The sequence below is a fragment of the Miscanthus floridulus genome, chromosome 8, assembly GCF_019320115.1.
Source record: "Miscanthus floridulus cultivar M001 chromosome 8, ASM1932011v1, whole genome shotgun sequence".
Taxonomy (NCBI): domain Eukaryota; kingdom Viridiplantae; phylum Streptophyta; class Magnoliopsida; order Poales; family Poaceae; genus Miscanthus; species Miscanthus floridulus.
The window spans coordinates 224,646,141-224,711,779 of record NC_089587.1 but is presented as its reverse complement, the minus strand read 5'-3'; the positions used below and the strand labels follow the sequence as shown (position 1 = coordinate 224,711,779).

At 45.4% G+C, this 65,639-nt stretch overlaps 2 protein-coding genes and 2 pseudogenes across 2 annotated transcripts; all 4 read right to left on the bottom strand.

Moving 5' to 3' along the window:
- Positions 1 to 9,327: 9,327 nt before the first annotated feature.
- Positions 9,328 to 11,013, bottom strand: LOC136478328 (F-box protein PP2-B11-like). The gene is made up of 3 exons (XM_066476734.1): positions 10,550 to 11,013; positions 10,352 to 10,470; positions 9,328 to 9,941 (listed from the first exon to the last, which is right to left on the bottom strand). Exons 1-3 carry the CDS (start codon positions 10,841 to 10,843, stop codon positions 9,497 to 9,499), a joined length of 858 nt encoding a protein of 285 aa, XP_066332831.1. The 5' UTR covers positions 10,844 to 11,013; the 3' UTR covers positions 9,328 to 9,496.
- Positions 11,014 to 14,722: 3,709 nt separating this feature from the next.
- Positions 14,723 to 16,995, bottom strand: LOC136470720 (putative F-box protein PP2-B12). Its single transcript, XM_066468466.1, has 3 exons — positions 16,705 to 16,995; positions 16,470 to 16,612; positions 14,723 to 15,188 (listed from the first exon to the last, which is right to left on the bottom strand). Exons 1-3 carry the CDS (start codon positions 16,993 to 16,995, stop codon positions 14,723 to 14,725), a joined length of 900 nt encoding a protein of 299 aa, XP_066324563.1.
- An 18,963-nt stretch (positions 16,996 to 35,958) lies between these two features.
- LOC136475169 (F-box protein PP2-B10-like) lies at positions 35,959 to 39,310 on the bottom strand (annotated as a pseudogene).
- Positions 39,311 to 54,406: 15,096 nt separating this feature from the next.
- Positions 54,407 to 57,124, bottom strand: LOC136475168 (F-box protein PP2-B11-like; annotated as a pseudogene).
- Positions 57,125 to 65,639: the final 8,515 nt, after the last annotated feature.

Here is a 65,639-nt window from a genome sequence, read left to right as displayed (position 1 = left end):
TCAAACCGACCCCTACCAAGCCCAACAGGGCTCAGAAGCTCAAGACACCCAAAACGCCTCGACTACGCCTAGGTCCACGACTCCGACTCGCCTGATCCCACGGCACGCCCGTCACCTGGATCCGTGACTCTAACTCGCTCGATCCCATGGCACGCCAAACACCTGGATCCACGAGTCCATCTCGCTCAATCCCTTAACACGCAATACGCTAGATCTGCAACTCCGACACACCTAATCCCTAGATCCACGAGCTCCATCTCGCCCGATCCCAAAAAAACCACCTCGGCTACGCAGACACCTTAGTTGACGACTCTGTCTCAACTAAAAATACACACACGACCGCTAATAAAACCGCCTAGGTGATTCTACCCAAATCGCTCGGGGGCTCAGGGGCTACACCCATGGGTGCGCTCGTGCGCACCCACTGACGAAACAAAACTTCCCCCACTAGCAACACGAAAACCCCCCAGACGATTATGGTCGAATCACCTGAGGGCTCGGGGGCTACACCCGCGGGTGCGTTTGTGCACACCCGTCATCAAGACAAAAATCCCCCAGATGATTCTATCTGAATCACCCGGGGGCTCAGGGGCTCCTGTCAGGTTCATAAATTTGGGGTCCCTCATGGACCGGCTTCCCAACAAAGGCTCGGCCTAGTAGACAACATTGTGATCAACACGCAACTCATGGCTAGCCCAAAACACCTAAAAAGGATAGGCCAGAAGGATAATCCAATCTCCGACCAAAAGGCCTGACCGAGGATGAACGACGTCCGCTTCTGACTCTGGCCCGCCTCTCCGATCGGAAGGCCTCAAGAAGGAACAACACTCGCTTTCGACTCTAGCCCACCTCTCCGACTGGAGGGCCTGGCCAAACATCACTTCTGACTCCGACCCGCATCTCTGACTAGGGATGCGGCAAACCCCTACTCACTGCTCTTCTCCAACTGGCGCGATCAGGGCCGACTAGGACCAACCGACCGGTGATGCCTGCTCGGTAACGACCAGGAAACAGACAAAGAAAGTAAGGTATGGCACTCAAGTCAACTGCAATACCAAGGACCATACCCTGTACACCTGTGGGACAGTATCCTGTGGCCTCCCTGGCATGACAGAACCCAAGCAGTGTTGTAGACGCCGACATTTTCTCCTATAGTGTTGTGGGCGCCATCAACTCCCATACTAGACAAATACGGTAAGGCTCCCCCACATGCCTCTGAGGCATCGACAGTGTTGTGGGTGCTGGTATTTACCGTACCAGGCGAACATGGTAAAACCCCTTGCTTGCCTCTAGGTATCAACAGTATGGCAGGCACCGATGTCTGCCATACCTGAAGAAGATGACGCAACCTCCCACGTGCATCTGACACTAAACAGTATTGTGGACACCTATCATCATCTTGTACCCGTCGGCATGGGCATCAAGACTTAGCAGCATACATACCCTCTCCCTCTCACTTGTAAGGCCATCCCCTTCATCTATAAAAGGGGATGCGCTCTCTTCCAATAGATAGATGGATCAGTTTACTAGTACACAACAACAGAACCACCAGGTTCAAACCACAAGCACACGCTCGAACACTAAGCACGTAGCGAGGCTCTTATCACTCTTGGCCCTTCAGACCAGGGTCTGACCAGACCTCTTGTACCCCCTATCTTTTTCCTCCTCGTTTATAACCCCACTGCAAACTTCGAGCACCTGGACTTAGGAATAAAGTCACCAACTGACTCAAACTGGACGTAGGGCATGTTGTCTGAACCAGTATAAACCCTATGTCATTGAGTGCTAGGCCACATCTAATCACAACGTATAGCTAAACTACAAATATTTACGTGTTGGTCTCTTTCTGCACCGACAAAATGTAATCGTGTTTTCCCCTCTTCTGATTCTTGCTCCGAATCTCAGGACAAGATTCTTTTTAAGGGGAATTGGTTGTAACACCTTGAGTGTTATGAGCTCGCTAAGCACTGAGGTTATGGCCTGAGAGATAGATCTATAAATATAGTGAGTTAGTTACTTAAATGTGCCAACAAAAATGTTAACAAGAAAATAAGAAATGTAGTTTTAATTGTTGGCACGAAAAGCAATTTCTGTAAACAAAAATAACATATAACTTGTAATTGGTACTTAGATAAAATTTGAAGTACAAGTTTAGTTGATGTTGTTCCATGGTATTTTGATAGCTCAAAAATTAAAATTGAAATTAAAATTAGCCCATTTCGTTGAATCGGCAAAAATTTGAAGTTGTATTGAAAGTACACTTTTTGGCAATTTATAAAATGAAAAATAGTTAAATAATGCCCTGCTGTTTAGGTTCTATTGTTTGGTATAAAGTGTGTGCTATGTCGTGAAATGGTTGCTGGTGAAGTTTGATAAAGTTTTGACTGTTTAAAAATTCAACCTAAGTGCTTAGGAACATTAGTTCTAACTAAAACATTGAATTCTTTTAAGTATTAAACGATAGTAGACAAATTTCCAACAAAAATGGTTAAGCGCTACATCTATGTTTTCGCACGATCGGTTGTAGTTAGGTGTATACTAGGATGTGGTACAGGTCATGGTTACGTTAGAGTTACGATGCTCATGCAAAAACTGACCGAACTTTGCTAGAATGCGTTGAGGACATGTCGTTGGCACTTTGTTCGTGAACCAACACCTATAGCGAGCGATCTCAGCCGCTCATCTCAACTACCTCGTCCCGCTCGCGCTCTCCCTCGACTGCTCTGCTTGGTGCCACTACCGCACTGGACGAGCGCAGTAGGCGCTGTGTGCGCATGCTCCCTCATGTCCTTGCTTGGGAATACATTAAAGGAAGATGTCGAGCTGCTTGCTCTCCCTCCCTCCCTGCTTGGTATGCCATGACCCACCTCATCTTCCTCTCCTCCTAATGTGCGCTCGCCTATGCTTCTGTCGCTGGGGGCTGCAGTCCGTAGCATCGCTGCCATGTCGACCGCGCCGACGTCACTGTGCCACGCCTCCTGCCCTCCCGTCGCTGGTTCCCCCCACCCTCGCGAGTGTGCGTGAGCCCGCACGGCCCTACGCAAGACCTATGGCTCCACAGCGTTGCCCCTCCCAACCGCTCCTCCACGTGTAGCATCGGCGCCCCCTCCTCTTCCTCCCCGCGTCGCGTGCCATCGCACTATAGGCTGTCGTGCCCCCGCCGGGCTGCCGAGGATGGATGGGCACATCGCCTGGCTACCGGCTAGCCTGCAGCTGCGCGCCATGCGACCACTGCTAACCATGCCACCTCCCCCACCATCGTCCGTGCCATCCCATCTTCGCGGCCGCGTCCCTCAGCGCTGCCCCTCTCGAGCGCCTTTCCTACCGCCGCTTGGCCTGCCCTGCTGGAGTCATGGCCACGGCTTCTTCTCATCGTCGTGCGCATGGTCGGCCCGCTTGGCCTACCCTGCTAGAGTCATGGCCACTCGTTTCGCTCGAGCCCCAAAGCGCCCCCACTGTTGAATGCGCCATGGCTGCCCAGCTACGACGAGCAGCGTCAGGCCGTTCCGTAGCTGCGCGCTACCGCTGCGCGCGTGGCGGGTGCTCCATCGGCCATGCCCGGCCGAACTGTTGCCGCCCATGCGTGCGGCTAGAGGCGCCGTTGCCCCCATGCGCCGCCCGCTGTCTCCGCCGCCGGTGTGCCGCCCCTTCGGCCGGCGCATTGCCTCTGCTGTGCTGCTCTGTTTCAAGGTAGAAGAGGGACTCAAGCGCAAATAGAACTCTTTACCGTGTTCACTTTGTAAAAATGCTAGACTCATAAATTTAGAAGTAAGGGCTTAGTTAATTCAGGGAAAGCTTAGGGGCCTTTATGCAAGTTGGCCAGCATGCTTGGATTCGTCTGCGTGGGCCGACCGCTTTCGGCTTGCTGGGCCGCTGCCTGCGTGCCTGGGCCGCCCGCGCCCGTTACCACGCGCCCTGCTGGGCCGACCTGTCGTCGCCACGCTTGGGCCGCTCATGCCCCCGCGTGCACCCCGCCCCGCCTAGGCTGCCTTACCCGCTGGACCAGGCCGAGCTGGGGCGCTTCGGGCCCAATGATCCTTTTTCTTTTTTGGTGTTTTGTTAATTTTAGTAATCGGCTGAATGCTTGGAAATTCATAGTAAATAGTAGAAAATCATGAAAAGGAAAATTAATATGTTTTGGTATCCTTGTTACTAGCTCTATTGAGTAGACATATAATATCATATGCATTAGAGTAAAGTTTTTGGTTGTTTGTGCAATCTAGCCTTTATGTGTACTTAATAAAGCATGTTCTATTAGTCCAAGTGTAGTGATTTTTTAATGATAGACTAGTGTTGATATGTTTGTGCTATGGTAAAAGTTCTAGGTGTAGTGGATGCTTAATTACCGAGTTATTGATTTATTTCATAATATGCTTGTTTAGTTGTTTTTAAATTACTAAAAGAAGATAAAATAGAAAATGTGACTCCGCTATGAAATTTTACTATTGATGTGTTCTCTTATCCCATAATAGGGCTCTAGTGTTTAATAAAACGTTGTTGTATAGTTTTCATGATGCCATATACGTTATTGATTTTAATTTCACGTGCATGCGATTAAGCTTTTATATATACTAGATGTTTAGAATAATGTTAATAACTGCTTTATATGCTACTTGCTTACATGTTACCCGAGTGATGTTGCCTTACTTTGTTAGTAAGTAGAAGTGTGCTTGGCATGTTATGGTAGCTCTCGGTTGTATGTATAAATGCAAAGTGGTGATTTTAATAACTTGTGGTGGTCTGATAATAGTTAAGTCACAAGAAAGTCGTTTGGGAGAAGTTGAGGGTTGAATCTAGAACGTTTAATACCCTAGTTTAACCGCGGTGACATGTTGCTTGTCCTTGCGTGCTTGTAGGTATCTTGTGTATGCTTGTTTGACTTAAGCATGCATTGCATTTATGCATATCATTTAGGAACGATGATGGATTGTGGAATCAACTGGAGTAGCTGAAAAGATGGTGCCAGGAATCATGTCACGAAGATGGAATGCTAACTTTTTGTTATATGTTATCCAGGCAAGCCCCGGTGCATAACCCTTACTATTCTGCACTTTATATTATGTTTATGCATTAAGTTTTAAGTAGTTGAATGAAACCCACTTGCATATATATATATATATATATATATATATATATATATATATATATATATATATATATATATATATATATATATATATATATATATATATATATATATATATATCCTATGAGTCTTACTAGTATGACAGGATCGTGTAGATTGCTATGCTATAGGGCTCCGGTAGAAGTCGAGTGATTGCCTGTCACTCGTGAGAGATAGGAAATATATTATTGTTGTTACTATATTATTATCACTTGGAATGTATATGAATGATAATTGGAGACCGGGCGGAATGGTATTTGGATCTGGACATGGTTTGGCATTCAAGCGAGGCTCGGATTGCATTTGTTCCGCCTGTGTTGATTAAGGACCGGCCATTGCATTGGGTTCTAGGCAAGTCACAGACTTATTATTCCTAACACATACTTGTGTATGGGCGCAGGGAAGACTTGTTGCTCTCTTGTCGTGGTTCCGGCTCTTTCTAGACCGACTGATTGGAGGCGGGGATGGTGGAGGCCTAAGCACCGCACTGAGTCCGGGACTCAGGAGCGAGGGCTTGGAGTCCAAGTTTGGACGGGGACCTAGACCCTATGACAGGAGAGTGGTGGGTTGGTCCTGCTTGTGCCTAGGATATAAGCAGGGCATGTGTTTCGGGGTACCCAGCTGGGCACATTGATTCACGAATCATCGAACGATCCGGTACGGCTTGTCTACAGTCTAGCACTATAGTAAGAACTGGAAGATGAAAGATGGTAAAATGAATCTGATTGCTTACCACCTGCTTGAAAGTAGCACAGGTGCTTACATAGAATGGTTCGTTAATGAACTAATATTGATTGCTAATAAAATTGAATATAAGGACGCACGCTTAGTAATGCTTCCTGCAGATACAATAAACCCACAAGCCAGATAGCCATGCATACCCTTGGAGCCTTTTCTTTTCTCCTATCGGATGAGTCTTGCTGAGTACAATTGAGTACTCAGGGTTTTATTTTCCCTGTTGTAGGTGACAGGCGGATGCTTGAGCTGACCCTTGTGTGTGGATTCCTCCTGGTGGGCTCAGAGGGGATTCCTTTACACTACGATCATAGTTTTTATTTATAACTCTCACTAAATATTTTTATAAATAGAAGTTTTTAATCTGTTGTCATTGTTTATATATCAATGCTTTATCATGTCATAAATAGATATTTATTTCCGCTGTGATCACATGTTTATATTCCGCTGTTAAATTAAATTGTTCATAACTCTGATAACATGATCATATTCCACTATTATAAACAATAAGTATTATACTTAATGATGCATGAAAAGTGATGTAAGAAATGACTAAAATGTTGTAAGCTTTATTCTCTCATTTGTGATCCTAATGGAAAAATGTGGATTTTTTTGTTCTCCCTTGGGGTGTGCTCGACGGAACTGCGTAATTTAGTGTTCTCCCTTGAGTACTTAGTGTCTAATGGAAGACAAGTACTTCTAGGAGGCATTAGATTAGGCGGTTCTGCCATAATGCAGGAGCCACAGGCCTATCGAGTCGGCTGCTCGACGATCCAGAGGTGCTCCTTGTTAGTGCCGAGGAGCCACCGACGTTCGTAGTGGCTGAACACGATGCCAATTGGCGATGGGCGATGTTGAAAGAGATGAAGGCCATCGAGGACAATGGCACATGGGAGCTGGTAGATCCACCGGTGGGTTGCAGGCCGATCGGCTTGAAGTGGGTCTACAGGGTGAAGTGGGACAAACGCGACGCCACTATCAAGTACAAGGCTTGGCTCGTTGCCCGCGGCTTTATGCAGCGTGAGAGCATCGACTTCGAGGTAGTCTTTGCTCTGATGGCGCGAATGGAGTCCGTTCGCTTGCTGTTGGCCATGGCAGCAGCGAAGGATTGGTGCGTCCACCACCTCGACATCAAGTCTGCGTTCCTCAATGGCAAGCTCACGGAGATGGTCTTCGTCAAGCAAGCTCCGGGCTTCGCCATCAATGGCGCTCAGCACATGGTGCTCAAGCTATGCAAGGTGCTCTACGGGCTACGACAGGCCCCTCGGGCGTGGAACGCCAAGCTCGACGCCACCTTGGGCGAGCTTGGGTTCACGCACTGCGCTATAGAGTACGCGCTCTACACGCAGCGATGGAAGAAGGAGGAGCTCGTCATCGGTGTGTACGTGGATGACTTAATCATCACCGGAGCACGAGCAGAGGACATTGACGGTTTCAAGCGTGAGATGGCGGCTTGTTTCAAGATGAGCGATCTCGGCGCGCTCTCCTACTACCTCAGCATCGAGGTGAGGCATGGGAAGCAGAGCATCTCCCTAGGTCAGCACGCCTATGCGGAGAAACTGCTGGAGCGCCGTGGCATGGCAGACTACAAGCCGAGCGCGACTCTGATGGAGGAGCGGCTGAAGCTGAGCAAGCACAACACTGCTGCGAAGGTGGACGCGACGCGCTACCGGAGTATCGTCGGCGGGCTACGCTACCTCACTCATACCCGACCAGACATTGCGTTCGCGGTTGGGTACGTCAGCCGTTTCATGGAGGACCCGCGTGAAGATCACTGGTCGGCAGTGAAAAGGTTGCTACGCTACGTCAAGGGGACACTCAATCAAGCGATCATCTTTCCCAAGAGTGGCGGCAAGGGAGGGTTACGGCTCATGGTGTTTAGTGAGGCACCCCCAAGGCAAAGGAAGGTGAGCCAGAGCTCACTGTTTTTAGCAATGCGGACATGGCGGGCGACATTGATGGACGACGAAGCAACTCCGGCATGCTCGTCTTCTTTGGAGCGGCCCCCATTGCTTGGCAGTCGTTGAAGCAAAAAGATTGTGGCGCTGTGGACGTGTGAGGCGGAGTACATCGCAGCGGCCACGGCGGCGTGCCAGGCTGTCTGGCTATGCTGGCTACTGGGCGAGCTGACTGGCAAAGAAGCTCACCCGCCAGCTCTGATGGTGGACAACTAGGCTACCATCGCCCTCGTCAAGAACCCTGTCCTCCACGACCGGAGCAAGCACATTGACATCAAGTTCCACTTCCTCTGGAACTGCATCGATGGATGGCAGATTGTCATCGAGTTTGTCAAGACCGGCAGACAGCTCGCTGACATCCTCACCAAGTCATTCGGACGCCTACGGTTCATGGAGCTGAGGAAGATAATTGGCATGGATGAGGTCAAGGCATCGGGCTAGCAGCAGGATTAGGGGAAGAATTGTTAGACATAATCTGTTGCTCCCCATTTCTCCTTGGTTGGAGACTAGTCGGCTCGGCCGACCACTCCCTGTTGGGAGTTGGGGACTGATCGGGTCTGCCGACCAGTTCCTATAGCTGTAGTAGGATTGAAATAGGCCACCTCTAGTACATTAGTTGGTAGCTATTACATCAGCTATGTCTTGGTAGTGGGCCGAGGTAAGCTTTGTACCTTAGGAGTAGGTAGTTGGTGTACCCTGTACTTTAGGAATAGGTAGTTGGTGTACTAGTTGGCCAACAACTATGTACCTAGTAGAGGTACAACTAGAGTTGTATATATTTCATCCAAAGGGCAATGGAATACTCAGTTCAGTTGCCACAAACCAAAGGGCAGGGCTTCAGACAACGTTGGTGCTTATGCTAAGTGTGTGTATGCGTTGTTCTCAATCTCTTCTTCTACTTCTAGCCATAGTAAGTAAGTATATATTCTGATAAGCTAGTTGCTTACCCGTGTAGGGCAGCTAGGGATCAACAGGGTCTAGCCTCAATCATAGTTATTAGGACCGAGACCGCTCATCAAACCGGCGGCAGTCTTTTTTTAATGGTTTACCGCATGTTCAGCTGGGGCTGGCTGGGCTGGCGAGCCCCTCACACGGACACTGTTCACATGAACAGTGTTCTCCAGCCAACACAGTATTTTATCTCACACAAACCAGCCAGCAGTATTCTTCACGAGCCAGCCAACCGAACATACTGTTACTCGTTCGGCCATTAGAAACCGGTTGAACGCTGGTTCAATAGTTGTTTTTTAAAGTTATATATAAGAGAGGTTGAGGGTGTGTCAAAAGGCCGTTTGCCCACTTCTGGCCCCTCACTGAGTCACTGATCCACTACAACCAGGAGCGGCGCCTGTAACCAGATGCTAGTTACTGTGCTGCAGACTCATGGTTGCTAACAAGTTACTGTAACGGTACCAAATTGTTCAAAGAAAATGTGTAAAAACACCACTGACAGACTGCTAATTACTGTGAATATCTCGAAGACCATGACCCATACATATTTGTTTGGCGGCGAGAGAAAGCGTAGACGAACATAATAGCAATAGCAACACCTCCAGTTCCGCTGCAGTTCTTTAACCTAGGCGATCTGTGATCGGCTAGCTCCACACTGCTGTGAATAATAAATACTTACAATGTTGATTTCTCAATCCATTATTTACTCGCACAATCAAGGTTCTCATCAAACCACTTGCTCCTTGGGTCTAATCTCAATGCCCAGGACAACAAGGCCCCTCTTCGCGACCGATGTCTCCATAAGGCTTATGGAAACCTCACCATCGTCGCCTTCACCGTTGCGGAACTCACCTACCTCCACCTCCATCCAACCATCACCTCTCTCTCGAGGAAAGAGTGCGTCTTGTTGAGGAATGTCGCCACGCATCGACGGCCAAGTATCCACGCGATCGTGGCCATCGTTGAGACAAACGCGGCGCGTCGATCTGCTGCTGTTTCCTTCGAGGCTGACAGACGTCTCCAGGCATGGGGAATGAAGCCCGCGGCGCTCTTCAGTTACTCTGAACACGATGTAAGCACTATATGTTGTGTGTTGGGAGAGCATCTTGCTGTGGATGTTGCCACGTATTTCCAGCCACCAGACATACAGGAGTTCAGCAGCTTCCGAGAACCTGTCACAAATTAGCAACAACATCATTGTTGGCTAAAGCAATGGATGCAAACAAGTGATTCCATGGCATGGCATGGCATTAGCCGAGCTTCTTCAACTATTTAAATTTGTATCAATCAATGCAATTATCCCCAAAAAATTTGGCTAGAACAAAAGCATGGACAGTGCAATTCAGTAACACAACTTTAACTGCCCTATATTGTGACTTGTTAGTGAATAGAAGTATTTGCTTTTGTAGCGCAAAGAAAAGCATACCTAGTTCATTCATCAATGCCATAGCATTCATCAACATAATACTCCGTAGAAGAAGCACTAGCGAACTAAACGCCTACTGACAGTGCGTTTCAGAATTTCAGAAATATGGAAAGCGACATACATGTGATTTGTGAGAGAGATATATAGCATGCAAACCTGTAGAGGTTGATGGGGATCCAGCGCCAGTACTGCGGCGTATCGCCCCAAGCAATGCCCAGCTTCCTGGCGGACAGCATGTAGCACCTGGCGCCGGTCGCCCTGTCCAGCCACATGCTCTGCAACGCACCACAATAACCGATCAAACAAGTCCATCGATCGAGCACAGTTAAGACGTAGTAGAGGAGTTGCAGTTACCATGAGGCCGTCGGCGAGGAGGACGGGGCTGCCGGGGTCCGAGAGTCGCATGAAGAGCTGCTTCTTGGTGGGCAGCGGATCGGCGGGTAGCTCCAGCTCCCCGTCGGCGACCGGGGGCAGGTCCCGCGGCAGGAAGCTGGACCAGACGACGTCGGCGTCGGCCGCGGCGCGGAAGGCCGGCGATACCGCGGCGGCGCGGCAGGCTTCCCGCGGCCCGGTCCGGGCGAGCGTCGCCGACAGGAGGTCATCCGGCAGGCGCGCGATCTCGCAGTAGGCGGGCGCCGTCGACTCCATTGGTTTCGGTTCCCCCGACGCGATGTGGGGAACTGGGGATCAACACAGGACAGGGCTACAGCTACAGCTAATGGAATGGAAGAATATAGTTGGGCCGGCCGGACGCAGACAAACGCTAGCTTCGGGCATGGCGAAGGAATTCGATTATAGTACAATACAGCAGCAGCCAAATTCGAATCGGAGGGGAAATATGTTCATGCAGGGCGTGAGGCGATGACATGCGGGGTCCCGAGCGGAGGTCGTTGAAGGATGGAAACGGGCGACTAGAGGGGGTGAATGGTCGCGGAAGCCAAAAATTTATAACCCTTCCCCTAAACACAAAACCTGACTAAATCATGTTTTTTTTAAAATCTGGACAGAATCCTATGTACCTAGTAAACCTGATGTGGACGAAAATCCGTAACTCCGATCGACCTAAAAATTTGTCAGATTAAACTAGATGAAATTACAAAACTAACCTAACTGGAATCACGTCAATCTGACTTACGGATCTTGAGATAAAAATAAAACAAGCAGACTATGTCAGATGCTAACGAGAATTATAAAAAACAAATCGAGATGCACAAGATCAATCATTATAGATGAAAGATTAAATTGAGTAATTGAACTTACAAAAGTGCATCTAGCCTCCGCCCGAACATCCTCCCTCTCTTAATCGGAGAGATCAACAAAAACCTCTCACTAGAATTCAAACCCTAGGCCAGACCGGAGAGAGGAAAACTGAACAGTGGAACCCCGGGGTACGAGTACTGTTCACGGGTACTGTTTGCGTGTGAATGGTAACCCATCGGGAGTCCAAAACGTCCCCCTTCTCAACCCTAGGTGCCACATATTTATATCTCCAAAGGGTGGCACAACCTATTTTCACATAACCCCTACGCTAAATAAATCCAACGTAGGGGCGTAAATTTCAATTACGTCCTCCATGGCAAATTCCGCGATGTCCGCGATCCCTCCATCTCCGCGATGTGATCCTCGTGATGTCGCCGCACGACCATCCGAAATCGTATCGCGATCGCCAGAATTTCCATCTTCGGCCAACGCACGCCGCACGAGCGTCCCGGTACGATGCATGGCTTTGTGGCTCAACCAGCGAACCCCGGATTTTGTGGCGTAATCTGGAAACCTCCTTCTACATCCTCCCACCGTGTAGCCAGGTACAGTAGACGTACACCACACGATCGCCTGTCCCTCGAACGCAAGCCTCGATCCGCCCTTCTCCGCCCCCACGGTTCTTCGGCACGGCATCCTATCCTCGTTCTTCACTCGTCGCCGCATGTACCTTGTCTCCACCTATCACCTATAACCACAACCTGCCGAGAGATACGTCACACGCACACCATGTTGTTAATCGCTCATCACCAAGGTGCTAGCACACCGGCATCTCAGTCGTCTTGCCCGTCGCCGTCAGGCGTGTTCGCCGATTCGTCGATCGCCCGAGCAGATTTCCGCTGCAAGAAGCGTCGTCTCGTCCATCACGCCGAAGCAGAGCTACGCGCCTACGCCCCCCATGTTGTGGGCCGTTCAATTTTTGCCATTTCTGATACGAGCGAGTTTCGGCCCACACCGCCGTTTGCCGATCAAATCCCCGTCCATCTACCACATCGTAAAATGGGAGGCCTTAGCTGCCCCAAAAGACTTTGGTGGGTTAGGTTTTGTGGATACCAGAGACATGAACACTGTTGCTGGCTAAATGGATCTTCAAACTGGACAAAGGTGGAAACAATATGGCTCTAGAGGCGAAGAAAGTATCTTGAGGACAAGAGTTTCTGTCAAAGTAAACAAAGAGGAAGTTCTCAATTTTGCCAAGGTTTGGAAAAAGCTAGAGAGTGGTATGAGAAAGGAACTAGATGGAAGGTGGGTAATGGAAAGAAGGTTAGATTCTGGCATGACATTTGGCTAGGCAACTGTCCTCTCAAAATTGAATTTCCAAGACTACAGAATCAACAGACAACAAGATTTTTCTGTTTCAGACCTGAGAGAGGTGGACTGGAATCTTGATCTAAGAAGAAGATTAGATAATGAAGAAGTGGTTGAGTGGAATGATCTTCAGGAGGCTCTGGAGTTAGCTTTTTTTCCAGGACGGGAAGATGAGGTGATATGGGCTGGGCCTTGGAGGTTTCCGGAGAATTCACAACTAAATCTTTGTACAGGCTCATGAAGAACAATGGTGAAATTGATCTAAGAATGATAGAGTTGTGGAAAACTAAACTTCCCCTAAAAATCAGGATTTCTTATGCATGCTTTGGCAAAATAGAGTACAAACTGGTGATCAACTCAAAATCAGGAAGGGCAACGGTTCTGAGAGGTGTAAGTATTGTGGGATTGGAAACAAGAAATCACTTGTTTTTCAACTGCCATATTGCCCAAGTTATCTGGGTCGGGGTTAGGATTAGCATAAGGTGGCCTGAGAGACCAACTTTGATTCAACACTTTGAAGATATGATGGGGATTGGTTTAGGCCCTATTAGAGATAATTCTATTTTCTTTATCTTAGCTAGTGTGGTTTGGAGTTTGTGGAAAACAAGGAATGACTGGGTTTTTAACAACCAACTAATAAAATCTCCTAAAGTCATTGCCCTCAAGATAATGGGTTTCATGTCACAGTGGAAGAAGCTTCTGAAGCTAGAGGAGATGCTGAAGATGGAGGATACTTTCAAGAAGCTCCAAAGAAGGCCTGCAGGCGTGGTGAACCTGATTGTCTGAGTGAACGCAAGATAGCCATGTGGAATGTGGAGGTGTTTCTTATCTAGAGGTGCTCTAAGTCTGTGAGGTTGTTAGTCTTTTGGTCTGGACGCTGTGAAGTTTCAAGTTACTTTGCCTTCTCGTCCAGTTATCTGTTTAGAGTGCCTTTTTTCTTTAGTTCCTTACTACTGCTTTTGCTTATCTTTCGTTGTTTCTTATGGTTGTGTAAGTGCTAAACTTTGTAAGATGGCAATCTCAGCAAAACGTTATGCTTTCAATATAAGCAGGGCCAAGGCCTTTGGTGTAAAAAAATCCCCGTCCATCAGTCCGATTAATTTTAGAAAACCAGATTAAACCAAAAAAGCAGCCACACCAAAATGGTGGGATCGTGGCAAATTCATGAGAAAGAGAGATGGCGACAACAACAACAACAGACACCCTATCACAAGGGCGAGAGGTGGCACAACCACTAATTACAATGAAAAGTGAAAAGACCAAACACTAAGGCACGAGAGCTTCTTCGACGATGCCTCCAAGAAGATGAATGACACCAGAACGTAACCATCGTCAGCCAAGCAAGGGCCATCTGTAGCCGCTCACTGAGTCACCTGGTCCATTGCCACCAGGAGCAACGCCTGTAAGCAGATGCTAACTAGTAACTAGTACTACTACTGTGTTGCAGACGCATGCTAACAAGTTTCTGCAACGGTACAAGATTGTTGAAAGAAAATGCAACTGATGTGCACTCTTGACGAGTGCAAGCAACACTGGGAATCGTTGGGGCACAATACCACTACTCCTGGTCGCTCACTCGTGGCAGCAAGAGCCGCACCCCTTCTCATTCTCATCATCTTTTTGTTTAAAAAAGAAAGAAAGCAGAAGCGCCACCAGTTAACAATGGTAAGCAATATGAAAGCATACAAGATTGTTGAAAGAGTATAAAAAAACATCCACTGAAAAGGCTAATTGTTAAATGAATATCTTCCAAATAACCATATGTTTGTTTCTGCAGCGAGAGAAAACGGGTTCCGCTAATGCCATTATTCTTAACCTCCGCAATTATGTGATCAGCTCCAACACCCTGCTGTGAATAAGGATTATTAAGAATTACAAAGTCTGACTCCTCTCTACTACCGATTATTTGCTTGCATAAAGTTCTCAAGCCTCTTCCCCTTAGCAGTGATCTCAATTCCCTCAAGCCTCTTGCCCCTTAGCAATGATCTCAATGCCCAGGACAATGAGACCACTTCTCCTGAATGATGTGTCCACAAGGCTGATGGATACCTCGCCGTCGTCACCTTCACCATTGTGGAAGTCACCCAACTCCAGCTCCATCCACCCATCAGCCCTTTGGCTAGAGAACCTTGGATAACCAAGGAGTGCACCACACGCTCTGGAAATACCACCACGCCTCATCTGCCATGAATGCAGATGCTCGAGGTCGTGGCTATCCAGGAGAACGTCGCGCGTCGACATGCGTCCTCCGAGGCTGATAGTGACAGGCGTCTTCTGGCATGAACCAAAACAGCAGCACCCGTCATCTACCCCCAGCACAATGTAAGCAGTATATGTTGTGTGCTTGGACAGCATGCTACTGTTGATCTTGCCATGTATTTCCAACCGACGGCCACTCCAGCACTTGGCGGCATCCGAGAATATCCTGTTCACAAATCAACAGAGGTTAAAATTCTCTGTCACAAAATATAAACCATGCACGTATTTGAATATTTAAACTTTGTTATCTTTGACGAACAATTAATCTAATAATATGGAAGTTTATACTACAGAAATGGTTACATTGATTTATATTGATAAATACTTTCTAATGTTCAAACCATTGTTGCCATAAATTATATATTATAATAGAAATTAGCAATCAAAGTATAAAGTATGATTTTGAAGACTGCGCCAAGTTAAATCGTGACTTATATTTTAGGACTAAGGGAGTAATCGAGAACTAGAGCAATATTAGGATTTAAGGCATAAAAGGCATAAAGAGTAAAGAAGTTAAAACATAAGTTGATGTGGTGTGATTGGATCCCTCAATCGATTGTGGCCCTTTATATTTATAGGGTGGGTGGTCTTATCCAGTGGGGAGTCAAAATTCCTATAAAATCCATGCAAAATACAATTCAAACTTAGAGCATCTCCGAGAGTACCCAAAATAGTCTCCCAATTCAGGAATTTTGGCAAGATTGAAACAAACTCATCTCCAACAACTCCCAAAGCCACCTCCAATCTCTTGGCACTTGGAAAAAAACCACCCCCACATGCGGATATGTACACGCGTGTATCATCATGCCAATCTGAAGGTGGAAGGACGTGAGGAAGAAAAATAAGTAGGACAGGGTTCCTAATGCAAATTAATGTACAATAGAGAAATAAAGTATAAAAGTGGTTGGTGTGATTTAGAAAATAGTTTAGGATTACTGATGTAAAAATACTTTCTATTTTTTAGGAGCGATATTTTGGAAACTGTTGGAGGAAGCTCTTAGGACATGTTTGGAACTGCTCACTCCCAACTTTACTAGTCAAACAAGGACAACTCCACAAACTCTTCTCCAGAAAAAAGGTGAAGTTGAGGGCCAACTCCAGGTGTTTTGCGCGACACCTAAAGGGGTACTCCGGAAACTCCAGATTTTTATGGAGCTGCTTCATGTTGGAGTTCGTGGAGTGGAGCATCCTAAATCTGGACTCCAAAAACTTTCTATATATGGATTTTGATTGTCTTGGCAAGATGAATGCAATAGTGAAGTCCAAATTGCAATTTGAGACACTCCAAAACCCCATAAGCCAATTTTCCCAGAATTAGCCTTAGTTAGCCAATTTTGAGTGCGAACAAGTACTAAATAATAACTAAATTACCCACTCACAATTCGCATCAAAACTTCAGAAATGGCAAGCAACCTGTGAGAGAGAGAGAGAGAGAGAGAGAGCAAACCTAGAGCCAGTGATAGGGATCCAGCGATAGTTGATAGGGATCCAGCCATAGCCAGCGATAGGGACCTCGCTCCAATCAATGTTTAGCTTCCTTGCAGACAGCATGTAGCACATGGCGCCGGTTTCCTTGTCTAGCCAGATGCTCTGAACACACACCACACCAAAGATTAGTCAGTCATCCCAGAATCGCATACTGCATAAAACTTAGACGTGAACAAAAGTGGTTCTTGTAGTACTGTGAGGCCATCGGCAAGGAGGACTGGGCCATCGAAGAGCTGCATGAACAATGCCTTCTTGGATGGTGCCAGTGGAGAGAGTTCCCCAAGGGCCGACAGTGGGAGGTTGGACGGTAGGAAGGAGTTCCAGACAATGTCAGAGTCCGCTGCAGTGTGGAAGGTCGGTGAGACAACTGCAGCACGGCAGGCGTCCCGTGGCCCAGTACGGGCAATCAACGCCAAGATGAGGTCCACTGGTAGGCGCGCAATCTCACAAACAATGGTAGTGGCGGTGGTGACTGATTCTGTCATCGTGTCCATCGATTCCTCTACTTACCTGCTTTGTTTCCGCGTTCGATAAATTCGATTTGGGGGAATGGGCCGCATAGGGATTAAAAACACAAAAGTAAAAAGTGAGTTGAAAATCATAGAGCGAATTTTATAGATGGAGGAGGCAGTGATTTAGATGACATTTTAGGAAACCATAAACAAGAATGAATGAACGCCAGTTCAATCCATGCGCACAATAACAAACCAAATCAATTTTGCATCCAATACATCAACGCCATACCATTTGTAGTACTGCAAAACAAAAACCACCATAGCATCAATAGTACTGCAAACAAGTCTACCAAACAAGAACCAAAAGAGATATGAGGAAGGGGAAGAGTGCTCCACCAACCCTTGGTTACTCTACCTGCAACGGAGGCGGCGCCTTGACAGCCGACTCGTTCTAGGTTGCGGCGAGGTGACAAAACCTAGAGTGGCGGCGGCAATGGGTAAAGTGAGCGAGAGGAGACAAGACGGCGCAGTGAGGAGAAGAATATGGTAACCCTAGCACCAAACCTCGGTTTTGTTCACGACACTGTGCATATGGGCCCACTCAATTTGCGTTCAAGTGGGCTGCCCTTGCGGTGCTCTTTGGAAACAAACCCAATAGGTAAGGCTTCAGGCCTCCACTAGGTAACTAAACAAGCCCACGCTACATCAGGGAAGCCTGTCTAGGCCCTTAGCAGAGGTCAACCAAACATGCACTTAGAACTCCAATGGGGTCACTACTCCATTTTAGGTATGGCCCCTACTTTTCCAAGCCCATACTCTCATGGGCACTTTTCTTTCTGTTAGGAAGGTTTTTTCTTGAGTAAATTCCACTGTGGGTCCTTAAACTTTTGGTGGATTCCCATCTAGATCCTCAAACTAAAAAATTTACCATCTAGGTCCTAAATCTACCTGTCCCGTGCACCATTGGTCCAAAACATGCCATGTGTGTGTGCCAGGAACCGACATGGCCATGCCACCAAGGTCGTCATGAGGTCCGAGCACCATTTGTGTCCCACCTCTGCCAGCGGCCATGCATGCATCGATGCCACTCCATAGCTCGTCTTCTGGCCTGGATCACCAAAAGTGGTCTGGCGCCTGTAACCAGACCACCCCTGACGCCGGCTCCATAGTCAGCTCTGATGTTCTCTACCTCTTGGAGCACCAAATCGTTTGAAGAGCGGCATACCTAGTGCCCAGACGTCCGACCCCCTGGCGGCATCCAGACGTAGGTCCTAGATAGTGCCCCTGCCCCTGTGGTAGAACCGCCTAATCTAATGCCCTCCCAAGAGTACTTGTCTTTCATTAGACACTAAGTACCCAAGAGAGTGCACTAAACCGTGCTGTTCCATCGAGCACACCCCAAGGGAGAACTCAAAAATTAACATTTTTCTATCAGGATCATAAATAAGAGAATAAAGCTTACAAGATTCTTAACCATTTCTTACATCACTTTATTACAACGTTAGAGTACTTAAACAAGTTGAATGCAATAGCGGAATTAAGATAGTTTTACATGTAAAAGAGTTTATACATTTTAGGTTTATATTTTTATCTTGTAGCGGAGAACAACAAATGATCAGAATTACAACGGAAATAAACATTAATGGTGAATCATAAAACTTTTCTTTTAAAACTTTTAGTGAGGGTTATAAGTAAACACTACGGTCGTAGCATGAAAGGAATCCTCTCTAAACCCACCAGGAGGTTTCCATACACAAAAGTCATCTACCATCCATCGGTCACCTGCAACAGGGGAAATAAAACCCTGAGTACTCGATTGTACTCAACAAGACTTACCCGACAGGAGGAAAATAAAAGACTCCAAGGATATGCAAGGCTTATTTGGCTTGTGGGTTATTGCATCTGCAGAAACATTACTAAATGTGCGTCCTTATATTAAATTTTATTAGCAGTCATTATTAGTCCATTAACTATCCATTCTATGTAAGTACCTATGCTACTTTCAAGTAGGTGGTGAGCAATCAGAACCATTTTACCATCTTTCATATTCTAGTTCTTACTACAGTGCTAGACCATAGTTAAGTCGGTACCGTCTCATAGAAACAACGATTCATGAATCAATGTATCACAGCTGGGTACCCCGAAACACACGTCTCGCTTGTACCCCAAGCACAAACAAGACCAACCCGTTCCACTCCTGTCATGGGGTCCAGGTCCCCGTCCAAACTTGGACTCCAAGCCCCCACACTTGAGACCTGGTCTCAGTATGGTGCTTAGACCTCGACCTTTCCCCGCCTCCAATCAGTCGGTCCAGAAAGAGCCAGAACCCACGACAAGAGCATAACGAGCCTTCCCGCTCCCATAAGCAAGTATGTGCTCAGGATAATAAGTCTGTGACCTGACTATCATCCACAACAACGGACGGTCCTCAATCGGCACAGGCGGGACAAATGCAACCGGAGCCTCGCTCGGTTGCCTAACCAAGTCGAAATCCAAATCCAAAGCATAGCTCCGCTCGGTCTCCAATTATCATCCATATATAATCCATGTGATAGTTATATGATAATAAGAACAATAATGTCTTTTCTATCTCTCGCGAGTGACAGGTAATCACTCGACTTCTACTGGAATCTTTTAGCATAGCAATCTACGTGATCCTGACATACTAGTAAGACCCATAGGATAAGGATATATATATATATATATATATATATATATATATATATATATATATATATATATATATATATATATATATATATGCAAGTGGATTTCATTCAATTCCTTAAAACTTAATGCACAAGCATAAATTAAAGTGCAGAATAATAGGGGTTATGCACAGGGGCTTGCTTGGGCAAGATATAACCAAGGATTTGCATTTCACCCTGGAGACACGATCACCAAGGCACCATCCTCCTGCTACTCCGATCGACTCCAGATCCATCATTTTCCTATTATGATATTCGTAGATGTAGCGCAGAAAACGTAATTAACCAATGGCAACCGCACTCTAAAAACACTATTACGCTTCATAAGCTAACGGGCTAGCTCTAATGACTAATGCACTAGGCTACGTATCCGCGTTGTCAAGTAAGGCTTTGTCTCCGGAAAAATGTTTTAGTTCTAAAATCCCAAGGTGTTTTGGCATTTTATTGATTAAATATATATTCAAACTAGGACTCATTAGCTATCTTAGCACACTAACTATTCTGGAGCTACAAAAATTACAGTGGGCACCTAATAATATTAAAAATTTACTGTGAATTTTTTAGAGTCAGCACTATCACCAATTTATCACAAAAAATTCCTACAAGTTTCTATCTTAATAATATTAAGCATCTTAATTTAATTAAAGAACTCCTAAAAATATTATAAAACTATGTAAACAAGATATACTAGCAGATAGATCATGATTTTAGGAACCCCAACAAAATTAGTTTAACAATTTTTGGCCAACTACACAAATTTATATTGTATTTACAAGTTTACCTTAGAAACTAATTAGAAAATGCTTTAGAAAAAGAAAAGGGCCGGCAGCAACCCATTCTGGCCCAGCGCGGGTCATGGCCGCGTGTGCGTCGCGATGGCCCAGCACGACCCAAGGTCGGGACGCCCATGTGCGTTTTGCAAAAGAGGGCTCTGGTTTTTGGATAATCACACAGAGCAATGGAGTACTATTACTACAGACCCACGCTTTGCATTAAAGACCCTGGAATGTGTTGCCTTTGCAATGGGGCAGTCCTCAGTGTACCCGCGCGCGGCGGTGCGGTACATTGGCGGCAACGGCGGTTACACCGGGAAACTAGGCTCACTACGACGGAAGTAAGGGGCCGACCACCATCTATAGCTAAACGCGCAAGAATGGGTGGCGGTTAGGGACTCAGAGGCGCACTGGTGCAAACTGCAGCAGCGAGCGGCTATCCATAGTGGCGGCGTGACTATTCCAACGAGCTAGAGCAGCAAGATGACTAACGAGTGAGCGGGTGAGCATAAGGAGTTTACAGTGAGCTCGTCCAAGGTGATGGTCCAGTCAGTGGCGGCCCAAGCAGAGCTGGCCACATGCGACCGAGCGGGGCAGCGGCGCTTCATGATGGACATCGACGTGTCACCCCATCGTCGACGAGCACCCTAGCCAAAATAGCACGAGCACCAGATGGAGGGAGTCAATGCGAGTTCAGGGTTACGAGCAATTGAACTGCTATTAACCCGATGAGCCTTACCCCTAAACCTCTCGGCACGGCGGCATTTTGATCGGCAACGAGCGAAACGCTAAATTGGCGGTCGATAGCGCTTGGCCGGTCATGGGGAAGATGGGGCACCTAGTTGACCTCTTATGCCACTTATTGGCGTGAGGAATCAAACTGTGAAGCCCTGAGCTAGGCGAATTGGAGGGCGAAAAAGGTGAAGCTCTAGCCGTGGTCATGCCGTAGAGAGGGCACCTGAGCGAGGGCGAGCGGATTAAGATGGGGCGGCTCCATTCGATTGTGGTAGCATGAACACGTGCACGTAGGTGGCAGTTCATGGGGCTTGGCGCGACGCGCTTGAATGAAGCGGCAAAACCCAAGCGGGTCTCACCGGCGTCGGCAGCGGGGCATCCCATCGCCACTGTGACTGGGGCCAACGACCAGACATGGCGGCAGTGGCATACGCCAAGGGCACGACGCGATAGGTGAATAGAAGGGTGGGGCGGATGCCTCGTCGACCGAGCAACGGTGGTCGCAGCCTCGGCTCGACCCTGCATGCGGCACAGCGACCAGCCACACGAGCGTGGCGCGCACGCAGTAGCAGGAGCTAGGCCACAGCTAGCCGGGGCCGACCAACGCCATGCCAAGGGCGCTGCGCGGCACCGACCGACATGCGAGCTGGCCAGCGGCAGCCACTCGGCCACGGCTTGAGCCCGGCACCAGTAGCGCGCGCGCGTGGTGAGCGCAGACTCAGGCTGCACAAGTGTAACTAGTGACATGCATGAGTTTTAAAGCACAGCAAAGGTTGCCGCTTACCTCGACTGAGGTTCAACCCATCCACTAATCCTAAAGACAACACTATCAGTTATCTAGCGAAGCAATCGTTATGACCATAGAGCAACCATAGAGCGAGATAAAAGGATGCCAACATGGGCTCGTTCCTAGAGTACCGGTTCACGAACAAAGCGCCAACAACGTGGTTTACAGCGCGTTCTGACGATGTTGGGACAATTTTTAAGTAGACAACGCGACACCCAACACATCTACAACCTACACCATGCTCACGTGCTCACTTAAAAGCAACCAACAATGCAAGAATATGAAGCTAGTGTTTAAACATTTTTGTTAGAAATTAAATGTCAAGATAGCGTTGTCTTACTACTTTTCCTATACTTAGAAAAGTTAAGGTTCAGTTCGAACTAACAGCCATTAGCACTTTTGTTACAATTTTTAAAAGGCATAAAGCCTACTAACTCCAACCCACAAGTATTTCATGCAATGGTCCATACTTCATACTAACCCATAGGAACAAAATATTTAAGCATTAATTAATTATTTTGCCCACAATAAATTGCCAAAAATAGTACTTTAGACGTAAGTTCAAGTGTTTGCCGTTCTAACGAAAAGAGCTTATCTTAACTTCAAATTTGATTTTTGAGCTCCCAAGAGTACTAGTTAACAATATTTATTTTGATTTTTCTCAACCACAAAAGTGAGTCACATAGAATTTGTTTATCATTTCATGTAAGTTTTAAACTCTTAAACCCAACGAACTTGTTTTGCTAATCTCTTTTAGGTCTTAATCTTGGTGCTAAACAAGCTCGTAACACCAGGGGTGTTACACCCCCCACCGCTCCCCTGTCTCCGTTCCCCACCGCCCCCCTGTTCTCGTTCCCCACTTCGTCCCTGTCCCCGTTCCCCCAACGCGCCCCGTTCCCCACCGCGCCCCTATCCCAAAGAGCATGAAACACTTCAAGTGCAACATCGCAAACATATGAAAAAACTATGTTGTGCAACATTGGAATATAAATACTGCAACATCGCAAAATTAAGGAGTGCAACATCGGAAAACATGTACTGCAACATCAAAAAATATGTACTGCAACATCGAAAATTATGTACCGTAACATCTCAAACAATAGTAATGCAACATCGCAAAAGCAATCATAAAACATGGAAATGGAAACATTCGAAAATCAACTACAGCAACAACCCAAAAATCCCATTGCAACATTCGAAAATCATCTGTTGCAACAACATAAAAATCCCATTGCAACACGGAGAAACAACAAGGACGTATAAACAGCAAGGGGGTGGGTTCGAGGTGCAGGCTGCTCCAGCCCTGGCCCATCACCTTTGAGCTCGCTGGAGGGAGGAGGGAATAGGACCCCCAGAGCTCGCCGGAACCCTAGCCACCACCGTGTTACTCAGATCCAAAGGAGGAGGAGGAGGGCTCATATCTAGAGGAGGAACTACCTACCTCGTCGGAGCCACCGCCACCGCCGTCGTCGTCCTCATCTCCGATGGGGGAGCGAGAGCCGGGTCGCTGGGGTGCGCGGGGTCGCAATGGAGGTCACGGAGGGGGAGGAAGGGAGGGAGGGAGCATGGGCGGGCAATGAGTTGTTGGGAGAGCGTTGTGGGCGTGTGTGGTGTGCGATGTCCGGATACGAGTGTATTATCGATTGAAGAGGGTTGGTGCCAGCAAAGAGGCAACGACACCTGTGTTTCCAAATCGACCAAGCCACTAGAAATCTTGCGTAATGCATAACGGGTTTACAATTTTCCATGTAGAGAGAAATACACACCATTTATAGTATGCCAGTGACAGCGCCAGGTTATTACCAGCCTTTAACTTCGGCATTTTGTGATGCAAGGCTTCTCCTGTTTGGCCTCAGTGTGTCGACCATGCATGGGCATCGGGGAACTCGAAGCCTGTAGGCTGTAGGTTCCATAGGCTGGCCAAGGGAGGAGGCCGGAGGGCTCTAGTAGGCAATCTGCCACGATGCTACTCTCCCTAGGATTTCGATGATAAGAGCATATATGTGTTTCATTCTCGTTTTCCCACAAACTCTGAAACACTTGCTTGATGAAACAAACGGTCTCATGCACCTTGATGAAAAAACGGCCTCAGCTCCGGCAAATATCACTATCACGGTACCACCACAAGCTCTGAGATGTATTGCAATATGCACACATGTTTCAGTTTTCTTTCTTTCTAACCGGTAGCAGCAAACATGATGCAACACAGCAACAGCAGCCACAACCACAAAGTAGGAAATGCAATGGCATGCTCAGTCGCTGATACACGTCACTTATCTTTTTTTTACAGCTCTAAATTTGAGTTATCTATGTGTCGTAAAAAACAAGGAAGAGCTACGATCTTTGCAATGAGATAGGGGCAACAAACAGATCAAAGATCAAGCTAGTAACTGTGCCACAGTATTGAATCCTTAAACAGCATAAATATGTTTATGGTTAGATGATACGATCAGTACCATCTGGCCATATGGTGAATACTGAGTACTGATTACATGCTTTCTTCTGTCAATCTATTTATTCCCACAGGATGGCTCTTACATGACTACAAACCCTTAGCCTAGTTTCTTGGGTCTAATCTCAATGCCTTGCACAATAAGACCTCTCTTTGAAGTACCTGATGTCTGCAGTGTGGATGACGTAGGTTCACCAGCTGAGGGCTTAGATGCCCTCTATCGATGAGCAGGAGGTGGCACCGGGTAGCGTCGGCCCGCTGTATGCCTAGACGTGGGAGACGACCTTCCTAAAACCCTCCAGCGCATAATTTACTGGTTCTATGATTTGTTTCTCACGGGTGGTGATGCCAGGTGCGTCTCCTCTTATTTATAGACGCGTTGTGGACAAGGGGGCCGAACCCTAGAGATGTAAGGGTTGCCGCCACTTACGGTAGATCTAATTAGTTGCATGTCCTTAATTAATCTCATGATTAGCCGAGATCATGTTCCAACACAGTAGAACCAACTCTAGCTAGGATGCACCAATCACTACTGGATTCAGGTTCTTTGCCGAGTGCCTGAGGCACTCGGCAAAGGCTATATTGCACTCGGCAAAGCCTTTGCCGAGTGCGGCACTCGGCAAAGCACACACGGCAAAAAATTGATCGGCAAAGCACTCTTTGCCGAGTGTATTTTATCGGGCACTCGGCAAAGGCTTTGCCGAGTGCCCCGGGGGCACTCGGCAAAGAAAAGCGACCGTCACGGCGCCGGTCCCGTTGACGGTCACTTTGCCGAGTGTCAACCCTGCAGGCACTCGGCAAAGATTTTTTTAATTTTTTTTTTAAAAATTTCTTTGCCGAGTGCCAAACCGTGAGGCACTCGGCAAAGAGCTTTTATTTTTTTTTAAAATTTTCTTTGCCGAGTGCCAACCCTCCATGCACTCGGCAAAGATTTTTTATTTTTTTTAAAAAATTCTTTGCCGAGCGCCAACCCGGAAGGCACTCGGCAAAGAGCTTTTATTTATTTTTTTTTGAAATTTTTCTTTGCCGAGTGCCAACCCTACCGGCACTCGGCAAAGATTTTTTATTTTTTTAAAAAAAATTCTTTGCCGAGCGCCAACCCAGAAGGCACTCGGCAAAGAGCTTTTATTTTTTTTTTGAAAATTTTTTTTGCCGAGTGCCACCACTCTAGGCACTCGGCAAAGATTTTTTATTTTTTTTTTAAAAACTCTTTGCCGAGTGCCAACACGGCAGGCACTCGGCAAAGTTTAAATTTTTTTTTTAAATTTCTTTGCCGAGTGTTATAGTCACAGCACTCGGCAAAGCTGGAAAATCTGTTTTCTGGTCGCCCATTTTGCCAGCTTTGCCGAGTGTTGTGACCATTGCGCTCGGCAAAGGGGTCCTTTGCCGAGTGCAACACTCGGCAAAGTGACCCAAAACGGTAATTTTTTTTTTTGCATTCCATCATGACAAATACATTCATACAAACATATATCACATATATATCTCATCCATCACATATATATCTCATCCATCGCATATATATCTCATCCATCACATATATATATCTCATCCATCCACACATCCATCCGCCCATATCACATCCATCACAATATATAATAATAAGTGCTCAAGTCCATCCAAATAAGTTTACAAGTCCATCAAAGTCCACAAGTGCATCACAAGTATATCACAAGTCCATCATCAAGTGAACAACAAATGTAAAAAATACAACATGCACTCATCTCGACCACTGCGACTGTGGTGAAGGCCCAGATGCATCATTCGTAGGTGCATGAGGTGGATTATTCGAACCACCGTCAGATGGAGACTGCACAAAGGAGAAAAGATTGCATGTGAGACAAGATTATTTTGATAGCTAATCTAGGACGATAGAGGCCATACAAGCAAAGCACAAGTGAAAGTAAAAAACTTTGATACTCACAGGAGTAGCTGTAGCTGCAGGACGCGGAGGCGGAGGTGGAACCAACAGCCCAGGTGGCAGAGACAAGCCCATACGTTGCCCAAGCCCTTGTAGGAAATCCGTAATGTCCATCAACCTCTGCGCCTGGGCCTGCCGCTTGGCCCGCTCGGCCTCCAACTGGGCCCCCAGCTCCTGACGTTCCTTCATTTCTTGTTCCAGCCGGGCCTGCAATATTTCACTCCAATGTTTCAGTAATGCAAAGCTAATTAAGATGTGTAAAGGTCAATGTATGACGAGTAAAACAGGAATAACCTCGAGTGCGTCGACCCGGTGCTGTGCAGCGGTCGGCCGTGTGCGAATGGCCGGGCTCTCGCTCGTGCTCCGTGCTCGGATCTAGGAGAGAGAGGGAGTAGAGGCCGTGTCGATGACGCCGTCGCCAAGCCAGAACCGCCCATGCTTCTTGCCTTGCCCCGCCCTCATGACGGCCTCTCCATCGAAGTCCTGGGTGCTCGAATCGTGGTCTGCCCCATGGAGCAACCTCGCCACCTCAGTGTACTCACTGATGCGGGAGTGGACGCTCGGGTTCGTGTATGCCTCGGGCGGGTCCTCCAGGTTGAAGGAGACGTCAGACGTTGCCTTACCCTTGTGGGCCATACACCATGCCTGGAAGTCCGAGCAAGCCTGGCCACTATGTGACGCCGACTGCGAGAAAGACAGCACGATAATTAGAAATCAGACAGAACTGAGCGTGACAATAGATAAATCAATTCGCGTACCCATGCTTGTTTGTATCCGGCGAGGTTGCGGCTGCCTTGATGGTGTGCTGGACCTTGCATCAGTAAACGACGGTCCTGGGCATCCCTGTGCATCTTGAGGTACTCCTCCGTGAACCACCTGTCCACCATCATCGCCCAGCACTCGGGATACGCTTGGCACCACCAGGGAATCACCTACACGTCATCAAGTATTGGACATATAAGAAGATCAAATTAAACCAACTTAATCTCAAATCGAATCAATATTGATGTTCTTCATTTATCTCAATGTACCGCTCCCGGGTCAGCTGCATCTCTCTTGCGTCTTTCTTGGTTTTCGTCTCTCCAAGCTTCGACCCGTAGTAGGTTACGATGGCCTGGATGCGCGCCTCGTGATGCATGTCGGTGACGAGTTTTTTACAGGCTTTGGTAGTCACCTGCTCCGCCCTGGCCTCAAATCCCTCCTCGCATCTGTAATAAGTCTGCATACAAAAGCGATGTATCGATTCATTATTTTAAGAAAAGTCCAATGAATGCGACGTATTGAGCAATGTTGTGCAAGGGAGACTTACCCAAAACTCTGCCTTCATCCGCGCCGCCTTGTTGGGGTACTCCGCATCGGAGGCGACGATGTAGTGGTCAAACGAGTAGGCCGGCTCCGTCTTCGATGCGTACGTGACAATGCCGGGGAAGTGCTGCCTGCACAGAAGACCTAGGATGCCATTGACTAGTCGTGCGCTACCACCCGACACAACCACCCAGTTCCTGCACAAGTAATTAAGAAAAATTATTAGTTTTTTTCATCATATCATATGAAGTAGTGGTGATAACATATACAGTTACTTACTTTTGTCCTTCGGGGCGAATCACTGGGTGTTGGTGAGGAAGCGGAACCTGTGGGAGGCTCGCGGGACCTCGCAAGTAGACACTCGAAGAGGAGTTGGAGGAAGCGGAACCCGTGCCTGCCGCCTCCCCCCCCCCCTCCTCCTCCTCCTCCACCTCCTCCTCCTCCTCCTCCTCCTCCTCTTCCTCCTCCGTCTACCGAACCAACTCCTCGTCTGACTCGTCCACGGGCGCCACCTCCTCCTGCGGCTGGCGGTCCTCCTCACATGGCGTGGGAGGAGACGGCCCCCTCATGTGGCTAGCGGTCCTCCTCCTCCTGTTCGATCCCTCTGCCACCCCCAAACGTGCATTTTGAAGGTTGTCTTTGTAGCTCGATCGTATGTCCATACCCCTTCATCCCAAGCACGGACCAATTCATCAAACACGGGCTCCATGAACACACCTATATTACTCCCTGGGTGTCTAGGAATTATCAACGACAAGAATACGTTATGTCATTGAAAGGAGACACCGGGGGGGAGATTAAGGGGGATAACAAAGACGGACCAACATGTGTATGGGGCAGCCATCATTCCATAAGGATTGAACACATCTGTTGCCAACGCGACACATACATTACGAGCCTCATCTGCTTTGTCACGATGTTTGTCATTAAAGCGGATCCAAGCTTCACCATCGGATGGATGTACCATCTTATCAGGATTGTACCGTTTGCCATTTTTGTGCCATGTCATCTGTTTCACGGATTCCTCGGTCATGTATAGCCGTTGGATCCTCGGTAGGAACGGAAGGTACCGTAGGATTTTCATAGGGATTGTAAGTTGCCTCTTCTGGCCATCATCAGAGTCTACCTCCAGGTACCTGGAGGATTTACACTTTGGACAGAACTTTGCATGCTCGTGTTCTTTCCTAAATGGGAGGCACCCTTTCGGACAAGCATGTATCTGCTCATACGGTATCTTAAGTGCTTGAAGGAGTTTCTATGACTCGTACATGCTCTTCGGCAGAATGTGGCCCTCCGGAAGCAAGGTGCCAATCACGGCCAACATCTTATCGAAGCCAGGTCGACTTAAGTTTAACTCGGACTTCAACCCCATTAAGCGTCCAATGGCATCCAGTTGAGACACCGTTGACCGATCGTGAAGGGGTTTCTGTGCCGAGTCCATCATATCGTAGAACGCCTGCGCGGCTGCTTCCATCTCCTCCTTCTCACGTCCCTCATCGAACTATCCTTGGTGAAAGTCATCTAACATGTGGAGATGTCCTGGTTTGTAAGCATCGTACGTGACAACGTGCACGAAATCTTCTGAAATTTTTATCATAGCCTCCACATATGATATCACGACATCTCAACAAGTTTCATGATTTTCGGACTTCGTTTGCTTTTTATAGAATTTATAAACACTTCACACGCAATTTCGCGGACATGTTTCGTGAACAAGATGTCCGAAATTTCGGGTCCGTTCCTGGATACGGCCTCTCACAACACTCACTAACATGACTATCAATTTTCGAATCATTAAACTCCATTATTCGTACCACGTGCAGTTCAAATTTCTAATTTTCGGAAAAATTCAAGTAAACGAAATAAAGTAACTAAATATAACAAAAAGCCACAAAAAATCCCCAAATTGTAACTAGGAGTTCCTGGTGCTTTAAAAAGGCTGCACAAAAAAATTGGAGGCCAAAAACAAAAAAACAAAAAAACTTTGCCGAGTGCCGGGGCATGGCACTCGGCAAAGGGTGTCTTTACCGAGTGCCAGCCATCAGGCACTCGGCAAAGAATGTTTTAAATTTTTTTAAAAAAAATTCCTCTTTGCCGAGTGCATCCACAGGAGCACTTGACAAAGAAATAATAAAAAAAATTAAATCTTTGCCGAGTGCCGTCCAGGGGGCACTCGGCAAAGTATTTTAAAAATAAAAATTTTTTCTTTGCCGAGCGCCAGATCTGAGACGCTCGGCAAAGAATTTAAAAAAAAAAATTAAATCTTTGCCGAGTGCCAGATCTGGGGCACTCGGCAAAGAAATTAAAAACAAAAAAAAAACAAATCTTTGCCGAGTGCCTAACCGCAGGCGCTCGGCAAAGAAGGTCGTGACAGGACGCCGTTTCACGGTCAGCCTATGCCGAGTGTAGAGATTTTGCCAACAGTCTGGCACTCGGTAAAGAAGTCCTTTGCCGAGTGCCCGTGTTTGCCGAGTTGCCGGCACTCGGCAAAGAAATCTTTGCTAAGTGTAATTCTTTGCCGAGTGCCCGATTTTTAACACTCGGTAAAGAATTTTGCACTCGACAAAGTCTCTATTTCCAATAGTGAATACATAAGTTCTGTAAATGAAAAGAGACACATTGCCAATATATGCAAGTACACAACGAAAATAGAGTCAACAGGCTACCCTCGTCATATGTACTACTCGTAAAACTCTTCTCCTTATCATGGACAGATTAGCCAATTAGACCCCGAGGCACGGAAACATTCGGCGTATGCTACAGCTTGATAATCAACTAGTGTCCTGTTTGTTTGGCTGATAAGCCATGACTGAAAGTACTGTTGGCTAATTTATTATGAGAGAAAAATATTGTTCGTTGGATGAAAAAGTACAGTTTATAAGATAAGTGAACAGGGCGATCTCGCTCGTTCTTGAACTACTCTAGCCCTTGTCCTGACCGTGAAGACTGACACTTCACCGCGATCTCAAAACCTCCTCCAAGTTGCCATTGAAATGGAGTAGCACATAATTGGAAAAGTGAAGGCATTTGATGGGCCATCATTTGTTTAGGCCTGCAGCTCTCGTGCTGTCGTGCATAGCGCCATTTGACCACCACACCCTCCTCAACCTGTAGAGGGGCCCAAAGCAACCACTGCCGATCTGCTTAGCATCCAAAAAATCTCTCGTTGCAGCCACCAGGTCGGAGAAATCGAATATTGTGAATGCATGATCCACTGCTACTTTCTTCGACCTGCCATGCCTTGAGTTTTGCCTCCATCTCGGATCTGTTCCGGGAGGGTGGTCGCACTCACACACTTCTCTGGTCGCTCACTCGCGGCAGCAAGACTGCAAGAGAGCCGCGCCCATTCTCATTCTCATCATCATTTTTGTTTTGTTTTTTTTTTACAAAAAGAAAGTAGAAGCGCCACCAGTTAACAATGGTAAGCAATATGAAAGCATACAAGATTGACGAAAGAGTATGAGAAAAAACATCCACTAAAAAGTCTAATTGTTAAACGAATATCTTCCAAATAAAAACATATGTTTGTTTCTGCAGTGAGAGAAAAAGGGTTCCAACTAGTGCCATTATTAACCTCGGCAATTATGTGATCAGCTCCACCATGCTGTGAATAAAGATAATTAAGAATTACAAAGTCTGACTCCTCTATACTGCCGATTATTTGCTCGCATAAATTAACTTCTCAAGCCTCTTGCCCCTTAGCAATGATCTCAATGCCCAGGACAATGAGACCACTTCTCCTGATTGACGTATCCACAAGGCTGATGGATACCTCGCCGTCGTCACCTTCACCACTGTGGAAGTCACCCAACTCCAGCTCCATCCACCCATCAGTCCATTGACCAGAGAACCCTGGATCACCAAGGAATACACCACACGCCTTGGAAATGCCACCACGCCTCATCTGCCATGAATGTAGATGCACGAGATCATCGCTATCGAGGAGAACGTCGTGGGTCGACGTTCTTCCTCCGAGGCTGACAGTGACAGGCGTCTTCTGGCATGAACCAAACCAGCAGCACCTATCATACTCATCTACCCCCAGCACAATGTAAGCGGTATACGATGTGTGCTTCGATATACATGGGCGGATACAGAGGGTATTCCCCGTATTCCCAGGAATACCCAACTATTTTAGCATACTTCTATGTATATATGTGTATATACTTGTATATGTATATGTATAATGCCATATTTTGTAGTATTTTCACTCATTGAAGCCCAAAACAGTAAAAAAAACAGTCTCTCAAATTGGCACATATTTTATAGTATTTTCACTCATTGCAGTTAAAAACAACTGATTTTTTTATTGACATAGAAGTAGGAATACACAAGTTTGGAATCCTGACTCCGCCACTGTCGATATAGCATGCTGCTGTCGATCTTGCCATGTATTTCCAACCGATGGCCACGCCAGAACCTGGCAGCATCAGAGAATATCCTGTCACAAATCAACAGAGGTTAAAATTCTTTGTCACAAAATATAAGCCATTCACGTATTTGAATATTTAAACTTTGTTATCTTTGACGAACAATTAGTCTAATCATATGGAATTTTATACTACAAAAATGGTTACATTGGATTTGTATTGATAAATACTTTCTAATGTTCAAACCATTGTTGCCATAAATTATATTATAACAGAAATTAGCAATCAAAGTACAAAGTATGATTTTGAAGACTGCACCAAGTCAAATCGTGCCTTATATTCTAGGACTAAGGGAGTAATCGAGAACTAGAGCAATATTACGGTTTAAGGGATAAAAGGCATAAAGAGTAAAAAAAAGTTAAAAGATAGGTTGATTTGTTGCGATTGGATCCCCCAATCGGTCATGGCCCTTTATATTTATAGGGTGGGTGGTCTTATCCGGTGGAGAGTAAAAATTCCTATAAAATCCATGCACAATACAATTCGAACTTAGAGCATCTCCAAGAGTACCCAAAATAATCTCCCACTTTAGAAATTTTGGCAAGATTGAAAAAAACTCATCTCCAACAACTCTCAAACCCACCTCCAATCTTTTGGCACTTAAAAAAAACACCCCCACACGCACACGCGCACGTATCATCACGCCAATCTGAAGGTGGAAGGACGTGGGAAGAAAAATAAGTAGGATAGGGTTCCTGATGCAAATATACAAGAAAGAAAGAAAGTATAAAAGTGGTTGGTGTGATTTAGAAAATAGTTTGGGATTTTTGATATAAAATTACTTTCTATCTTTTAGGATCGGTATTTTGGAAACTGTTGGAGGAAGCCAACAAATATGCTTCCAATTTTTAAGTCACATGGAAAACTCATTAATTTACCAAGTGATTTTTTAGAAAACTATTGGAGATGCTCTTAAGGCATGTTTGGAACTACTTTGCTCCCAACTTCACTAGCCAAACAGGGATAACTCTAAAAACCTTCTCTAGAAAAAGGTGGAGTTGAGGGCCAACTCCAGGTGTTTTGTGCAGCACCTAAAGGGGTAATCCAGAAACTCCAGCTTTTTATGGAGATGCTCCATGTTGGAGTTCATGGAGTGGAGCATTCCAAATTCGGACTCCAAAAACTTTCTATATATGGATTTTGATTGTCTTAGCAAGATGAATGCAATAGTGAAGTCCAATTTGCAATTTGAAACAGTCCAAAACCCCCTAAGCCAATTTTCCTAGAATTAGCCTTAGTTAGCCAATTTTGAGTGCGAACAAGTACTAAATAATAACTAAATTACCCTGTCACAATTCGCATCAAAACTTTAGAAATGGCAAGCAACATGTGAGAGAGAGCAAACCTAGAGCCAGCGATATGGAACCAGCGATAGTTGGTGGGAGTATCACTCCAATCAATGCTTAACTTCCTTGCAGACAGCATGTAGCACATGGCGCCGGTTTCCTTGTCCAGCTAGATGCTCTGAACACACCACACCAAAGATTAGTCAATCATCCTAGAATCACATACTGCATAAAACTTAGACGTGAACAAAAGTGGTTCTTTCAGTATTGTGAGGCCATCGGCAAGGAGGACTCGGCCATCGGAGAGCCACATGAACAATGCCTTCCTGGACGGCACCGGTAGAAAGAGCTCCCCAAGGGCCGGCAGTGGGAGGTTGGACGGTAGGAAGCAGTTCCAGACAACGTCAGAGTCTGCTGCAGTGTGGAAGGCCGGTGAGACAACCGCAGCGCGGCAGGCGTCCCGTGGCTACGGGCAATCGACGCCGAGATGAGGTCCACCGGCAAGCGCGCAATCTCACAGGCAATGGTAGTGGTGGTGGTGGCTGATTCCGTCATCGTGTTCATCAATTCCTCTAGTTACCTGCTTTGTTTCGTGTTTGATAAATTCGATTGGGGGAATGGGCTGCATGGGGATTAAAAACGCAAAAGTAAAAAGTGAGTTGGGAACCATAGAGTGAATTTTATATATGGAGGCAGTGATTCAGACGACATTTTAGGAAACCACAAACAAGAATGAATGAATGCCAATTCAATCCATGCGCACAACAATAGACCAAATCAATTTTGCATCCAACACATCAATGCCATACCGTTTGTAGTACCGCAAAACAAAAGCCAGCATACCATCTATAATACTGCAAACAAGCCTACCAAGCAAGAACCAAAAGAGATATGAGCAAGGGGTAGAGTGCTCCACCAACCCTTGGTTACCCTACCTGCAATGGAGACGGCGCCTTGGTGGCCAACTCGTTCTAGGTTGCGGCGAGGTGACAAACCCTAGAGTGGCGGCGGCAATGGGTAAAGTGAGCGAGAGGAGACAAGACGGCACAGTGAGGAGAAGAATATGGTAACCCTAGCACCAAACCTCGGTTTTATTTACGACACTATGCATATGGGCCCACTCAATTTGCGTTGGTGCAAGTGGGCTACCCTTGCCCTTGCGGTGCTCTTTGGAAACAAGCCCAATAGGTAAGGCTTCAGGCCCCCAATAGGTAAGCAAACTTACACTTAGAAGAACTCCAGTGGGGCCACTACTTCATTTTAGGGATTGAGGCGAAAACACACTCTAAATATGGCCTCTACTTTTCGAAGCCCATACTCTCAGGGGCACTTGTGATTCTGTTGAGAAGGTTTTTTCTTGAGTAAAATACACCGTGGGTCCTTAAACTTTTGGTGGATTTCCATCTAGGTCCTCGAACTAAAAAATTTACCAGGAACTGCAGGGTGTTCAGGAGGCCACCTTCTAGCGTGCAGACGGTGGCTCAAACTGGCAGATAGGGAAGGTCAAGACTGGGCGTTGTCCGGCTTAGCGCCGATGTCGGTGTTAGCTCATGTTTGGTCGCAAACAATGCTGGCAATGTAACATTACAAGTGCATCCAGTAGTTAGGCGGCTTCCCCGTGGCAGTGTTCGCCACCTTCACTCTCAGTGTTGTAAGGTTTTAAACATATTCCCTCTTAATGAAAAACGGGTGCAAACCCGCTCGTGAAAAAAAAAGCAATGGCATGCTCAGTCGCTGATACACGTCACTTATGTTTTATCTTTTACAGCTCATAAATTTGAGTTATCTATATGTGTAGTAAAAAAACAAGGAAGAGCTACGATCTTTGCAACGAGAATATCAGATAGGAGCAACAAACAGATCAAAGATCAAGCTAGTAAGTGTGCCACAGTATTGAATCCTTAAACCCTATAATATGTTTATAATGTTTATGATTAGATGATACAATCAATACCATCTAGCCATATGGTGAATACTGAGTACTGATTACATGCTTTCTTCTGCCAATCTATTTATTCCCACAGGATGGCTCTTACATGACTACAAACCCTTAAGGTGTGTTTGGAATGAAGGAAAAATGAAGGAAAAGTACAGGAACTGCATTCCTTTGGAAAGGCTTTCTCTCTCACCGTTTGGAACGTAGGAAGTGCTACAAAACTTTCCAGAGGAAAGGCTTAGGAAGTTGTACTTTTGGAGGAATCTGAAAATGAGCTTTGAGCCGAGGGAAATTTTCCTGTGGTTGCTTTGCTGCTTTCTCATTGCATTTGAAGCTAGCAGCTTCGCTAATTGCCATGGTGCCGCAAGATTATATTTAATAGTTCTTTGGCTACCTGCAGTTGACTAACTTATGTGCTTTTATGTCAATTAGAAGTTTGGACTTTGGAACAATAGCACTGGTCAGGAAGAAAATAATAGGTTAATTTATATATCATTAAGCACTCATTATTTTTTTATAACTTGCATGTGTTTTGATTTCTGTGATAGGAACACATGTGTTCCAAATACCCCTTTCTATTTATCTCTTTTAATCATATCTCATGTTTTGGAAATCCTGTGTCACAGTTCCTGCGTTCCAAACACCCCAATCTATATTTTCCTATGTTTTTCCATTCCTCTGTTTTCCCACAACAGCTATACCCTATTCCTGTATTTTTTTTCTTTCCTCTGTTTTGCATTCCTTTGTTCCAAACAGGCCCTAGCCTAGTTTCTTGGGTCTAATCCCAATGCCTTGCACAACAAGACCTCTCTTCGAAGTACCTGATGTCTGCAGGAGGCTAAAGCGCACCTCGCCGTCGTCACCCTCCTTGTTGTAGAACACGCCCATCTCCAACACCATCCAACCGCCAGTCCTTTCCTGAGGGAGCACCGGGTTTCTACCATGCCCAAGCCGGTAGCTCTTGTTGTACTCTGGCGCCAAGGCCACTGTGACCTCTGACGGTTCACATGCCTACCTTCATAGCTTTGGAGGCAGAATTTGCGAATTATTTTCTTTCCTGCAACCGTGTCAATTGATGCCTTCTGGGGTGGATAATCCAGCCCACTGGATTCAACGGGTGTCTTGAACACAATGTAAGTTGCATAAGCTGCGTCACGAGAAAGCATTTTGCTGTGTATCTTGCCACGTATTTCGAACCAGCAAACATTCCGGAGTTGAGCAACTTCGAACCTGTGGCAGATTAACAAAGGACAAAATTTCTAAGAAACCAATAGAGCAATTGATACAAGATAATTCATAATGAAATATAATTATATAACAAGGATGGTGACAATGCAAACTTGGCCTACGCACCATCCGTGCTGCTGCTGCTAAGAAGTACTAAGAACAGACAGTACAGTAGTACACACCCAAACTGCTACCTAGTCAATACGTACATACATAGCTCTGAAGCCAACCTTTTCATAATCAGCTTTTTCTATCTATATCTATAAAAGCCCCATGTCCTAGAACTTGACATTTTTCTAAATCCTCCAAAACTTGTTTAAATCAATAGTAAAAAAATAACAAGTAACTTCCGAAACTTGGCTAAATCCTGAGGGGCTGTTTGGATTACAGGAATTCTAAAGGAATCATCATTCCTATATTTTTGCTCCTGTAGCAGCGTTTGGATTGGAGGATTAGTCACTTCCTTTCTGAAGGAAAGTTTCCTATACCTGTACGTTTTGGGGGAAAATGAACATCCAGTTCTATCTCTTGGTTTTCTTTCCTTCACGAAATCCAATGCAATGAAGCACAATGAGACATTGTTAGCACGTCTGTGGCATACAAGCTGGCCAGAATCTTGTATATAAAAGCCTAATAATATACGTTAATATTTATGCTCTCAAGTTTGAGCACGGCTTCCATTCCTGTGTTCCAAACGCCAATGTTTCAAAAATTCCTCTGTTTTTCATTCCTCTATTTTAACACTACATTCCTTTCTCTTTCCTCTGTTTTGTTTCATTCATCTGTTTTATATTCCTGTGTTCCGATTAGGCCCTAGTAACTTCCGAAACTTGGGGTGTGCTTAGTTCGCGAAATGAAAATTTTTGGATGCCACATCAGATGTTTCGAGAGATGTCGGAAGGGGTTTTCGAATACTAATAAAAAAACTAATTACATAGTGAGACGAATTTATTAAGCATAATTAATCCATCATTAGCGCATATTGGTTACTGTAGCACTTATGGCTAATCATGGCCTAATTAGGCTTAAAACATTCGTCTCGTGATTTTCAACTAAACTGTGCAATTAGTTTTTTTTCGTCTATATTTAATACTCCATGCATATACCGTAAGATTCGATGTGATACTTTGGGAAGAAAAATTTTGGAAACTAAACAGGGCCTTGGCATAAATGCTGAACCCTAGTCTAATGACCTACTCCCTCCGTCCCATTGAGTTTGTCGCTCGGGAACCGGGATTGTGAGGGGGGCACGGTTTTCCAACGACAAACTCAATGGGACGGAGGGAGTATCACCTATGCACATTCCTGCTCTCTGACGATGAGAACAGACAGTACACATTGCTGTGACTACCCCAAGTCGATACATTCACAACTTTGAGCCCGTGTTCAGTTCAAAAAATAGTTTCAAAAACTACTACAGTACCTGTCACATCGAATCTTGCGATACGTGTATAGAGCATTAAATGTAAACAAAAAAAAGCTAATTACACAATTTAGTTGGAAATCGCGAGACGAACGTTTTAAGCCTAATTAGTCCATAATTAAACACTATTTGTCAAATAAAAACGAAAATAATACAATACCCAAATTCCAACTTTCCCTACAACTAAACACAGCTGAAAGTCTGAAGCCAACTCCATATACTCTAGTACTTCCTTCTCCGGTGCAGGGTATTGCAGCTTTCGAACAAATTAATTAATACAGGTCAAATGAGCCGCCCGTGCTCGTTCTGAAACAATTAGCACTTTACCACACACCAAGGTCTTGTTTAGATGCCACCAAAATTCCAATTTCTTTTACTCTCTCCGTCACATCAATTTTTAGCCGTTTGTATGGAGTATTAAATGTAGGTAAAAAAAATAACTAATTACACAGTTTAGTTGGAAATCACGAGATAAATCTTTTGAGCCTAGTTGGTCCACGATTTAACAATATTTATCAAATAAGACGAAAGCGATACTATTCATCGATTTGAAATTTTTTCACAATCTAAACGAGGCCCAAGTCTCTGATCCAAATTGCAAGCCAACACCACCAACAGCAACAGGGTGAATTTGTAGTACAATGCAATGGCACATTGCATTCGTCACAGGTGACAGGACATATATGCTCGAACAATTCGAGTGAGAATTGGAAGCCAGATAGAGAAGAAACCGGTTGTGCCATGCGAACCTGGAGTCGGGGAGATTCATCCACCGCCAGTAGCAGGCGTCGCCCCACGAGATGTGCAGGCCCCAGCATGTAGCACTTGGAGCTGCTCCCCCTGTCCAACCACATGCTCTGAACGCAACAAGCCGGTTCGCCGATCAGAACAATCGAAGAAGAAGATTATAACTGCTACTTCCGCCATGCTGGGGGCCGGACGTACCTTGAAGCCATAGGCGAGTAGAGGATTTTTGGGGACCGGCCGTATCCTCTGGCCATCGGCGAGTAAGACGGGGTAACGGCGGTCGGAGAGGCGAAGGAACCGCTCCTTCGACGGCGGCGCGGGGCCGGAGAGCTCCCCGTCAGCGATCGGCGGGAGGTCGCGGGGGACGAAGCGGGCCCATACGGCATCGGATTCGGCGGCGTCGCGGAAGGCGTGGGAGACCGCGGCGGCGCGGCAGGCGTCCCGCGGCGTGGTGAGGGCGAGCGCCACCGAGAGGAGGTCCTCCGGTAGGCGCACGATCTCGCAGGTGCCAGCCGCTGACCCCATCGAATGGCTCCTCCGCGAAGGATTCGGATTTTGCGAGAGAGACGGGTATTGCCGATCGGAAGAAAAATTCACCGGGCAAGAAGGATTGAAATCTGCAGGAATCAGAAGGTGGTCGGGTTCTGCAAAAATAACGGCTCATGCTGGTAGGCCGTACGCACTTATTCGTCTCAATGCACGTGGACTTAGAAGTGAATTAAAATGAAATTAAACTAAATTTTATTCTATTTCACTCTAATATATGTGAATTAAGGTAAGGCCCTGTTTAGTTCCACTCCAAAATGTCAAAATTTTCAAGATTTCTCGTCACATCGAATCTTTGGACGCATGCATGAAGCATTAAATATAAATAAAAAATAAAACTAATTACATAGTTTAGACGAAATTCACAAGACAAATCTTTTAAGCCTAATTAGACTATGATTGGACACTAATTGTCAAATAACAACGAAAGTGCTACAGTGGCATTTCGCAAAAAAAATTGCCAACTAAACGGTACCTAAATATACTCAGAAGATCGTACTTGAAAGTCCGAACACGATACCCAACCGACTAGATGAAAGTTGGGCCGTCTCACCCTTGGCACTAGTTTGGGGGCGTTTTTTCACCTTCGCTCCACGCTTTTTAGCCAAACGGTTTTAGCTCCACGCACTCTGTTCGAGAAAAAAGAGTGGAGCTGCTCCATGGTGGAGTTCGTAGACCAGAGTTTGTGTAGCAGTTCCAAACACCCCATTTATGTCAAATATTTTGTCTCAGCATACTTTAGAACATAGGGGTTTTATGGTGCTATAAAAAAATAGAACATAGAGATTTTATAAAAATACTAATGCTCCATTGTGGGCGTCTGTCCCACGTCCATCCGTCCAAACGCTACTGCTGGCCTACGAACCGGCCCACATGCCTACTCCCCTCACCATGGCATACACGGTTTCTCCAAAAAATAGTGATATTTTCCCTGTCACGCATCGGCTCCACCGCATCGCCCAACCTTTTCTTGCCATCTCCATCGCTGGGGCCGCTCGCTGTGGCAATAAGCCCGTCGACCGACCAGCGTTGCTTCCCGACCGTCGCTTGCCCGTGGAGAGGGAGACCGTAGCCATCTAGCCACTACTGCCGCCTTCACCACGGGGCTCGGACGCCTGGTTGGCGGCCAGGAAGACCTCTACCTCCGCCTGTCCAGCTCGTCGCGGTCGGGTGTGGAGCTCGCCCGTGTGCAGCTCATGGCAACCCGGCAGAGTCCGCCCGTGCACATCCTCACGCCTGCCTACACAGTTAGCCGTGCCTGGGGCGGAACTCGCCGGTGCGTAGCTCGCCACGGCCGGGATGGAACTCCATAGGCTGACGAGGCTCCATTGTCCCCAGCGACAAGGAGATGTTGCGCTTTACCCGCATGTTGCAAGCATCTGTTTCAAATGCTTCAGAGGTACGTTGCAAGTGTTTTATATCGATGTTGCAAAAGTAGATCGGGATGTTGCATATGATGCAATTGTGTTTTTAACTGTATGTCCCAAATGTTTCATCTGCTTTAGACATATGTTGCAAATGTTTCATCTGGATGTTGCATATATATGCATATTGCAAGGCTATGTTTCAAAGTGTTTCAGGTGTTTCATACGTACACTAGTAGAGAAACGACCTTTGATCTAGCTTAAAATTTGGCTTTAGTCCCGGTATTTTTCACGCTTGGGACTAGAGAGGCCTTTAGTCCCGGTTTGTAGCTCCAACCGGGACTAAAGGTCCCTGCCCAACGGCTACTGCAGCAGGCTTTTACTGCAGGGGACCTTTAGTTCCGGTTGGAGCTATCAACCGGGACTAAAGGTTAACTTTTACTCCCGGTTGGTCCCTCCAACCGGGAGTAAAAGTCTACTCCCAGCTGAAGGCTCCGTCCGAGACTAGAAAGGGACCTTTAGTCCCGGTTTCTGTCTCCAACCGAGACTAATGGTCCCCTCCTATATAGCCCTTCTTTCTCCCCGAGCCTGAGCCACTTTGAGCTCAGTGTTCTTGCTTCATCGCCGGCCTCTCTTCTTCCTCATCGTCGGTAATCACAAGATTTCTTCAATTCCTCCATCGATTCTTCGGTTCTAAAGGTTACCAACTTTATACTCTCATGTTTCATCAGTAGCATATCTCATTTTGTGGACTAGATATATGTGGTTTTTTATGGTGGATTTTTTTATTTGTAAGCCATTTAAGCTCAAAATCACTTTAAAGTTTACATATTTGGATGAAGGAAGGTTAAAGTAGTTATTCAAAACTAGTATTCAACTTTCATTTCTAGCATGCATAGCACACTTCATGGTTTAGAGATATAGAGAATTTTAGAGTTTTTTTAATTTTATTTGTTTATAAAATGAGAAATTTATATTATATTAAAAATGAGTATAGAGAGTAGATGTCAACTGCTTTCGGGTCCTCGGCCTCTCATCGGGTTCCAAAGCGACTAAGGCCGGACCTCCCTCTCATTGCATGCGGCAAGTGTGAGGAGAAGATTGTGATGGAGTACCGGGTGAGAAAGGAGTGTCCCAACAAGGGTCGTATCTTCTACAAGTGTCCGGATCACAATTTGAGTTATTTTGTCGTATTTGATGATTATGGTTAATTTATACTTATTTTCATGACAATTGTGATTAAAGTTCTAATTTTTTGTTTTAATTTTAGTGGGATGGCATTGGATGTTCAGGCTGGTACTAGGAGGTAGACAATATGTTGAGACACCCTGCTGATGGGTCCCAGTGGAGAGCAATCGATAGAGAATTTTCGGAGTTTGCAAATGATGCAAGAAACTTAAGGTTTGCTTTAAGTACGGATGGTATGAATCCTTTCGGAGAGCAGAGCAGTAGTCATAGCACTTGACCTGTTACTCTATGTATCTACAACCTTCCTCCCTGGTTATGCATGAAGCGTAAGTTTATTATGATGCCAGTGCTCATCCAAGGCCCAAGGCAACCTGGCAACGACATCGATGTGTACCTGAGGCCACTAGTTGAAGAACTTCTACTTTTGTGGAACAGACCAGGTGTACATGTGTGGGATGAGCACAAACAGGAGCACTTTGACCTGTGAGCATTGTTGTTCATAACAATCAATAATTGGCATGCTCTAAGTAATCTTTCAGGACAATCAAACAAGGGATATAATGCATGCACGCACTGTTTCGATGACATTAAAGGTATATTCTTGAAAAAATGTCGAAAGGTCGTGTACCTTGGCCATCGTCGATTTTCTTCCTGCGAATCACCCCCTAAGAAAGAAAGGCAAGCATTTTAAAGGTAAGGCAGACCATCAGACCAAGCCGGGCAACCGAATTGGTGAGGATGTACTCAATATGGTCAAGGATATGAAAGTAGTATTTGGAAAAGCACATGGCAGCGAACCTGTTTCGAACAATGCTGACGGTCACGCACCCATGTGGAAGAAGAAGTTCATATTTTGGGAGCTACCCTATTGACAAGTCCTAGAGGTCCGTAGCGTGATCGACATGATGCACCTGACGAAGAATCTTTGTGTGAACCTGCTAGGCTTCATGGGTGTGTATGGGAAACCTAAGGACACACTTGAAGCACGATAGGACCTGCGATGTTTGAAAGAACGAGACAACCTACATCCAGAGAAGACAGATGATGGACGCCATTACTTAAGTCCTGCCAGCTACACTCTTAGCAAAGAAGAGAAGGAAAGCATGTTTGAATGCCTAGCAAGCATCAAGGTATCATCTGGATTCTCCTTGAATATAAAGGGTATAATAAATGTGCGAGAGAAGAAATTCCTAAACTTAAAGTCCCATGACTGTCACGTGCTCATGATGCAATTGCTTCCAGTTGCATTAAGAGGAATTCTACCTCCAAATGTATGTCTAGCCACCGTGAAGCTATGTGCATTCCTCAATGCAATTTCTTAGAAGGCAATCGATCTAATGGATCTAGCTAAACTACAGAATGATGTGGTTCAATGTCTTGTCAGCTTGGAGTTGGTGTTCCCTCCTTCCTTCTTTAATATCATGACACACCTCCTAGTTCACCTGGTCAAGGAGATTAGCATTCTCGGACATGTTTTCCTGCACAACATGTTCCTTTTTGAGAGGTTCATGGGAGTCCTAAAGAAATATGTTCACAACCATGCTCAGCCAGAAGGAAGCATCGCCAAGGGCTATGGAACATAGGAGGTCATTGAGTTTTGTGTTGACTTTATTCCTAACCTCGACCCGATTGGTGTTCCTGAATCGCGACACGAGGGGAGACTAAGTGGAAAGGGGACACTAGGGAAGAAAACATATATTGATATGTAGGACAATTATTTTAATAAAGCACACTACACAGTTCTGTAAAACTTCTCCTTGGTGGATTCGTATATCGAGACACATAAAGAGTTGCTCCGATCTGAGTTTCTAGAGAAGTCTGAAGCTTGGATTACGCGTCAGCACATGGAAACTTTCAGCGACTGGTTGCGAAAAGAATGTCAGGGTGATGAGAGTATTGATGAGTAACGGTATTTGTTGGCTAGGCAGCCATCATGGCATATCCTCATATACAAAGGGTACAAGATAAATAGGAATACATTTTACACAGTAGCCCAAGATAAAAGGAGCACCAACTAAAACAGTGGTGTCCGCATAGATGCCACCGACCCTAATGCAAATAAGCAAACATATTATGGCCGCATAGAGAAGATATGGGAACTAAACTATGCACCTACTTTTAAGGTACCTTTGTTCAAGTGCCAATGGGTAAAGGCGACTGGAGGCGGGGTAGCAGTCAACAACTAGTATAGAATGACAACCATGGACCTCAACAATATTGGGTACAAAGACGAACCGTTTGTCCTTGCCAAGGATGTGAATCAGGTGTTCTATGTCAAGGACATGTCTACAAAACCGAAGAGAGGGAAAAACAACAATGACCCAATCAATGAGCCAAAGCGCCACATAGTTCTTTCAGGGAAAAGAAACATCATCGGAATTGAAGACAAGTTAGACATATCAGAAGATTATGAAAAGGATGACCGAATTCCACCCTTCACAGTGAACAAAGACCCAAGCATCCAGCTAAATGATGAGGACACTCCATGATTACGGCGCGATCATAACCAAGGGATATACGCTAAGAAGAAGTTCACTACTGTTCCCGCTTGATATATGTAGTGTATTCATATTTCTATCGTGTATTCATATTTTCTACCATTTAAATGAATTTTCTGCTTGACGGTGGATTTCTTGTGGAGAATGTGTGATGAAAAAACAAATGATCAACGTCAATAAGATGTGAAAACTAATTTCCTGTCGAAAAGCAATAGTTTTAATGATTTTAATTAAGTAGTACATTTTTGCATGGTGAAAATTATGATTATTATTTACACTATGTTAAATATTTATACGATAAAACAAAAGAGTTTAGGTTACAGATTTTTCTTATGTACAATAATGCAAAATCAGGTCCTAGAATTCTTTTTGTATTTTTTTGCTAATATTTTATTTACTAGGCAATTAACAACTCTCTGCATATTTATATAAAAGAAATATATAAAAAAGAAAAAACTTCTACAAACTAGCATGAAGCCAAACTGCAGCCCACCTTTACTCTCGGGTGGACCAACCACCTAGGACTAAAGGTCAGACCTTTAGTCCTGGTTTTAACCATCACCCGGGACTAAAGAACCTTTAGTCCTGGTTCTAACCATCACCTGGGACTACTAAAGATGGGCTACGTTTTTGTGGCCCGCCAAAACCCCCTTTACTCCCGGGCCGTGGCTACACCCGGGACTAAAGGTCAGACCTTTAGTCTCGATTCTAACCATCACCCGGGACTAAAGAACCTTTAGTCCTGGTTCTAACAATCACCCAGGACTACAGGTCCCCCTTTATAAACCACGCCTTTCTTCCTTAGTTTTTTTCCTCTCTGTCTCCGCCGCCTTCTTCTCCAACCGGATCCAGTAGCCACCAAGCCTTCTTCTCCATCGCCTCATCTTCTCCAACCGGATCCAGCAGCACCACCGCCCCCACCGGCCCCACGCGCACGCGTGCTTCTTCTCCGATCGGCCAGCGCACGCCTCGCGTCGTCCTCGTCCCCGACCCACCTCGCCCCTAAGCGGTTCAAGGTTCTTCGAGGTGTCTATCTCCTCCAATTCATCCCCTTCTTCACCCTCCTCTCCGTGCTATGTTTGAACTTTGAAGCCCTCGTTCTTGTGTTAGATCCACGAGGCACAGTCTTCTCCAAGATCCACAGCAGGCCACAGCATCTCTATTACGGCACGTGTTCTCTAGGTTTGGCCCGGTCTCCCTCTTCCTCTGCACTCTCTTGCTACTGTATGGCCAACTCGTTCAGTGTCGTTGCTTAATGAATGCATCGCTTCGATTTGGTGCTAGCTAGTAGCCTTTGCAATTGGTGCATACTTCTGTTTATATGTTAGGCTCCGTGGTGCTAGAATGTGGGCGACTGAGGCCATGAATTCATACTGATATTTATGCTTGTGTCTGGCCCTATGTAATATGTATTTGCATGTGCGTGTCGATGATCAAATTAAATGGCAAAGACGTGTACCACTGTTATTACCGGTCAATCACCCATGCCACTTGAGGTTGAGGGTAACAATTTAGCTAGTCTACTACTTTTGCATGGCGATATTTGATTTCACCTAACCATACTTACTGCTCTTAAGAGGCAAAGCTCGGCAAAGCTCGAATGGATGGGCTTTCCTGCAGCCATATTTACTATCAGCCTGTAATGAAACATATTATTACTGTTTTTTAGTAAAGTCTAAGTCTCTAACATGTTTTTTGGCTGTAGGAGCTGGACCTCGCGTTTGACACCTTGGATGTGAGCCACCGCCGCCACCGTATATAATCCGTTTATGATGGATTAATTGCTCCAACCTTTTGTAATCGGATGGATACGTGTGCCGAGCCCTCATGACGGCAATCTTGTAATGCGATTTTGCGCTGAGCCATCGAGCTCAGTGGAGCACGGGCGCGGCTCGGTGTCTCGTCGTTTCCTCCTTTTTGCGCGGTAGCTTATGACGATGCCGGCCCCTAGATCTGAGACGTTCGACGACATCCATGACGTTGTAGTAGCAGGGCACGTAGTTCTCATACTTGGGTGGGCATACCTCCGCCTCCTTGGCGCGGACTAGTTAGAAAATTGTAGAAAATACATACTAGTTGAACTTGCGGACCGTGTTCATCTCAACTAGCATGTTCTCTGTCGAGCGGTAATGGATGTCAAGGAAGAGCTTTGATTCTACGAGGGAGAGCGGCAACAGTCGTGGAAGACCGTGTTCCCTTCCTCATAGAATCAGAGCTCTTCCATGGCCAAGTACGGTGCCGTCTGGTGGAGAAATGCCTGCTGAGATTATCACGTAAGCAAGGTCAACTAGTATGGAAGCTTACGTGATCTTAGAAGATGTGTGAGGTCATGAGAGTGTGTGTTTTTTTCTCAATTTTGTCGAGCAGGTCACTTAGAATTAATTTTTCCATGAAACACCCGTGAGCTCGCCGATGTCGAGCAGGTCACTTAGAATTAATTTTTCCATGAAATGAAATACTTAGAAATCATGCCTTTTATTTTTTAGAATTAATTTTTCCATGAAATGAAAAACTTAGAAAATAGTTAGAAAATTGTAGAAAATCTGTACTAGTTGATCATGTAGGCGGACTGTGTTCATCTCGGCTAGCATGTTCTCTACCGAGCGGTAACGGACATCAAGGAGGAGCTTTGATTCTACGAGGGAGAGCGGCAACAGTCGTGGAAGACCGTGTTCCCTTCCTCGTAGAATCAGAGCTCTTCCGTGGCCAAGTACGGTGCCGTCCGATGGAGAAATACTCGTCGAGATGATCACGTAAGCAAGGTCAACTAGTATGGATGGTTATTTATTTAAATATGTTTTTGAGCTAGAATTTGATGGATATTTGATAGATATAGTTTTTATTTTTTTATAGATATATCTAGTGGTGTAAAAGCTAGATGGCTGCCCCGAGAGACAACATGGATGAAGAAATGATGGATAATATCAACACCGGCACTCAATTGGCCGATGGTGACCAGCAGGATGTAGATGACGGGAGTCAATACCTGGCTCTTGAAGATAACCAAGAAAATATTGTGCAAGAAAACACTGGCGAGGTATATATATTTATATATATTTGAATATTATATATATATATATATTTGAATATCTATCATCTATTATGTGTACACATGATATTTATTTATTCTTTTTTATACATAGTCCTCTGGATCGACGACCATAATGGCGAAAAGCAAAAATATTCAAGGCCCGAAAAAGCCATTGGAGGGGCGCTACATAATATCGGAATTCAATATCGAGACAGGTGAACCACTTGGTCCACATGCAAGGAAATTCGTGCAACACTGTGGGTGCCTTGTAAGGGACAGACTTCCGATCAGTGCCCGTGAATGGAAGCAAAAGATCAACGAGCCTCATGTTAGTTTTGTCTCTGATCTTGATAAGAATTTAATTTGGGATGATATCCTTCAACATTTCACGTTGCAAGTGGATGATTATGATGCTATCAACGATGATGAATTGAAGGAACTAGTTCGAAAGTGGGCTATGAAGAAGATGGCCACATAATTTCAAACTTAGAAGAAATCCCTATACACGAAATACGTCAAGAAGAACCTAACGCCCAATTTCAATACTAGTGGCCCGCTCGTGAAGTTGAGGCCCTACTGGAATGATTTTGTACAGTACAAGACATCGGAAGAGGGTGAGGAACGGGTGAGAACGAACCAAGAGAATGCTCGACATAAGGTATACCACCATGGAATGGGATCAGGTGGCTACGCGACTGCCATTCCCAAGTGGAAAAAAATGGAAGCGGGCATTCTTGCCAAGGGTATCACACCAGAATCACTCAATTGGCCCAAACACACGAAGAATTGGTTTTTCGCTCATGGGGAAAGACTGGACCTAGAGACCGAGAAGCTGGTTCGTGGCCCAAAACTCAAAAGAGCAACACAAAGATTTTCTTATGCTCTATAAGCTAAAGCTATTGGTGCATTTAGGCCCAATAGAGAGAAGGATGAACTGACGTATGCCATCAGGACTGCTGAATATAGTGGCCGAACGAGAGGTTTAAAATGAAACATTTCTTGGGAGCATGGTTTCCCTAACGATAGAGATACCTATAGAAGCCGGCAGAGAAGGAAGGATGAGGAAGCAGCGCGGATCAGTAGGTTGGAGGAATATGTTCGTGAGTCACGAGAGGCGTTGCTTCAAGCACAGGAGCGCGAAAAAGACATGCAAGCTAGAATGCAGGACGAAATCATAAAGCAAGTGCAAATAGCAATGAGTGCCCAAAGGCAGGTATCAGATCCAGGAATCAACATTAATATTAGCCCCCTAATCAGTTGAAAAGCAGTTGCGCTTCCACGGAGTTGCCAAATCGAGATGACGCAATGCTACGTTTTCCCGTGGATGACATCACTGCACCGTTTACATCATGTGAGCTACATATTCCAAAAGGGAATGCCACAATCATGGTGGCTCTCGGTGTTTTTTCTCCTCCAGATCCTACCAAGACACCAAGAATCCATAGGGCAATAATACCACCTGGATATGTTAGCGTCTCAGTGGATAGAGTTAACAAAGGTTTTAGTGATCTGGCTCTTGACATTCCAGGAGGTGATGGGGAGAAGACTTTAGGAGAAGCAGAGAAGACATTCATACTATGGCGCAAGCACTAAATCATTATTCCTGAGGTCTCTAGTCCACCGCCGCTTCCTCAACTGCCAGACAATAGGTGCAGCCAAAAGTGAACGAAACAATTTTTTCACTAATTTTCTATTGACATGCATGATTAATAATAACAATTTCTTATACCTAATTATTCTTTTTTGTACTCACACAGCAGGGCCTCCGCCAACCTAAGTCCAATTATTTAATCTCCAGATCATCATAGTGCTCTAGGCAATGATTATGCAACGCCACCACCGTCGCCACCTCCAAGGAGGTCTCCAACGGTTGTCCCGCCTCCCTTCATGACCAAGAAGCAGCCAGCTCCTAAGAGGTCCGCCCCGTGAACGAAGCCGTTGGCCCACCAGCCGGCAAAGAAGAAAGCCTCCTCTAATCTAGTTATTCCTCAAAAACTGGCTTACGAGAAAAGTAAAAAAGAATTAAATGCTACAGTACAAAAAGATATGAGCAGTTTCTTCGAAAAAGTAAGAAAGCAACGAGAAGCGAAGGAGAACCCGGAGAAACTGTACTTCTACCTACCTCCAGATCTTCTAAGAAAGAAGGTGGACCAGAAAAAGCGGGAATCTCAAAAGACCCTGCCAAAATCGGACTACGACCGCTCTCTCACCAAGTCATTTGAGGCGAAGCAAAAAAAGACTAGAGCAGGGAAAGGTGTTGCACAACTCGGACAACAATCGCAACAATCAGTCCCCCCTCTTGTCATTCGTAATGAATATGGTTCAAACTTAGACGTACTGGACGTCGATTTTGAGGACCTGGCTCGGTTTTACGAGGATACCGGTTTGGACCTTACCCAAGTGCTCGCTGAAGGACCATCTACTCCGAAAGTGGATCCTTGGAAGAAATTTGAACATGGAAAGAGTCTATACAACCCTGAGGCCTTAGGTGAACTGGGTACGCAAATGTACCTGCTAAACAAGTGGTACATAGCGGCATGTGAACGGGGAGAGACCTTTGTTTTTGTTAGAGTTAGAAACCAACATTACTTCCGTGACGATGACGTTATATATGTCGAGTTTTCAGAATTACACCAACTATGCCACCTGGACTCTCTCGACAAAAGTCTCATTAGCTGCTATTATCTATAAGTGTGATTATTTTCTACTATTAAAGTGTATATATATAAAGCTACATGTATATATATAAATTATATATCCTCACACTATATTTTTATATATGCAGATATGAGATGACAGAACTCAGAAAGAGAAAGGATAATGATGTTGGTTTCGTTGATCCAAATGTCGTATTCAAATACCCTAATCCCCCGCCTTAATGGAAAGCTGAACTCGAGAAAAATCTCATGAGGTTCTTAGTGAACCAACAAAACAAGGACATACTCTTCCTCTACAACTTCAAGTGAGTGTTAAATAATTAATATCGATCATATGGACATTTGTTCAGTTATTTGCTTACTAGCTAAGCTATCTCCCATATATATATGTTGACTCTAGTTAATGTCGATCATATTTGTGTATAAAAACATATGCAGCAATCACTGGATATTGATGGTCATCGATATGGCCAATTGTCTGTTGAGCATCTTAGACTCATTAAGAAAAGAGCAAACAGAGTACCAAGACATGATAGATATTATCCAAGGGTAATTTGGTCTCTCTAGCAACTATATATACCCCGATCTCTTAACTGCAACAATTATTAAAGGCCAAATTAATTTTTTATTTTATTGGGCGCAGTGTTTGAAAAAGTTTCATTGAGGAACACCACATGAAACATTACAAAACGCCACTGGATATAATCGCACATAGAATAAGTACTAGCTACATATATATATATATATATATATATATATATATATATATATATATATATATATATATATATATATATATATATATATATAATTCAATTAACACCATGCATGCTTTCAATTCATCGGTTCTTTTTTCTCGTAAAAGTGGGTTCTGAGGCAAGAACAGGGGAACAACTACTGCGGATACTATGTTTGCGAGTTCATCATGGCGTACTAAAAAAGAACTCATGAAGAGAACCTCAAAGTATGTTATATAAATATATTCATATATTCACAATTTCTTTTATTGCTCATATATATATAAGTAATCACGTGACCAACATATATATATATATATATTAATACTTTTCCTTTAACTTTTATTGAAGACTATGGTTGAAGGAAAAAGTCATATGACGTGACCAACTGAAAGCAATTCAAGAGACCATAGCAGGATTTCTTAATGACCAGGTCCTAAACTCCGTCGGCGAGTTTTACAATGACGTGAACAAAACATGAAAGCCAAACCAGATGGAGTGACTTTGTTATGCCAAGAATATGATAGAATATACAATGCAAGCTTTATTTGTAATATATATATATATATATATATATATATATATATATATATATATATATATATACATATTATATGTACATAAAATAACATATAATATATATATATATGCATGTAATATATATGTTAGTTTCATACTTTAGTTTGTACAAAATGTTTGAACATTATAAACGTGTAGAATACGTATATTATTAGTAGCGTAGAATGCGTATTCGAAAACCTATTCGAAAATCAAAACGAATCATCAATTAAAAATAAAAACAAAAAAAGAAAAAAAAGAAAACATTTAGTCCCGGTTGGTAATACCAACCGGGACTAAAGGGCCGGCCCACGTGGCCAGGCCGGGAGGCCTCTTTAGCCCCGGTTGACCTTTAGTCTCGGGCGCGAAACCGGGACTAAAGGAGGGGCTATTTAGTCCCGGATTCATGCTCCTGGTTCCAAAACCGGGACTGAAGGGGGTTGAGAACCGGGAGTACAGCTAGTTTCTCTACTAGTGGTATGTTGTAAGTGTTTTATCTAGATGTTGCATATGTTTTGCAATGGCTACACACGTGTTTTTCTGGTCTTTTAGACGAAAGTTGCAAGTGTTTCAACTATTTTGGATATATATTGCATAGTATTTTATCTATATATTGCAAAAATAAATCTAGGTGTTGCATATATTGCAGTGGACCCAGCTATCGTAGCTGCGCATGGGAGCAGAGGGGGCACGAGCGGCACCACGGGAAATGGAGCGGACGCAGATCGAGACACGCCCCTACATGGGCTTCCGCAGGCGCGGAAACGGAGCGGCACGGGCCCCACGTGAAGTAGGCACAGGCGTGTGGGCAGCAGCAGCGTGCATACGCGGGGACGTGGGCAGGCACAACAGTCACAAGTGTACGACGCTGGCCCGTCCGGACGCTAGTCTTATCTAAAAACTTATAAAGTTCGCACGGATTAGCTTATTTTCACATGAAAATAAAAGATTCAGACAAAAAAAATACTGCATTCCAAAGGGGGCCTGTACAGGATTGTGTCGCTTGTCTAGGTCCGAAAATCATTTCCATCTTCTTAGGTGGCATTTGGTTTAGGGTACTAAGATAGGATGATCCTATTTTTTAGTAGTGTTTGGTTCAAGAGCGGCGGGATTAGATTCAACACACTAGAGGATAATGTTCTTTTAAGACCCGGGACGTCCTTATCCCTCTTATAAAACCCTTAAAAACTACTAGTGGACAAACTCGTCCCTTCCTAGCATTTTTCTATTCCATCTCGTGTACGTGTGTCCTCCCGTGTGACCTTGTCCTCCGGCTTCATGTCTTCAGGCAACTGGGTGGTAGCAGTAGCACGACATCCATGGGCCGTGGCGGCCAGAGCCATGTAAGGGTGGAGCAGGCTGGGGCAACAACATCAGGGGTGACAGGATCACAGGACCGCTCCCATGTCGCACTGGGGGTTAAGCCAAGCTAAAGCTATCATCCACTGACCACACTTAGCCAAATCTCGACCCACCCGGCCATCCCTAATACTACCATCTGTGGCACAACGTCTATTTAGTCTCCAAGATCTATAACAAGTGGTACTCTATTCCATTGCTCACACAAGTTCAGATTACAATTAACAAAACCCATTGTTTCACACGTAGTTCATTACGCGGACAAACAAACAAGTCCAAGTTTTGAACAACATAATTTTGAAACAGCAAGTCATGGCCTATGCCTCTCATCAAGGACGGCCTCTAGTGCTCCTAATCTACCGAGGGATCAAGGGCGTAGAAGAACCCATACGCTGGGGGGCATTCCCACCTGCAAAACTAAAAGATGTAGCAACATAGGTACACGAGTGTACTCACTTACCTATTGATTGTAAACAATGAATCATGCATTTGGCATTATCAAGGAGAAAATGTTGGTTTGCATAAAAGCATTGGTACGAGAATATTAATTAGAGTTCTATGTAAACCTAAGCATCACATAATATAACATGGCATGGCTTGAACATGTAAGAGCAAGTAAGTAAGCGGAGTTCGATCTTGCACGAGTCCTTCCAACAAACACTAATCTCAATCCATGAGACCTGAACAAGAGGTAAATTCAAATCTTTGCGAAGTGGTGCAAGTTTTTCTCACCAAAGACAACGGTCACAACCCATATAACCCGTGGTACATAAGGCGTAACTCGAGCCTCAACCGTGTCCGAGTCCGACCAAACCGGCCATGAACGGTTAGATAGTGAGCCCAGAGGTACTAGCCCTCCTAGCTATCCCTCATTTCACCTCGCGTTGAATCTATTGGATATCCGGTCGTAACAAGGTACTAAGCTTATTATACCCATAACATGGCAAATGGTTTGTACGGTTATGGTCAAAGACTCATTACGACGAATGTGCGGTCCTTAACCGGCCTAACAAGCTACGTCATTCAAGACCTCCTCATCTTGCCTGACCCAACCCCTCACCAGCCCTCGAGTTAAGTTCATCATATGGATCAAGTTTTTCGACCATTTCTCAATTTAATGTTGATTAGTGGACAAGCTACTCCTACATGGTGCGATTGGCGAGTAACCCATCACCGATTCAACCTCTACCATGTCTAAGTAAGTGTTCCGTTTTAAAAGTAAAACAAACATGATACAAGGCATTGTAGGAAAAATCTAAGGCATCTGGCAAACGTTGCAAGCTGTTTGCCTGCCCGTTCCAAAGGCTCACCGACATCTCCTGCTATGGATAATCAAAAGCCTGTAGGTTCTATAGGCTGGGCAAGGGAGGAGGGCTCTAGTAGGCTATCTGAGTTTGAATCCCTACGATACTACTCTCTTTAGGATTTTGATGCTAAGAGCATACGGATGGTGAGTTTTCTTTCTCTTTCTAACCGGTAGCAGCAAACATGATGCAACAATAGCCACAGCCACAAAGTAGGAAATGCAAGGGCATGCTCAATCGCTGATAGACGTCACTTATGTTTTTTTTTTATTTTACAGCTCATAAATTTGTAGGAAATGCAAGGGCATATGCTCAATCGCCGACACACGTCACTTATGATTTTTTTTACAGCTCATAAATTTGTGTTATCTATATGTATCGTAAAAACATAAGGAAGAGCTACGATCTTTGCAACAAACAGATCAAAGATCAAGCTAGTAAGTGTGCCGCAGTATGGAATCCTTAAACCGCATATATAATATGTCTATGGTTAGATGATACAATCAATACCATCTGGCCATATGGTAAATACACAGTACCTACATGCTTTCTTCTGTCCATTTATTTATTCCCACAAGATGGCTCTTACACCTACAAATCGTTAGCCTAGTTTCTTGGGTCTAATCTCAATGCCCTGAACAATAAGACCCTCCTTCGAAGTACCTGATGTCTGCAGGAGGCTAAAGCGCACCTCGCCATCATCACCTTCCTTGTTGTAGAACACGCCCATCTCCAACTCCATCCAACCATCAGTCCTTTCCTGAGGGAGCACCGGGTTTCTACCATGCCCACGCCGGTAGCTCTTGTTGTATTCTCGCGTCAAGGGCACTGTGACCTGAACATTCACGTCCCTACCTTCCAGCGGCGAAGCCAGTGCATATGTGTCGGGGTCATGCGACCCCGATAACTTTGTATGAATCAGTGGAATCCCGCGTATTCCGGTCAGCTACGACCCCATCAAATTGAGTTCATGAATCTGTGCGACCCCGACAGCAGTTTAGTCTAGATTCGCCGCTGCTACCTTCATAGCTTTGGACGCAGACTTTGAGGATTATTTCTTTCCTGCAACTGTGTCTATTAATGCCTTCTGGGGTGGATAATCCAGCCCATAGGATCCAACGGGTATCTTGAACACAATGTAAGCTGCATAAGCTGTGTCTCGAGAAAGCATTTTGCTGTGTATCTTGCCACGTATTTCGAACCAGCAAACAGACAGGAGTACAGCAACTTCGAACCTGTGCCAGATTAACAAAGGACTAAGTTTCAAAGAAAGAGCAATCGATACAAGATGATTGATAATCAAGTACAATTATATAACAAGGATGGTGCATATGCAAAACTTGGGATAAATCCTGAGCCCTGGACACTAAGTTGTCGGGCCTATCCACCATCCATGCTGCTGCTGCTAAGAAGTAAGAACAGACTGCTACCCAGTCAATACATAGCTCTGAGGCCAAACTTTTCATAATCAGATTTTTTCTATCTAGATCTGTATAAAAGCCCCATGCCCTAGAACTTGAAATTTTTCTTAATCCTCGAAAACAGTTGGCACTTTATCTCACAACAAGTATCTAATCCAAATTGCAAGCCAAAACCACCAGCAGCAACAGGGTGAATTTGAGATACAGAAGAAATTGGTTGTGCCATGCGAACCTGGAGTCGGGGAGATCGATCCAGCGCCAGTAGCACGGCGTGTCGCCCCACGAGATGTGCAGGGCCCTCGCTAGCAGCATGTAGCACTTGGCGCCGCTCCCCCTGTCCAACCACATGCTCTGAACACAGCAACAGGCCGGTTAGCCGATCAGATGATCAATTGAAGAACTAGATTACAAGAGAAGGAAACCCTACTGTTACATGTGGCCTGTCGAGGGCCGGACCGTACCTTGCGTCCATAGACGAGTAGAGGATTTTTGGGAACCGGCTGTATCCTGAGGCCACCGGCGAGTAAGAGGGGGCAACGGCGGTCGGAGAGTCGAAGGAGCCGCTCCTTCTTGGACGGCGGCGCGGGGCCGGCAAGCTCCCCGGCAGCGATCGGCGGGAGGTCCCGGGGGACGAAGCAGGACCACACGGCATCGGATCCGGCGGCGTCGCGGAAGGCGCGGGAGACCGCAGCGGCGCGGTAGGCGTCCCGCGGCGTGGTGAGGGCGAGCGCCGCCGAGAGGAGGTCCTCCGGCAGGCGCGCGATCTCGCAGGTGCCCGTCGCCGACCCCATCGACTAACTTCTCTGCTGGATTTGAGAAATGGATTCTGCGAGCGAGACGGGGATTGCTACGGATCGCAACAAAAATTCAGGGGGTGGGGAAGATTGAAATGAAACCAGCAAGAACCAGACGGGGGGCGGGTTTTGTACTTCACCGACTAGATGAAAAGTTGGGCCGTCTCGCCCGCGCCGTCGATCAGTTTAGGCCCAATATTGTCTCGGCACTCTTTGGAACACAGAAATTTGTAGAAAAAATAGCGAAGTAATTTCACATAAATTAGCTTAATTTTATATGAAAAATATAAGATCCAGAAAAGAAAATTACTGCATTCCAAAGTGACCTAAAGGGCTCACCCTGTATATGATTGTGTTGGTCTGGAGATACTGATCGTATCCATCTTCGTAGCTGACATTTGGGTTAAGAATTGGACGATCATATTTTTACAAGTGTTTGGTTTGAGGGCAGCAAGGTTAGAGAACATTCTTCCAAGATTCGGGACGTTCTCACCCCTCAAGTGTTTTCTATGTACTTGTCTGCGGTTATTTTCACTTCTAATCCCTAAGTGTCTACCTACGGTAAGAAATAATTAAGCTCTAAGAAAGAACCATGAAGAACAAAATAGAAACATAATTAAGAACTGCCTACAACATAATGCTCAGCATGTATAGTACTTAATATTCCTGAGCAAGGCTAGACCAAAATTTTCAATGTCCCCGCACTACGCCATATAGTATTTGTAGCGACGGCTCATGAAGATTTGTAGCAACGGTTTTTATAGTCGCCCTTACCAAACCATCTCTATAAATCATGCATTTGTAGAGGCGGTTTTCAGACCGTCCTTACAAATCGATTTATAGAGGCAGCTGGTGCCGCTACAGTCGATTTGTAGGGACGGCTGTAGTACCAGCCGCCTCTATAATACTTGTTTGTAGGGGCGGTTCAGTTTAGAACCGTCCCTACAGTACATTTTTCCGTAAAAAAAAAAATCAAATTTACAATTCAAATTCGACTAGAATATATATATATATATATATATATATATATATATATATATATATATATATATATATATATATATATATATATATATACAATCCATCGTTAAATAGACATAATTCACAAGTCTAATTTGTGAATTGATGGGTCTTAAGTACATTTGGAAACAATCCAGTCACATAAAGGTTATTCCCTGGATTTCTATCATCTGGGCTCCTGTGCATGATAAAGAACTAAACATCAGTACTGCCCCAATCCCATATTTGTGTAGAATTGCAAAACTGGAGCTAAAAACAAATCATTGCCTCATTGGAACCAATAATATTTGATAAACTATCAATTACAAGTGATATACTTGCCTGGACCGACTTCTATCCCTTGACCTTGATCTACCACGTCTCCTAGGAGGAGACCTTGAAGTGCTGCGTCTCTTTGGACCTGGGGACCGTGAAGCACTAGTCTTTGGTGGAGGTGACCTTGAGGGGCTGCGTCTCTTTGGAGGAGGTAAGCTTGAAGTGCCATTTCTATCAGCAGGAGGTGTAATAGACCGTGCAGTGTACCTAAAAGCAATATTTCAAAAACCAGAACACACCAGATTATGAGAATTTGGTCTGAGTGAGAGAACAAGAGAATTATTATAACAATTCCACCATGCAGGGGTACTAACCTCACTTCCCTGGCTTGTGACATCTAATAAGAAAACACAACAGAGTGTAGTGTCAGATAAACAGCCAATAAATTACAGACTGCAACATAAATACTTATCATAGGAAGAAAACAAACTTCACAATTAATCCTAAAACTTGAAATGTGAATAAAAACATGTGACTGTGACAACATTAGGGCTTATCCGTTTATGGAAATAGGGAAGAAAGCAAAATGGAATCTTTTGCCTTTTAACTGGTATACACACTTAAGCAATGTGACATGAAAAGATACACTATTGTAATAAAAAGTAATAGAAATTGGCAGCTCAAAGACCAAAATGAGGCAAGATAGCAAAAAAAAGTATGATAAGAATCCATCTTCAGCTCGTAATTATTCTACGTTAATAATCTAAAACAAAGCGTAGTTGTCCAATAGACCACAATAAGCTTCAGTATTCATGTCATAGTTGTCCAATACTGCATATAAGAGTGTAATGGACAACGTACTGCAAATCTAGAGATGCACATGGGCCAACGATGCGCTTACCAGAAGACACGATAGGAAGGACCATGAGGTGTACACCAGCAGACCTAATAATCTTTGTAAAAAAAAACAAGTCAGTAGTAAGCATGATGCATGTAAAACACAAAAAGATCAGTAAAAATTAACACTAGAATAGACTATAAGGATGCATCCGATGGCAAACTTAAAAACAACATCTGAGGCGCAAATGTCACTATGTCAGGGTGAGGCAAGCAAAACCATGTTGAACTGTACTCATTCAGATTAACTTCATAATTGAAAATGAAACTAAAAATTGTGTTGCTGGTAGAAACACATCGTTATCCAATTTTCTAGAATTTGACCTAACACTGATGGTAGGAAAGAGAATGAAACATAAATGCTTAAACTGGAAACATATAGAGACGAAAAAGGCCTATTAAGATAAGTCTATTTTAGGTGTACGTGCTCGCATCAATGATCAGGAGAAAAAGGCCCTGTGAAAAATGAAGTCACAGTCTACCTGATCTAGGACATAATCGTGTCAAAGAATAGCGAGAAATTGCAGATCTGCACTCATAAAGCTGGGAGCATGCAAGTACCTAAAAACTTCTCTAGGCAGCCCCAGAATGTACTCACCAGCGGGCAGCGACGGATCGGAACCTGCACGAAGTCGACGGCAGCATCGCAAGCCCTGCAGCCGGGACAGAATATGTATGAGTAGTACGAGAAAAGAAACAGAATATCCACCTACTTTAATTTACCTGCATCCGGCACCCGCGAATGAAGCTCGCCGGACAAGAACACGAATCCAAGCCGTGTCTTCTCTAGATCCAGCCACGCCTTCCCCCCATCCGTCACCACATGATCCGTCCAGTGGCCGCGTAGCCATGGCCGGCGTTGTCACGGCCTTCTACGGATCTGGCCACAACCCATGACAGATCTTAAGGTTTTGATACTGGATGCCCACCTCGGAGCCCTCCACCTCCACGGGAGCTACTGCGCCCCCATTGAGGCCGGTGAAGCCAGCGCCAACCAGGAATGCCACGGTGAGCACGAGCAGCGACGCAGCCATCGCAACGGCGAGCGCACGGCTCGACCTGGGTGGAGAAGACCGCACGGCCATGGCGAGCGCCCGCAGTGCCGTGGCCTCGGGCAGTGACCGCACAGCGCGCGCTTGGGAGGGAGTGGCGGGGCGAAGGCAGCTGATCGGTCTCGTGCCGTCGTTGCGTGCGACGTGAGCTGAGGGGAGGGGTGCGGTGGGGAGGCACCAAGGCACGGTAGATTTGAGGCTGGAGCGACGGCAGGAGAGGAGTGATTTGTGTTGGTTTCAGCAGGGAAGTCCTCTTTTATACTTCGTGGTGCAATAAGGGTCGTCTGATCTTAAATCCATGGTCAGAAAACTATGGGCACAGCAGGGGCAGCTGATGATTCAGCCGCCCCTACTATGTTATTTGTAGGGACGGCTGCTGTGCTGGAGTTCGAGCACGCCACTGTAGAGGCTGCTCCAATGCCAGCCGCCCCTAAAAATAAAGAGTTCCGTTGCTACAAACTGTTTTTCACGTAGTGTCGGTTAGGCTTCTTTGGCATCTCACTGACCGAGCAGCTACAAAAGAAGAGCTCCCGTGTGTCATATCCATGCACACACACAAGTTGATTAGTCCGTTTCCAGTTTGTGTGCAAGTAGCTAAGCAATCATACTTGCCTCTCTTCCCCTATATATATGTGTTAGCTAGTAGTCCAGACATTGCTGGAGTCATGGTGGTCGATGAGCGGAAGGATGTAGGACAAGGGCTTGAGGGTTCGAGGGAGGCAGCCTTGTGCAGCACAAGTTGTGCTGGAGTTGTGGCCACTCATCTGCCATTTTATGAAGTTTCCATTCCCATGACCAACTTTATTCTTTATGAAACACATGTGTGCAGATTCTTTCATGACTAGTGACAAGGGGATGCCTCAAGTTGGTTTGAGGTTCAGAAATGTCCTATACAAACAATGGTTGGTCAGTATTATAGAACTTGTTGCTAAAGAATTTTCATTACTGGCGTTGTCCTCCCCTGAATGGCATGTGTTCACATGTATCTAGAGTGTATTCTAATTTCATATCCCTTAATAGTTTAGTGCTCACGCTCACAAAGCCAAACAAGGTTTGAAAGTCATCCTAAGCACTATGTTACGCTCTTTCTACTTGTGAAAATTTCAATCTAACTGAAAGTCATTTGCATGGATCTGAATGATTGAAATGGTTACAAATTACATGGGTCTGAATGGATGTGTTGTGTGCCGGAACTGAAGTTGGACGGAGGCAGCCAGATACTGATCGACGAGGGTTGCAGTGGCTGTCTGGTGAATACCGATCACGCGATGCTTACGGCGGAGTGATTGCTGAAACGATCAAAAGACGAGGCGACGAGGACGCGTGGATTAATTGCCAGGCAACGCACGCGCGGCCATCCATCATGCTCCTCATCCTCAACTTTGAAGACGGATGGTGTAGAGTCGAGATGGCGACTAGAGGGGGGTGAATAGTCCTTTTAAAAAAACTTAATCACGTTGGCTAACCAAAACAAATGCGGAATTAAAACTATCGGTCTAGCCAAGATTATACCCCACTATATATATTCACTAGCACCTTGCAAAGATAACAATTATGCAACAAAGGTGCCGGGCTAGTTAGAGCTCTCCTAAACAATTCTAGGAGCAAGGTTACACAAATCTATGTCACTAGTACTTTAAGCAACAAGGGAGCTCTTACACATGCTAGTAAGCAAAAGCACAAAGCTAACTAAGCTTACTAGCAATGCTCAATAACAAGGCAACCAATGCCTAATTAGAGAGCGCAAATACTTAACTACACAAACTAAGCAATGTGACTAACAAGGTTACACAAACCAAATTAGCCACGCAAGGGAGCCACTTCTATGCTACACAAGCAAGAAGATAACTAGTAAGCTACACAAGCTAACTAATTACTAAAGCAACAACACAAGCTCAATGTATATGAAAGTAATTGCAAGCTTGTGTAACGGGGATGCAAACCAACGGGAAGAACAAAGGTTGACACGATGATTTTTCTCCCGAGGTTCACGTGTTTGCCAACACGCTAGTCCCCGTTGTGTCGACCGCTCACTTGGTGGTTCGGCGGCTAATTAGCATCACCCGCTAAACCCGCACGTCGGGCGCCGCAAGAACCTACCCCTTGAGTGAGGGTAGCTCAATGACACGCTTTACTAGAGTTGCTCTTCGTGGCTCCCGCGGGGCGAGCACAATGCCCCTCACAAGCACTTCTCCGGAGCGCCGCACAAGCTTCTTGTGCGCTTCGACGGAGACCACCACCAAGCCGTCTAGGAGGTGGCAACCTCCAAGAGTAACAAGCACCACTGGCTTGCAACTCGATCACCTAGTGCCACTCGATGCAACCTCACGATGCAATCGCACTAGAATAGCTCACTCACACAATCGAATGATCACTATCAAGTATATGTATAATGGAGGGCTCCCAAGCACTCACAAGCATAGACACTAAGTCCCTTGAGGTGCTCAGCACCAGCCATGGCCGAAGGCCACTTCTATTTATAGCCCCAAGGGCTAAACTAGCCGTTACCCCTTCACTAGGCAACGGTCGGGCCGACCGGACGCTCCGGTCGTGTTGACCGGACGCTGGACCTCAGCGTCCGGTCGCCCGCAGACGGCCATGTGTCCCGGTTCCAACGGTCACTTGACTTGACCGGACGCAGCAGCATCAACTGACCGGACGCTGAACCCCAGCGTCCGGTCGTTTCCAGTAAGGTACCGACCTCGACCGAACGCGTCCGGTCACACTTGATTGGACGCAGCCAGCGTCCGGTCACACTCCAGCTTCTGCGTCACCGTACGTCAGCCTGACCGGACGCAGCCATCCAGCATCCGGTGCATTCAGACCCAGCGTCCGGTCAGTTGACCGACGCCAGCGTCTTCGCGACCAACTCGTTTTCACTTCTAACTTCTTTACCCTTGCTCTAATGTGCTAACCACCAAGAACTTGCATGCGGCGTAATAGAAAATAGGCATTCCATTTTCCCGAAAGCGCCGAACACCACCAAGAGAGGGACCCAAACCCATCTCACCCCTGCAAACACCACCTCCTTTGTAAATGTGCCAACACCACCAAGTGTACACCATCATGTGTATGTGTGTTAGCATTTTCACAATCATTTCCCAAAGGATGTTAGCCACTCAACTTGCCACGCCACTCGATCCTAGCGACAATGCAAAGTTAGATCACTCGAGTGGCACTAGATGACCAATATGCAAACAAGTTTGCCCCTCTTGATAGTACGACCATCTATCCTAAACCCGATCATAAACTTCTCTACACACCTATGACCGGTGAAATGAAATGCCCTAGGTTATACCTTTGCCTTGCGCATTCCATTCCATCTTCTTCAATGTCGATGCAACACATGCACCAACACGATCAACAATGATATGATCCACTTCATATCATCACATGATCATATTGGTTCATCGATCTTGACTCTACTTGCTCTTTACCGTTGCCATCGTCCATCGGCGCCAAGTCTTGCTCAAGCTTCACCGCCACGCGGTCCATCACTCCAAAGCCTTCGACTTGCCCTTCACGCTTGCAACCGGTCCATCAAGCCAAGTTTTGTCTTGATCTTCTCCACCTTGATCACATGACTCAATGTCATGTCTCATGTGCATTTAAGCTCCTTCATCATCACATGTGTGAGCTTTGCAACATCTCCAAGCCATTTTCACCTCCATGGCATATGTTGCTCATACACATGTACCTGTGGACTAATCACCTGTGTATCTCACATAAACACAATTAGTCCACCTAGGTTGTCACTCAATTACCAAAACCAACAAGAACCTTTCAGATGGCTCGCTCTATCGGGGCGGGGTGGCAGCCGTCGTTGCTGGACGTTGAGCGATCCGCCGACGAACGTGCCGGCGGTGGTCTGCGGGATCAAGTTGCTATTGTGCGATCGTCCGTTCTGATGCCAAGGTGGAGGTGGACGAGGTTTGCGACTGCGTAGTCATCGTAGATGGAGATGGGATGGAGATGTTTGGGTGAGTTAGTGGAAGAACTCGTCGGATGGGTATAAAGTGCGCGGACGGGGAAATATAGGGGCGACGTATGAAGCTGGGGACGGAGGAAACCGGGCAACTCACCAAGCGAGGCGGTAGACGTCACCAAGCTGAACTGTATGCCGGTCACCCATGCTTGGAGTCTTTTATTTTACTAGGTTTGCATTTTACTAGGTTTGCACAGTGTGTTGCTACGGGATAACTAAATTTTTATACTAAAACACACGGATCGCACGATAAGATAATAATATTATGAAATTAAATACTGATATTAAAGTGACATTTAATTCAAAAAGCAAAGTTCATGAAATTAACACGGTCACTGAGAGCATGGCTCGCAAACTCGTAAACTCTACTGTATAGACCTTTCCGTGATACGGCTAAGATTATGTTTTATATCGGCAGAAAAAAATCTCTGATATCTATTTTTTCATGCGCTAATAAATCCACGAATAAGTTCCACCGCATCTCCATACCATCCTGTACACATGTTTGAACATATATGTAAATATTAGTGTCTTTCACATGAGTAATACTACGTGTCTTGGAAAATCTCTTGCAAAACCTTAAAACAAAGTATGTTATACTTAGTGTATAAATATGTGTGGTCTATTCCACACAGGCATATAATGTAGAATAAGATATCCACTTGAGTGTCTGTGGCAAGATTCACCATCAACGATATGTATTATTATCGCAAGCAACAGTGACTCTGAACTAGTTACCTATCTGCCATCTGCAATGTTTTTTTCACAAATAAATTTCCATTTAAAGATATCCTCGATCCATTCAAATCAAGATACAAATGCTAGAAATGATGCTAACAACAAATCAATTGGTTTTGGAAACTATATAGTTCCTACTTGTCCTCATCCATGTTTAGCAAATGGTTGCTTGACAAAAACAAAAAAAACTTTAGCCTACTATTGCTAGAAATCTATAAATTCGCATGTTAGATGTGTCTATCCTCCGTACCCGTATGTATAACAAGTGGTACATGTTCGGTGTCTCGGTGATACTGTAAAGACATATATGGACAACATACTAATTCGAAGGAGTAATAACTTTTTTAAGAATGCCATGATCTATGTACCTCGTTTCAGTTTAGACTAAATAAAAAATGTCATAGCAGGAAGCAGAATTGAGTGGGTATAATCAATACTCCCTCCGTCCCTAAATAAATCAATTTCTAGAATCCGTGTCAGTCAGACTAACTTTATAAAAAAGAGTAACGACATCTATAAGATAAAATAAGCACATTATGAAAATATATTCTATGGTATATCGAGTGATACCAATTTGTTACCATAAATTGTGACATTTTTTTCTAGAAATTCAGTCAAAGTTTAAAAAGTTTGACTTAAGACAACTCAAGTAATCTATTTACGGGGCCGGTATCTTTAGCTTGAGGTAGGTATAGTTGGGGACGGTCATGAACTTTGCGTAGCATGGACATCCTAGGATGGCGTGGTAGGTTCCGAGGAACCCGACCACCTCGAAGGAGAGGGTTTTTGTCCTATAATTGGATGGATCCCCGAAGGTAACGGGCAGATCGATCTGCTCCAGTGGCATGACCTGCTTTCTGGGCACGATGCCATGGAAAGGTGCTTCGGTTGGGTGGACGCGTGTCCGATCGATGCCCATTTTGTCGAGCGTCTTGGCATATATGATGTTGAGGCCGCTATCTCCATCCATCAGTATTTTGGTGAGCCGCTTCGTGCCGACGATCGGGTCGACCACGAGCGGATATCTCCCTGGATGTGGGACGCTCTCTGGGTGGTCGGTCCGATAGAAGGCTATGGCGGACTCTGACCACCGGAGGAAGGCAAGTGTGGCCGGTTTGGTCGTATAGACCTCATGGCGCGTGACCTTCTGACGGTGTTTGGAGTCATAGGCCGCCGATCCTCCAAAGATCATGAGGCAATAGTCTGGTGTTGGAAAGCCGCCGTCCTTCCCCTCGATGTCGTCTGTGGTGGGATCAGGGTCCTTCCTATGCTCTCCTTTGTTGGAGCCTCCGGACAAGAACTGCCTCATGAGGTTACAGTCCTTGTACAGATGCTTGACCAGGAAGGCATGGTTCGGACATGGTCCCTCGAGTAATTTTTCGAAATGGTTCAGGGTGCCCTCCATGGGCTTCCAACCACCCTTGCGGTCAGCGATGGCCATGAACGAGCCCTCGCGCCGTTGCTTCTTGTTCTTCCTTTTGGCGGAACGATTGGAGGCGCCCTCGCTGACGTCCTTATCCTGCCTTGCCTTGCCTTCGAG

Coding starts and splice junctions, on each gene's coding strand:
- LOC136478328 (XM_066476734.1), bottom strand. CDS start 10,843: ATGGAGTCGACGGCGCCCGCCTACTGCGAGATCGCGCGCCTGCCGGAT. Junction 10,471..10,549: donor TCCTCGCCGACGGCCTCATG/GTAACTGCAACT, acceptor GGTGCGTTGCAG/AGCATGTGGCTGGACAGGGC. Junction 9,942..10,351: donor ATCCCCATCAACCTCTACAG/GTTTGCATGCTA, acceptor AATTTGTGACAG/GTTCTCGGAAGCTGCTGAAC.
- LOC136470720 (XM_066468466.1), bottom strand. CDS start 16,995: ATGACAGAATCAGTCACCACCGCCACTACCATTGTTTGTGAGATTGCG. Junction 16,613..16,704: donor TCCTTGCCGATGGCCTCACA/GTACTACAAGAA, acceptor GTGTGTGTTCAG/AGCATCTGGCTAGACAAGGA. Junction 15,189..16,469: donor ATCCCTATCACTGGCTCTAG/GTTTGCTCTCTC, acceptor ATTTGTGAACAG/GATATTCTCGGATGCCGCCA.